Here is a 72089-nt window from a genome sequence, read left to right as displayed (position 1 = left end):
TCACCCCTTGTAGAGTTGTATCATATCTGCCTGTGTTTAGGGCATGAAAAAGTCTTGGCCTAACTGGTTGACCACGAACACAGGAGAACAGAATATGCTCCACTGTCTGGACCTCCTGAGTGTTACAACTAGTACAAGCATTCGACTGCTTTAAGTTGATAAGGAATAGTCTTTCATTGGTAGGTAAGCGATCACAGTTCAGTCTGGCCAGGAGAGAGTCCTTCCAACGGGGAAGCCTCAAGGCTGACAAAATGTCACGCGATGGAACTGGTTTGTAACAAACTCTATCCGTACTTTTTAGAAAGAGGTGCCACGCTGTGGTCCAGTTGTTTGACACTAACTGCAAACATCTAGTTTTCAGGCAATTTTTCGAATTTGGAAGAAACTCACTGATAAAGGGGGGACAAGAAACGAGAGAAACATCAGCACATTTGGCGGCCACCACATTTCCCGGCACTCCCACGTGAGCAGGACACCATAACAAAACGATGCTGCCCTGATATTTTTTTTGTAAAACATTTCTACATAAAGTTAGGGGGCGCTATTTTGGTTTTTTGCCCAGGGCGCCATTGGGGCTAGGTACGGCTCAAGGTTCTTACAACCGGCACGGGTACGGCTCTGGGTCCAGACGTACCCTGGTGGCCAGAATTGTCAACGACCGGAAGTCTCGATTTTACCGATACACGGGGTGAAAATTGCAAAGGGGGTGCAATCGCGATTGATGAAATTATTATTTTTGTAGGCCAAGGCCTATCTATTGAAAACTTGTTTCCAGTTTGAAAGCCTTTAAACAATTTAACGAAAAATTAGGTGATATATATAAATGGCTCAAAAACAATATGAAAAAGGTCGCTTACAGTATTTATTTCCCACAACTAACCAGAGCCACTAAGGTACGGACCACGATTGAATATTTCAATTTCAAATGTTATATTAAAACAAACCGTTGGAAAAATATTAAATTCGCCAAAGCCGCCGCAAGATGGCGTCGTGTCAAGAAATCTTGTTCCGGATTTGTATCTGTAAAGGGGGTAAAATTGAGCGGACCGCAAAAATATCTGGCAGCCTCGTTTGAAAAAACATTCAACTCGTAGTATAGTAAAATTTATTAGAGAGAACTATCCCTGTCAGGTTATTTAATCCATGTTTAGACGTACCAAATAATATAGCAGAATACACAGCATATGACTCAAGCCAAAGTAGATGGCGTTAGCTGCTTAATAACGTAGATCTTTTCCACCTTCTTACCCCCGACTAGTTCGTAACTTCTTTTAACGCGAGGTTTGCCAGAATTTATAGCCCGGTGCACCTAGTAACAAAGACCAAACCACCGAGGTCTATCATCATAAAGCCCTACGCCAACGTCCACAAGCCCGGACAGGTGACAAATCCAGCATGGGTAGTAGCACCCTGCTACTGATGGTCGCACCTTCGACGCCAGCCCCTCAACCCAGCAGAAGGGGCAGCAATGTGACGACAAATCCCCACTTCGCACACAGCAGTGGGATTAAGAGTGGGTGCTATAGCAACTCCAGCCGACACCCTACCTACGTAGGTAAGGAGTCATACCCTTCAGAAAGAGCTCCTAAAGGGGAACGATGGGCACACAGCGGTCCACATAACCCGGCACAGGTGGCAACGGAGATCCCGGTGTGCGCCAAAAGGCCGGGAAACAGGACCACTACACCTCATACGGAGACCCGCCGTATCACAGCAGGCTACCCAATCCGCGGAGGCAGCCAGTTTGTACAAACCCTCTCCGTTAGCCTGAGCCGAGACTCAGTTTCCAGCCCAAACTTGACCGAAGTCGGAGGCGGAGATAGGACCATTTGATCAGAGCTAACATCTCCCAGTGCGCCACCGCCCTTATGGGTTACAAGTGCCGTACCCCGACACCCCAGTAAAGCCACCAGTTATTGCACACTCTACCCATTTAGGGCCCCTTGAACGGGTAGGCAGGAAAATTCCGCCAGACTGGCGTTTCATTCTTTAATCTTCCTTGGAGGGACCGAAACGTAGGACTCAAATTCCGTTTCTGCGCCATCTAGATCTAGGGCGGGGTTTTGTTATTAGATATGGTAGATGGTTGATGGCTATTAGAAGGTCAATTCTTTAATTCTGAAGTATTTGTCTCCTCCAGATAAAAATGCCAGACAAAAAACATTCACCTCACCAACAACGCATAGAAGAAATCACTATGAAAATATGTAATGATGGCACAATCAAAGATAATCTAGACTACGTACAATGAAGTTATACTTCCCAATCTGAGGGAATTGACAGGCTCCCTCTAGTGTTTACATTTTCATACAGCCGTGGACAATGGAATCTTTAATTTAAAATTTATTCTTATTGTTAATTATTAGTATTATTATTTATTATAAATGATAAAAAAATATCTGAACAATTTGAAATTTTCAGTCAGAGCTAAGAATATTCATCCCACGTTTGCATTTTCCAGATGGCGCTACAGAGTGATGTTTTAGGGTGTTTCCTTACTGAGACGTATAAGGCGATCGCCACAGGGAACAATGCTCTCTATTTCTCATACATAGTTCATAGTTACTACTTTGCGTTCTTGACCCCACTTAATAGAAAGGTTAAGCCACCCCACAAAAACGTGTAAGGGAAATTTGTAGCTACACTCCTACAAGTTCGAACTTCCCAGTACACGTTTCGAGGGGTCGCCAAATGGTCTAATGTTAACTGATCAAAGAATAGAAAGCCCCAGGAATGGAAGGTGTAGCTCCGTCTAGTGGAACTTTTGCGCCTCTCGTTTTTAAAGAGAGACCGGGTTGTGTTATCCCTTTCCGGTTATTCTGATTTGCTTTGCCGGAAGTTTCTATATCAGCCAAAACACGCGCCTAATAATATCCATCCTTCCATTCCTGGGGCTTTATATTCTTTGAACTGATCTGCTTTTAAAATCAAAAATGCATTAACCAAACATCTATCTACTACAGAGTTTAAATAATATTATGCCTTATTAGTAAATATTAAAGAAAATTTTAAGAAGTGTTTTTTACGGTAAATATTAAAAAAAACGTGTAATTTATTTTCTGAGCTCTTACTTCAAATTACTGTGAACCAGCCCTGCAGATGGTTAAAGACAAATTGATTCATCGGATTGCGATACACCCCGCAAATATCTATGTGGTATCAGGATAAATAACAGATATCCTAACGCGATTAGAAACAATAGGTTGGAGTGACTCCTATGGTTAATATTTTTTAGCATCAATAAAACATTTAATATAGCAAAAATAGGCACTAACTTTAATTTTACACATGTTATAATTTTCCGATTGATATTAGCTATTTTCAATAGGTAATTTTGGGTAGTTTGAGCTTAGCGAGCCAGTGGCGTAGGCAGAAATTCGTAAAGGGGGGGTCGAAGTACGTGAATGTTAAGAGGGGGTCGAGAAGGGGGTGGAAATTTAGTACCGTCGAAGATAGGCCCAAGGGGGGTCTGGACCCGGAAACTCCCCCCTTTTTTCTACGCCACTGAAGCAAACTATATAAAATTCTACGCGCATTTATTTTGGTTTATAAAACTAACTATAAGACAAATTGATAATTTAAATAATAATGAAAATACTTTTCTAGTAAGAACCTTACCTGCTTCTATAGTTGAAGGCTAAAAACGACCCTCACATTTTGAAGTATTCATTACGATGTAACATCCTCTCGATCTCCATGCTTAAATGATTCATGGTCGCTTTCTTAATCTATATAGGATGAAAAATTGGTGAATAAGTAGATAAGTCCATAATGAAAAGGGATAATAAAGCTAAACCCTAAACAAATTTGAAGAATTTTAAAAACTTACTAATAGCTCGTACCGATAGGTCTTCTATATCTCTCGCGAATACAGCAAGTTTTTAATTTCAAACACAGATGCGCTTTAAAAATGTTCGCTTATAAAACAAAATCAAGGTTACGACAATTAACGGGTTTTCCAGATATCTGCTGCCAACTTGCCAACTTCTAAAAACATATTACGTAAAATTAATAGGCTTTATCCGATTTCAAAGAAATATTTAAGGTTGTTAAAGAATTTAGAAATTGAGGGAATTTCCAGTTGAGGAAAAAAACTCTAAACCCCTTTTTGGGTAAAATAGAATAGTGTTATCAGAAGAATATAATATATCTAGTTTATTTTTATCCGAACTATATAGTATATTTAGTTTATTTTATCCGAACTATATAGTATATCTAGTTTATTTTTATCCGAACTATATAGTATATCTAGTTTATTTTTATCCGAACTATATAGTATATCTAGTTTATTTTTATCCGAACTATATAGTATATCTAGTTTATTTTTATCCGAACTATATAGTATATCTAGTTTATTTTTATCCGAACTATATAGTATATCTAGTTTATTTTTATCCGAACTATATAGTATATCTAGTTTATTTTTATCCGAACTATATAGTATATCTAGTTTATTTTTATCCGAACGATATAGTATATCTAGTTTATTCTTATTAAACGTTTATACTAAATCTAGTTTATTTTTATTAAAAGTATATAATCTATCTACTAGGAGAGGCGAGTCATTCCACGCCAACTCACCTCTATGTGTGTTTATTTTCGACCTTTATATTTGTTAATTTTCGACCTTTGAATTGATGAAGCTTAGATTTACTTTGTAAATCAATGGTAGGCCCAGTGTCTTCGGTCTCCGTAAATTTCTAACCGCTAAATTTCCAAATAGAACTCACTCAATCTAACAGTTGTGAAAGCACTTCTTGATACCTTCGAACAAAAGCAAAGAAGTCCAGATACACATTAGCAAGATAGCTAGATGATTAGATGAATACCATTGATTTACAAAGTAAATCTAAGCTTCATCAATTCAAAGGTCAAAAATTAACAAATATAAAGGTCGAAAATAAACACACATAGAGGTCGAAAATTATCTAACATGAAGGTCGAAAATTAACAAATAGAAAGGTCGAAAATTAACAAATATAAAGGTCAAAAATTAACAAACATAATGGTCGAATATTAATTAACATAAATGTCGAATATTAAATAACATAAAGGTCGAATATTAACTAACACAAGGTCGAAATTTAACTAACACAAGGTCGAAAATTAACAAACATTAAGATCGAAAATTAACAAACATAAATGTTTTAAATTAACTCACATTAAGTTCGTAAATTAACAAACATAAAGGTCAGAAACTAACAAACATAACATACGACAATCAATAGTCGAGAACTAGCAATATCAATGGTCGAAACCTAACAAACATAACGATCGAAGTTTTGAAATTACAACGGAATTACTCGAGGGGCAGCTCACTTCAACGATAATTAGCACACCCTCGTATGGTTAAATCATGATTCAATTTTTAATCATGATTATTAGGACACTCTGTAACAAAGTGATATGTCCCTTTGTCTTACCCAGGGTGAAAGCCAACCTATTACTGACTCCGGGCATTCAATAACAACGAGCTACCCATCTTCCTAAATACAGAACTTTTTCTTATGAATCAATCCAGTAATAATTATTATATAAACAGTGAATTTTGTCATTTTCTATTTTTTGTTTTATCTCTTTAAACGTTATCTAAGCCTATGAGCAAAAGTTTATGATATCTCTTTTTTGAGATTACTATCTCCCCAAACTGAAAATGCTATTCGCGTGTTAAGTTAGCGAGTTTAAGGTATGTTATAAACTTCAACTTTGACTAAAAGCAGCACCAACCCCTTTTTCGTGATTGACCCCGAGAGACTACCCTGAATTCCGTATTAACTACTTGACCAAGTATATACAAAACTAATTTATTAATTATATTTTACATAGCCTGCCATCAGTAAATTTTAATCAATACAATAACCAAATCTTTAAGTAGTAGCTGTACTTTTGTCTAAAACCATATATTCGTCACGTATTCAGCTTCATTCCTAAATTAGACAAGCCAACTATGCTGCCGAAGGCTTTCATTATATATTACATAGCCTGCCATCAGTAAATTTTAATCAATTCAATAACCAAATCTTTAAGTAGTAGCTGTACTTTTGTCTAAAACCATATATTCGTCGCGTATTCAGCTTCATTCCTAAATTAGACAAGCCAACTATGCTGCCGAAGGCTTTCATTATATATTACATAGCCTGCCATCAGTAAATTTTAATCAATTCAATAACAAAATCTTTAAGACTTAGACGTGGAAATCCCTGAAAATTTCCTATAACGATAAATATCATGGGATTCGCGGAAAAGATAAAAATTATGCCTTTAGCAAAAGAACCTGTTGAAATCTGAAAATTAAATCAACGGACTCACGTAAATCGAAAAAGAATTTAAGCGCTGTGACTCAGAAACATTCGGAGGTAATAAAGAATATTCAACATAAATTATCCTCTAAACGATAATCATAAAAATGAAGAAATACCCGTACAAATTTTCCGAATATTTAGAGGGGTTTTTCTTTAAACTAATAATCAGTTTTTCTCGGAGGGGTAGCGAACTTAAATGGAGTATATAAAGATGGATATGAATACGTTGATATATTACTTTCTTTCGCGAACGTGCTGAGAAATATACCTAACAAAGATGAACGGTTTGAAATATTTTGTCGCCTTTTTGGCCCTAGTTTGCGTGTCTCACGCGTTCGATGATGTTAGCGGTTTAATTCAAGTGTATTGCGGTTAGTTTAATTATTTGAGTTAAGAATTAATCAATCGAATTGTTAATTATTTTATTTTTTAATTTACAGATGCCCCTGAAGAACTGTACACGAAAGCTTTTTCGTGCGCTGATCAATTGCCAGCAGCGGTAAGTTAATTTATTTGATTAAATTTGAACAATGGTTTTAAGAGTGAAGCGTGTTTTAATGAAAACTATTGTTAGGAAATTATAAGGTCTATGAGAGGTTAAATTAATTTAAATCTAATTATATTTTATTAAGGAAATGTTGGCGTTATACGAGGTTTGAATTATTTATTAAAGTTTAAAAACAGGACGGCATTTTAAAAATGTTTACGTTTTAACCTTGTAGACCTTTAGGAATAAACTAATTAGTTTAAAACTTAACTCGCTAATATTAAATTGGTGTTAAACATTTGTTATGTTGTTTTAAAGTTTTTGGAAGCGCAAAACGCGTGCATGCAAGAAGTGGCCAAAACATCCGATAAACTGGAATTCAGAACCCATTTATGTGATTCTGCAAAGACTGTAGTTACAGAGGTAAGAATTTCACCTAATTTAATTAACTAGAAACATGATAATTAAATAGGCCATATCGAAACTTATTTTAGATGAAAGACTGTATGTTGAACCAAAAATCTATTAAAGAGGTAAAAACAGTACAAAAATATTAATAATAAATTATTAATAAATCAATTTATTTTTAAAATTATTTTTATTTTTAGTATGAACTAAGTTCCGAGGACGCTATCAAAATGTTGGAAACCCTGGTAACGCATTCCTTTCATTTAGTTTCAATTACTTTAAAATTTGATGAAATATAATATACGACAGTAATATTTTCGAAATTTTAGACTAACCAAACCATTTTTCCTTTTCAGAACTGCTTAAGAAGCATCCACAACTAAAAGGGAAGACAAGATGTGACAAAGCAATGCTGTGACATTTTAATGTTTTGTTAATTATGTTGAAATTGAAAATAAACAATTATTTTGTTAGAAAATTTGAATTACGAATTGAGAAAAATTTGAAAACATCTAACTTAACTTACGAAAGTACGTACGAGTCAGAATAGTGCTAATGTTTCAATTATAATCTTAAATAAAGACTATTTAAAATTTTGAAATTTATTGTAATTTACATTTCAATATTTTAACGCCAACTTTAAGACCAAAATTAAATTAATTTTAATATGATTCTTAAACTATATGTACGAGTATGCAAGTCAGAAAAACTCACTTTTAAATCTCAATGAAACAAAATAGTTATTAAGGAAAACGAAATTTATAGAAAGGCCGAATAATTTTCTTATAATAAACCGAAAATTCGCATTGTTCAGATAAGAGCTCCGGTAAAAATTATGTACAAAACGTTTGCACATTCCTCAACCTTCTAATATTTATTATTAAAGCTATACATGTACTAACAAACTTCAAGGACAAATATACAACAAGGATTTAGTTGAATCCAGTATACTCCTTCCCCTAAACAAAATCAAATAAGTCCGCTATCTGATTGGTTCCCTGGAACTGACGTCATTCGACGCGATCGAAGCGCCCCCGAGTGACGTTCTTCCCTAATTACTTCCCTCTTTCCCGTGGCCGTGGATCGTCTCGTAGTCTTCCTTGCTAAAATTAAATACACACTTTCTTGGTTGAATCTACGATAGACTAAAAATACATTTCGAAAAATTATTTTACTTCAATAACACGAAGATTTTCAAAGCCTACTTTTTCAGTTTAGAAACCATTAAATTAAAGATTTGGAAATTTTTCATTGTTATTTAGGTTGTATTAACGCCAGGGCCCCCAGTGGTACTACAATTCCTATAAAATCCTATATTTTCAAAAATGTCCTATAACATCCTATATTTTTAGCAAAAGTCCTATAAAATCCTATAATTTTGATATTTTGCACATTTCAATTTTCAAATCCAACCACTCAGTTAAATTTATAGATTTAGCTATAGGATAAATTCCCATACTATGTCATTCTAGTCTTTACTTTTGTCATTGTTAACATGGTTAGCTACTTGTATATTTTTGTGATAAAATGGTTAAATAGTTTCTATTTTTTAAGTGAAAATCCAAGATTTATTTATCTAAATAGGGTCAATGGAGGTAAGTGTGATCAGGGGGTAAGTGTGATCACCCCTTATTATTTCCCCAAATAATATTATAACGTAATATTTGATGAATGGATATTGAAATATACTTCATTGTACACATTTTGTATATTTTCAATATTAATTTGAATTAAATTTAGTTTATAAAGGTTTTAGATGAAAAAAATGTTATACTCTTCTACTCGTGTATAGAGATTTTATGCCCAAAAGAAAAGTTCTGTATTTTTTTTTCTAACTGACAAACCGATTTTACATTTTGGTATTTTGTAGTCTGCTTAACCTTTTAGCTGCTTGGAAAATTTTGTGTTTTTGCTAACATTTTGAGGTTTTCAAAATTTAATCTGAAAAAGGTCTTTCAAAATTTGCGGTGCGGGGTAAGTGTGACCACACGAAGATATTATTTTACAGCTATGAAAAAAATTGAGCTTTATTGGGACACCATATTTATCCTCTGTATGCTATTTCATTGCGATTGATCAAGGATTTCACAAAATCACAATTAACCAACCTTCCTATCACACTTGCCCCGCATTTTGGGGTAAGTGTGACCACACGAAGATATTATTTTAGATCTACGAAACAAATATAGCTTTATTGGGACAACATTTTTAACCTTATGTATGCAAATTTATTTCGATTGTTCAAGGATTTCAAGTGATCACAATTACCTCACCCCCCTATCACACTTGCCCCGCATTTTGGGGGTAAGTGTGATCAGTAACGGAGTTAAATTAAATAATAAATATTTATATCTCTATTTAATTGATATAATTTTTGATTGCGTGGTTGTGTAGGATAAAGTGGCCGTATTAATCGTACCAATTCTTAAGAGGGTGCTATTTTTAGTTTAAGTGTAATTTCAGGTAAACGCCAAAAAAATATTTTGATAGATTTGGTTTTTAAATGCATAAAGTTAGTAAATGAAATAGCATATATAGTTCTATAAAATCCTATAATTTTGTAAAAATAGTCATATAAAGTCCTATGTTTTTAGAAATATAATCCTATTTTTCCTATAAAAAATTGAACATTTGAGTGCGGGCCCTGATTAACGCGATTTTTCGATTTATTTAAGTTTAACACTAAATTAGTAAAAAATATAATATATATAATAAAAATATTAAATTATTGGCATAGAAAACATTTAAAAAATTTATAAAAAAATTATTTAAAATTAGTATTAAAGAAGCTGAACCCATTCTGTTGTCACGGAGGACGGAAACTTTGTAACGGAATTATCGCCATCTATCGAAACCTAGTTAAACTACTGTATAGAAGCGTCATCCGTTGGCAGGCAGCCGGACCAGTCAAGAAAAAAGCCACTAAGATATAATTGGAAGATCAGCTTATTAAATTTGAATAAATTTAACAACGTGTAAACAGGGAAAACCATTAAGGAAATATTTTATTATTCAAAAATAAATTATTGGACGTACGCTAAAAGGAAAACGAATATTTTAATTATGCAGCGAACAAGACGTAACGTGGAACGAGTTGATTTTCTATCTCACACATCGTTTTTCCAAGATAAAATGGAGATTGTGGAGAGGCGAAAATTTTCTAAATAAAAAAATGGCATACACAATATTATTTCAGCACAGCCATTAAATATTAGACTAAAATATTATTGACAGAGCTTTTACGCATTTTCAATTTTAAAATATTTTTCGTAATTTATTATTATTATTATTATTTTCATATAGATAACGAGATATCTTAAAATGATGCTAGGCTAATTTCACGAAGATCAGAGATAAAATTTTTTCACATTAGCTGTGTTAGGAGCGGGGCAGCGGGTTATCTTTATTATCTTATAACAAGCCAATTTTATAATACCAAAACCATTTAAATAACTAAAAAATATGTGTGATAATTAGGAAATTTTAATTTATTTGTGATAATTTGGAAGTTCAATTTGTGTGTGATAATTAGGAAAGTTTAATTTATGTGTGATTATTAGGAAAGCTTAATTTATGTGTGATTATTAGGAAAGTTTAATTTATTTGTGATAATTAGGAAAGTTTAGTTTATGTGCGATTATTAGGAAAGCCTAAGTTGTGTGATTATTAGAAATGTTTAATTTATGTTTAATTATTAGAAAAGTGTAATTAATAATAATAGTAATAAGCTAGGCTAATACCCAAGGCACCACCTTAGGCCTAAGTCATCAAGCGACTTTTGAAGCCATTAATTCAGGTGGCCGGGTTACAATGCGTAGGAGGGGGGTGGCAAGCCCTGCATGCCACGAGATCGAGCCAACAGCTCCCTACACTAATTGATGTGTGATAGTTAGGAAAGTTTAATTTGTGATAATTAGTTTTCGGATTAGGAAAGTTTAATTTATGTGTGATAGTTAGGAAAGTTTAATTTGTGATAATTAGTTTTCGGATTAGGAAAGTTTAATTTATGTGTGACGATTAGGTTTTGGATAAGGAAAGTTTATTTTAGTGTGATAATTAGTTTTCGGATTAGTAAAGTTTAATGTGAGTGTGGTAGATTTAAGGTTATAAATGTAAAAAAAAAACATAGAACCTAGTTTTCAAGAAGGATAAGGCCATCTATATATTAATGGGATAAACAGTTTCTATATTAATTCTATTAAATCGTTTGAGGTCTATAGAGATTTTAAAATATTTTAAATTAAAACCATTGGATAAAGTCACCTTAAAGTGTTTTTAGGCATAATACCTAATTTTTTCGAAAGAGTGAAATTGATAGAACTGTATTATAAAACCAATTCCCTTAAAAACTTTTTTAGATCATTTATAACATATAAATGAAATATCTTTAGAAAACGGTTGCCCAACTATAAAATATTATAGTGAAAATTTCCTTCTATCAACCTTTAAAATAGCGATTTTTTAAATTAAAAATTTGAACGCTCTGCATTAGAATAATCTTAAGTGTTTTCTTAGAAATGTGTTGTACTTTTATCTTTCTATTTACCTTCTTTATGGGCAATCTGACCATGGACCAAGAATCTAAGGGGACTGGCTAATCCTCTTTAAAAACTAGTCCTTAAATAGTACCTTATATAAAAACGTGATTCTATTGAAATTATTCCTGTACAAATAAAGATTCATTTAACTCAACCCATTCCTATAAAACAAACCGAAACATAGAATTATTTACTACCGGGATGCCCATATTTGGAAATATCACCATTTTCAAGGTCGAAATCGTCCTGCTTCAAACTGATATGTTGTAGAAGAAGATTTCAGTATATTTTTGAGTATAATATTACCAGTTACTGAAGATCACGTTATTTGGTCACCTATGCTTTAATAGCCTCCATGCAAGCTATCAACACATCGTTCGAAAAACTCTTTGCAAATACAGTTTCCCTTGGACTTAACCGATCCCCCGGGCTTTTCTCAATAGTGTATGCAGACGAAAACGTTATGTTATTTTGGGAATGTTATCAAAGAATTCTTCCTTAAATTGTAAATTTTGTACGATAGTAATCAGCTGGGCTTATAGTCAAGACACCCCCTTAGTCATCGAACGACTTTTAACGCCATTAATAATAACAATAATAATAATAATCAGCTACGTTAATACCCAAGGCACCACCTTATCATCTAGTGACGTTTATTGCCTGTTAATTCGGGGGCTGGGTTAAATTGAGTAGGAGGGTGGCAATTTATGCCACGCTAGCGAAGAGCACTGCTCCCTACACTTCCCATTACCTTTAACACCAACAATTTTTTATGGATAGGGAAACCGAAAATCATGGGGAAGACACTCTTTAACTTGCAAACTCAACGTGGAAGAAATCAAAGATGTACCGATAGGGCGCAGAAGTGGCATGTTGAATAGGTCCTCTGGAAGCGAGTTATAAGCTTCAGAGAGGTCATGTTGAATAGGTCTTCTGGATGGGACCCATAAGCCTCAGAAAGGTCATGTTGAATAGATCCTCTGGATGGGAGCCATAATCCTCAGAAAGGTCATGTTGAATAGATCCTCTGGATGGGAGCCATAATCCTCAGAAAGGTCATGTTGAATAGATCCTCTGGATGGGAGCTATAAGCCTCAGAAAGGTCATGTTGAATAGGTCCTCTGGATGGGAGCTATAAGCCTCAGAAAGGTCATGTTGAATAGGTCCTCTGGATGGGAGCCATAATCCTCAGAAAGGTCATGTTGAATAGATCCTCTGGATGGGAGCCATAATCCTCAGAAAGGTCATGTTGAATAGATCCTCTGGATGGGAGCTATAAGCCTCAGAAAGGTCATGTTGAATAGGTCCTCTGGATGGGAGCTATAAGCCTCAGAAAGGTCATGTTGAATAGGTCCTCTGGATGGGAGCCATAATCCTCAGAAAGGTCATGTTGAATAGATCCTCTGGATGGGAGCTATAAGCCTCAGAAAGCACATTTTGAATAGGTCCTCTGGATGGGAGCCATAAGCCTCAGAAAGGTCATGTTGAATAGGTCCTCTGGATGGGAGCCATAAGCCTCAGAAAGGTCATGTTGAATAGATCCTCTGGATGGGAGCCATAAGCCTCAGAAAGGTCATGTTGAATAGGTCCTCTGGAAGGGAGTTATAAGCCTCAGAGAGGTCATGTTGAATAGGTCTTCTGGATGGGACCCATAAGCCTCAGAAAGGTCATGTTGAATAGATCCTCTGGATGGGAGCCATAATCCTCAGAAAGGTCATGTTGAATAGATCCTCTGGATGGGAGCTATAAGCCTCAGAAAGGTCATGTTGAAAAGGTCCTCTGGATGGGAGCTATAAGCCTCAGAAAGGTCATGTTGAATAGGTCCTCTGGATGGGAGCCATAATCCTCAGAAAGGTCGTGTTGAATAGGTCCTCTGGATGGGAGCTATAAGCCTCAGAAAGGTCATGTTGAATAGGTCCTCTGGATGGGAGCTATAAGCCTCAGAAAGGTCATGTTGAAAGGTCCTCTGGATGGGAGCCATAATCCTCAGAAAGGTCATGTTGAATAGGTCATCTGGATGGGAGCTATAAGCCTCAGAAAGGTCATGTTGAATAGGTCATCTGGATGGGAGCTATAAGCCTCAGAAAGGTCATGTTGAATAGGTCCTCTGGATGGGAGCCATAATCCTCAGAAAGGTCATGTTGAATAGGTCCTCTGGATGGGAGCTATAAGCCTCAGAAAGGTCATGTTGAATAGGTCCTCTGGATGGGAGCTATAAGCCTCAGAAAGGTCATGTTGAATAGGTCCTCTGGATGGGAGCCATAAGCCTCAGAAAGGTCATGTTGAATAGGTCCTCTGGATGGGAGCCATAATCCTCAGAAAGGTCATGTTTAATAGATCATCTGGATGGGAGCTATAAGCCTCAGAAAGGTCATGTTGAATAGGTACTCTGGATGGGAGCTATAAGCCTCAGAAAGGTCATGTTGAATAGGTCCTCTGGATGGGAGCCATAATCCTCAGAAAGGTCATGTTGAATAGGTCCTCTGGATGAGAGCTATAAACCTCAGAAAGGTCATGTTGAATAGGTCCTCTGGATGGGAGCTATAAGCCTCAGAAAGGTCATGTTGAATAGGTCCTCTGGATGGGAGCCATAAGCCTAAGAAAGGTCATGTTGAATAGGTCCTCTGGATGGGAGCCATTAGCCTCAGAAAAATCATATTGAATAGGTCCTCTGGATGGGAGCCATAAGCCTCAGAAAGGTCATGTTGAATAGGTCCTCTGGATGGGAGCCATAAGCCTCAGAAAGGTCATGTTGAATAAATCCTCTGGATGGGAGCCATAAGCCTCAGAAAGGTCATGTTGAATAGGTCCTCTGGAAGGGAGTTATAAGCCTCAGAGAGGTCATGTTGAATAGGTCTTCTGGATGGGACCCATAAGCCTCAGAAAGGTCATGTTGAATAGATCCTCTGGATGGGAGCCATAATCCTCAGAAAGGTCATGTTGAATAGATCCTCTGGATGGGAGCTATAAGCCTCAGAAATGTCATGTTGAATAGGTCCTCTGGATGGGACCTATAAGCCTCAGAAAGGTCATGTTGAATAGGTCCTCTGGATGGGAGCCATAATCCTCAGAAAGGTCATGTTGAATAGGTCCTCTGGATGGGAGCTATAAGCCCCAGAAAGGTCATGTTGAATAGGTCCTCTGGATGGGAGCTATAAGCCTCAGAAAGGTCATGTTGAATAGGTCCTCTGGATAAGAGCCATAATCCTCAGAAAGGTCATGTTGAATAGGTCCTCTGGATGGGAGCTATAAGCCTCAGAAAGGTCATGTTGAATAGGTCCTCTGGATGGGAGCTATAAGCCTATGAAAGGTCATGTTGAATAGGTCCTCTGGATGGGAGCTATAAGCCTCAGAAAGGTCATGTTGAATAGGTCCTCTGGATGGGAGCCATAATCCTCAGAAAGGTCATGTTGAATAGGTCCTCTGGATGGGAGCCATAAGCCTCAGAAAGGTCATGTTGAATAGATCCTCTGGATGGGAGCCATAAGCCTCAGAAAGGTCATGTTGAATAGGTCCTCTGGAAGGGAGTTATAAGCCTCAGAGAGGTCATGTTGAATAGGTCTTCTGGATGGGACCCATAAGCCTCAGAAAGGTCATGTTGAATAGATCCTCTGGATGGGAGCCATAATCCTCAGAAAGGTCATGTTGAATAGATCCTCTGGATGGGAGCTATAAGCCTCAGAAAGGTCATGTTGAAAAGGTCCTCTGGATGGGAGCTATAAGCCTCAGAAAGGTCATGTTGAATAGGTCCTCTGGATGGGAGCCATAATCCTCAGAAAGGTCGTGTTGAATAGGTCCTCTGGATGGGAGCTATAAGCCTCAGAAAGGTCATGTTGAATAGGTCCTCTGGATGGGAGCTATAAGCCTCAGAAAGGTCATGTTGAAAAGGTCCTCTGGATGGGAGCCATAATCCTCAGAAAGGTCATGTTGAATAGGTCATCTGGATGGGAGCTATAAGCCTCAGAAAGGTCATGTTGAATAGGTCATCTGGATGGGAGCTATAAGCCTCAGAAAGGTCATGTTGAATAGGTACTCTGGATGGGAGCTATAAGCCTCAGAAAGGTCATGTTGAATAGGTCCTCTGGATGGGAGCCATAATCCTCAGAAAGGTCATGTTGAATAGGTCCTCTGGATGAGAGCTATAAACCTCAGAAAGGTCATGTTGAATAGGTCCTCTGGATGGGAGCTATAAGCCTCAGAAAGGTCATGTTGAATAGGTCCTCTGGATGGGAGCCATAAGCCTCAGAAAGGTCATGTTGAATAGGTCCTCTGGATGGGAGCCATTAGCCTCAGAAAAATCATATTGAATAGGTCCTCTGGATGGGAGCCATAAGCCTCAGAAAGATCATGTTGAATAGGTCCTCTGGAAGGGAGTTATAAGCCTCAGAGAGGTCATGTTGAATAGGTCTTCTGGATGGGACCCATAAGCCTCAGAAAGGTCATGTTGAATAGATCCTCTGGATGGGAGCCATAATCCTCAGAAAGGTCATGTTGAATAGATCCTCTGGATGGGAGCTATAAGCCTCAGAAATGTCATGTTGAATAGGTCCTCTGGATGGGACCTATAAGCCTCAGAAAGGTCATGTTGAATAGGTCCTCTGGATGGGAGCCATAATCCTCAGAAAGGTCATGTTGAATAGGTCCTCTGGATGGGAGCTATAAGCCTCAGAAAGGTCATGTTGAATAGGTCCTCTGGATGGGAGCTATAAGCCTCAGAAAGATCATGTTGAATAGGTCCTCTGGATAAGAGCCATAATCCTCAGAAAGGTCATGTTGAATAGGTCCTCTGGATGGGAGCTATAAGCCTCAGAAAGGTCATGTTGAATAGGTCCTCTGGATGGGAGCTATAAGCCTCAGAAAGGTCATGTTGAATAGGTCCTCTGGATGGGAGCTATAAGCCTCAGAAAGGTCATGTTGAATAGGTCCTCTGGATGGGAGCCATAATCCTCAGAAAGGTCATGTTGAATAGGTCCTCTGGATGGGAGCCATAATCCTCAGAAAGGTCATGTTGAATAGATCCTCTGGATGGGAGCCATAATCCTCAGAAAGGTCATGTTGAATAGATCCTCTGGATGGGAGCTATAAGCCTCAGAAAGGTCATGTTGAATAGGTCCTCTGGATGGGAGCTATAAGCCTCAGAAAGGTCATGTTGAATAGGTGCTCTGGATGGGAGCCATAATCCTCAGAAAGGTCATGTTGAATAGATCCTCTGGATGGGAGCTATAAGCCTCAGAAAGCTCATTTTGAATAGGTCCTCTGGATGGGAGCCATAAGCCTCAGAAAGGTCATGTTGAATAGGTCCTCTGGATGGGAGCCATAAGCCTCAGAAAGGTCATGTTGAATAGATCCTCTGGATGGGAGCCATAAGCCTCAGAAAGGTCATGTTGAATAGGTCATCTGGATGGGAGCCATAATCCTCAGAAAGGTCGTGTTGAATAGGTCCTCTGGATGGGAGCTATAAGCCTCAGAAAGGTCATGTTGAATAGGTCCTCTGGATGGGAGCTATAAGCCTCAGAAAGGTCATGTTGAAAAGGTCCTCTGGATGGGAGCCATAATCCTCAGAAAGGTCATGTTGAATAGGTCATCTGGATGGGAGCTATAAGCCTCAGAAAGGTCATGTTGAATAGGTCCTCTGGATGGGAGCTATAAGCCTCAGAAAGGTCATGTTGAATAGGTCCTCTGGATGGGAGCTATAAGCCTCAGAAAGGTCATGTTGAATAGGTCCTCTGGATGGGAGCCATAAGCCTCAGAAAGGTCATGTTGAATAGGTCCTCTGGATGGGAGCCATAATCCTCAGAAAGGTCATGTTGAATAGATCCTCTGGATGGGAGCTATAAGCCTCAGAAAGGTCATGTTGAATAGGTACTCTGGATGGGAGCTATAAGCCTCAGAAAGGTCATGTTGAATAGGTCCTCTGGATGGGAGCCATAATCCTCAGAAAGGTCATGTTGAATAGGTCTTCTGGATGGGACCCATAAGCCTCAGAAAGGTCATGTTGAATAGATCCTCTGGATGGGAGCCATAATCCTCAGAAAGGTCATGTTGAATAGGTCCTCTGGATGGGAGCTATAAGCCTCAGAAAGGTCATGTTGAATAGGTCCTCTGGATGGGAGCTATAAGCCTCAGAAAGGTCATGTTGAATAGGTCCTCTGGATGGGAGCCATAAGCCTCAGAAAGGTCATGTTGAATAGGTCCTCTGGATGGGAGCCATTAGCCTCAGAAAAATCATATTGAATAGGTCCTCTGGATGGGAGCCATAAGCCTCAGAAAGGTCATGTTGAATAGGTCCTCTGGATGGGAGCCATAATCCTCAGAAAGGTCATGTTGAATAGGTCCTCTGGATGGGAGCCATAATCCTCAGAAAGGTCATGTTGAATAGATCCTCTGGATGGGAGCTATAAGCCTCAGAAAGGTCATGTTGAATAGGTACTCTGGATGGGAGCTATAAGCCTCAGAAAGGTCATGTTGAATAGGTCCTCTGGATGGGAGCCATAATCCTCAGAAAGGTCATGTTGAATAGGTCCTCTGGATGGGAGCTATAAACCTCAGAAAGGTCATGTTGAATAGGTCCTCTGGATGGGAGCTATAAGCCTCAGAAAGGTCATGTTGAATAGGTCCTCTGGATGGGAGCCATAAGCCTCAGAAAGGTCATGTTGAATAGGTCCTCTGGATGGGAGCCATTAGCCTCAGAAAAATCATATTGAATAGGTCCTCTGGATGGGAGCCATAAGCCTCAGAAAGGTCATGTTGAATAGGTCTTCTGGATGTGAGAAATAAGCCTCAGAAAGCTCATGTTGAATAGGTCCTCTGGATGGGAGCTATAAGCCTCAGAAAGGTCATGTTGAATAGGTCCTCTGGATGGGAGCTATAAGCCTCAGAAAGGTCATGTTGAATAGGTCCTCTGGATGGGAGCCATAATCCTCAGAAAGGTCATGTTGAATAGGTCCTCTGGATGGGAGCCATAATCCTCAGAAAGGTCATGTTGAATAGATCCTCTGGATGGGAGCCATAATCCTCAGAAAGGTCATGTTGAATAGATCCTCTGGATGGGAGCTATAAGCCTCAGAAAGGTCATGTTGAATAGGTCCTCTGGATGGGAGCTATAAGCCTCAGAAAGGTCATGTTGAATAGGTGCTCTGGATGGGAGCCATAATCCTCAGAAAGGTCATGTTGAATAGATCCTCTGGATGGGAGCTATAAGCCTCAGAAAGCTCATTTTGAATAGGTCCTCTGGATGGGAGCCATAAGCCTCAGAAAGGTCATGTTGAATAGGTCCTCTGGATGGGAGCCATAAGCCTCAGAAAGGTCATGTTGAATAGGTCCTCTGGATGGGAGCCATAATCCTCAGAAAGGTCATGTTGAATAGGTCATCTGGATGGGAGCCATAATCCTCAGAAAGGTCATGTTGAATAGGTACTCTGGATGGGAGCTATAAGCCTCAGAAAGGTCATGTTGAATAGGTCCTCTGGATGGGAGCCATAATCCTCAGAAAGGTCATGTTGAATAGGTCTTCTGGATGGGACCCATAAGCCTCAGAAAGGTCATGTTGAATAGATCCTCTGGATGGGAGCCATAATCCTCAGAAAGGTCATGTTGAATAGATCCTCTGGATGGGAGCCATAATCCTCAGCAAGGTCATGTTGAATAGATCCTCTGGATGAGAGCTATAAGCCTCAGAAAGGTCATGTTGAATAGGTCCTCTGGATGGGAGCTATAATCCTCAGAAAGGTCATGTTGAATAGGTCCTCTGGATGGGAGCCATAATCCTCAGAAAGGTCATGTTGAATAGGTCCTCTGGATGGGAGCTATAAGCCCCAGAAAGGTCATGTTGAATAGGTCCTCTGGATGGGAGCTATAAGCCTCAGAAAGGTCATGTTGAATAGGTCCTCTGGATGGGAGCCATTAGCCTCAGAAAGTTCATGTTGAATAGGTCCTCTGGATGGGAGCCATAAGCCTCAGAAAGGTCATGTTGAATAGGTCCTCTGGAATGGAGTTATAAGCCTCAGAGAGGTCATGTTGAATAGGTCTTCTGGATGGGACCCATAAGCCTCAGAAAGGTCATGTTGAATAGATCCTCTGGATGGGAGCCATAATCCTCAGCAAGGTCATGTTGAATAGATCCTCTGGATGAGAGCTATAAGCCTCAGAAAGGTCATGTTGAATAGGTCCTCTGGATGGGAGCTATAATCCTCAGAAAGGTCATGTTGAATAGGTCCTCTGGATGGGAGCCATAATCCTCAGAAAGGTCATGTTGAATAGGTCCTCTGGATGGGAGCTATAAGCCTCAGAAAGGTCATGTTGAATAGGTCCTCTGGATGGGAGCCATAATCCTCAGAAAGGTCATGTTGAATAGGTCCTCTGGATGGGAGCCATAATCCTCAGAAAGGTCATGTTGAATAGGTCCTCTGGATGGGAGCTATAAGCCTCAGAAAGGTCATTTGAATAGGTCCTCTGGATAGGACCCGTAAACCTCAGAAAGGTCATGTTGAATAGGTCCTCTGGATGGGAGCTATAAGCCTCAGAAAGGTCATGTTGAATAGGTCCTCTGGATGGGAGCTATAGGTCTCAGAAAGGTCATGTTGAATAGGTCTTCTGGATGTGAGCCATAAGCCTCAGAAAGGTCATGTTGAATAGGTCCTCTGGAAGGAGTTATAAGCCTCAGAGAGGTCATGTTGAATAGATCCTCTGGATGGGAGCTAAAAGCCCCAGAAAGGTCATGTTGACTAGGTCCTCTGGATGGGAGCTATAAGCCTCAGAAAGGCCATGTTGAATAGGTACTCTGGATGGGAGCTATAAGCCTCAGAGAGGTCATGTTGAATAGGTCCTCTGGATAAGAGCTATAAGCCTCAGAGAGGTCATGCTGAATAGGTCATCTGGATGGGAGCCATAAGCCTCAGAAAGGTCATGTTGAATAGGTCTTCTGGATGTGAGCCATAAGCCTCAGAAAGGTAATGTTGAATAGGTCTTCAGGATGTGAGCCATAAGCCTCGGAAAGGTCATGTTGAATAGGTCTTCTGGATGGGAGCCATAAGCCTCAGAAAGTTCATGTTGAATAGGTCTTCTGGATGTGAGCCATAAGCCTCAGAAAGGTCATGTTGAATAGATCCTCTGGATGGGAGCTATAAGCCTCAGAAGGGTCATGTTGAATAGGTCTTCTTGATGTGAGCCATAAGCCTCAGAAAGGTCATGTTGAATAGGTCTTCTGGACGGGACGCATAAGCCTCAGAAAGGTCTTGTTGAATAGATCCTCTGGATGGGAGCTATAAGCCTCAGAAAGGTCATGTTGAATAGGTCCTCTGGATGGGAGCTATAAGCCTCAGAAAGGTCATGTTGAATAGTTCTTCTGGATGTGAGCCATAAGCCTCAGAAAGGTCATGTTGAATAGGTCCTCTGGAAGGAGTTATAAGCCTCAGAGAGGTCATGTTGAATAGATCCTCTGGATGGGAGCTAAAAGCCCCAGAAAGGTCATGTTGACTAGGTCCTCTGGATGGGAGCTATAAGCCTCAGAAAGGCCATGTTGAATAGGTACTCTGGATGGGAGCTATAAGCCTCAGAGAGGTCATGTTGAATAGGTTCTCTGGATAAGAGCTATAAGCCTCAGAGAGGTCATGCTGAATAGGTCATCTGGATGGGAGCCATAAGCCTCAGAAAGGTCATGTTGAATAGGTCCTCTGGAAGGGAGTTATAAGCCTCAGAGAGGTCATGTTGAATAGGTCTTCTGGATAGGACCCATAAGCCTCAGATAGGTCATGTTGAATAGGTCCTCTGGATGGGAGCTATAAGCCTCAGAAAGGTCATGTTGAATAGGTCTTCTGGATGTGAGCCATAAGCCTCAGAAAGGTAATGTTGAATAGGTCTTCAGGATGTGAGCCATAAGCCTCGGAAAGGTCATGTTGAATAGGTCTTCTGGATGGGAGCCATAAGCCTCAGAAAGGTCATGTTGAATAGGTCCTCTGGATGGGAGCTATAAGCCTCAGAAAGGTCATGTTGAATAGGTCTTCTTGATGTGAGCCATAAGCCTCAGAAAGGTCATGTTGAATAGGTCTTCTGGACGGGACGCATAAGCCTCAGAAAGGTCATGTTGAATAGATCCTCTGGATGGGAGCTATAAGCCTCAGAAAGGTCATGTTGAATAGGTCCTCTGGATGGGAGCTATAAGCCTCAGAAAGGTCATGTTGAATAGTTCTTCTGGATGTGAGCCATAAGCCTCAGAAAGGTCATGTTGAATAGGTCCTCTGGAAGGGAGTTATAAGCCTCAGAGGTCATGTTGAATAGATCCTCTGGATGGGAGCTAAAAGCCCCAGAAAGGTCATGTTGAAAAGGTCCTCTGGATGGGAGCTATAAGCCTCAGAAAGGCCATGTTGAATAGGTCCTCTGGATGGGAGCTATAAGCCTCAGAGAGGTCATGTTGAATAGGTCCTCTGGATGGGAGCCATAAGCCTTAGAAAGGTCATGTTGAATAGGTCCTCTGGAAGGGAGTTATAAGCCTCAGAGAGGTCATGTTGAATAGGTCTTCTGGATAGGACCCATAAGCCTCAGAAAGATCATGTTGAATAGGTCCTCTGGATAGGAGCTATAAGCCTCAGAAAGGTCATGTTGAATAGGTCTTCTGGATGTGAGCCATAATCCTCAGAAAGGTCATGTTGAATAGGTCTTCTGGATGTGAGCCATAAGCCTCAGAAAGGTAATGTTGAATAGGTCTTCAGGATGTGAGCCATAAGCCTCAGAAAGTTCATGTTGAATAGGTCTTCTGGATGGGAGCCATAAGCCTCAGAAAGGTCATGTTGAATAGGTCTTCTGGATGTGAGCCATAAGCCTCAGAAAGGTCATGTTGAATAGGTCCTCTGGATGGGAGCTATAAGCCTCAGAAAGGTCATGTTAAATAGGTCTACTGGATGTGAGCCATAAGCCTCAGAAAGGTCATGTTGAATAGGTCCTCTGGAAGGGAGTTATAAGCCTCAGAGAGGTCATGTTGAATAGATCCTCTGGATAGGAGCTAAAAGCCCCAGAAAGGTCATGTTGAATAGGTCCTCTGGATGGGAGCTATAAGCCTCAGAAAGGCCATGTTGAATAGGTCCTCTGGATGGGAGCTATAAGCCTCAGAGAGGTCATGTTGAATAGGTCCTCTGGATGGGAGCTATAAGCCTCAGAAAGGCCATGTTGAATAGGTCCTCTGGATGGGAGCTATAAGCCTCAGAGAGGTAATGTTGAATAGGTCCTCTGGATGGGAGCCATAAGCCTCAGAAAGGTCATGTTGAATAGGTCCTCTGGAAGGGAGTTATAAGCCTCAGAGAGGTCATGTTGAATAGGTCTTCTGGATAGGACCCATAAGCCTCAGAAAGGTCATGTTGAATAGGTCCTTTGGATGGGAGCTATAAGCCTCAGAAAGATCATGTTGAATAGGTCTTCTGGATGTGAGCCATAAGCCTCAGAAAGGTCATGTTGAATAGGTCTTCTGGATGTGAGCCATAAGCCTCAGAAAGGTCATGTTGAATAGGTCTTCTGGATGGGAGCCATAAGCCTCAGCAAGGTCATGTTGAATAGATTCTCTGGATGGGAGCCATAATCCTAAGAAAGGTCATGTTGAATAGGTCCTCTGGATGGGAGCTATAAGCCTCAGAAAGGTCATGTTGAATAGGTCCTCTGGATGGGAGCTATAAGCCTCAGAAAGGTCATGTTGAATTGGTCCTCTGGATGGGAGCCATAAGCCTCAGAAAGGTTACGTTGAATAGGTCCTCTGTATGGGAACCATACGCCTCAGAAGGGGTACGTTGAATAGGTATTCTGGATGGGAGCCATAAGCCTAAAGATTATTCCAGCTTTATACGTTCATTACGTTGCTTATATTCAAATGTTCCTTAAGGTCCTTTAGATGAGTTTGACGTTTCGAATGAACTAATGTACACGTAGAATTTAGATTTAAACGTTCACTGTCGAAGGACGAACTCGTGTGGATTTCAATGGGAATTTAATCAGTTAATCATTATCAGTAGAACATAACCAACGACGTTATATGTAAGGGATTTATGAATATTTATTCCTAATTTATTTTATTTATGATATCAAAATTTTAAACAGGGTGCCACAGCCCATCGGTACGCCACTGGAAGAATTTTATACCAATGCCACAAGTGGGGATCGAACCCACCTCCTCTTCCATTACATTGGAAGTCAGCGAATCCTTCAATATTCTCAATCTGACATCCACAAACAGCACGTTACACAAACCTTCCTTACATTAACACTTATATTTCTATAACCTTAAAAAAGCCTGTCCATTACAGTAAAACACGACAAAAACTTTACGTAAACCAGCACACAATAGTCGCGTTTACATGAAAAAACAATAACCACAACGTAAGTCTTTGACAATAATTATATGAAATATATCACGACGTGTCGAATGCCTTTGAGTAGAGCTCCAACAATGGTATAAATATCCCGGAGACTAGCTATGATACCTTCATTCTTTCTTGGAATCTCAAATACAACCCCAAATTCGAAAATATCTTACACTGGACGCAAACTTGGATACCATGGTTTTCTCGCGATCCATCGTTGTGTTGTTCCTGGCTTTTATGCTCGGAGCACAGGCTATTGACGACGTCACCAGTTTGATCAAACCATTCTGCAGTAAGTAGTTGATACTAAAAGCTTCATTACATTTGCTGTGACTTAGCCTGAATACTTTCTGACGATGACTTAGCCTGAATACATTCTTGATATGACTTAGCCTGAATAAATTCTTGCTATTATTTAGCCTGAATTCATTCTTGCTATAGCTTATTCTGAATATATTCTTGCTATGACTTAGCCTGAATATATTCTTGCTATAGTGTATCCTGAATACATTTTCGCTATAGCTTATCCTAAATACATTCTTGTCATTACTAGCCTGAATACATTCTTGCTATAGCTTATCATGAATATATTCCTGCTATGACTTATCCTTAGTAAATTCTGGCTATTACTTAGCCTAAATACATTCCTGCTATTATTTAGCCTGAATAAATTCTTGCTCTAGCTTATTCTGAATATATTATTCTTATAGCTTATCCTGAATACATTCTTGCTATGACTTAGCCAGTATTGATATTTAAATGTTTCTTTCTAAGATGAGGCAACAGATTTATTTCCAAAGACTTATTCCAAACCTAAAATTATTTTGCTTTATTTGCAAAGCAGATCGCAACTCGTCATTTTTCGTGACACATTACAAAACATTCAAATTCAAAACCACATTTTTTTAAATTATTACATTTTTAACTGTCAAGCATTCTTAAATTCTCATTAATTAAATATGCAAACAAATATTTTTGAGGTACCATTTGACTTATCATTAAAGTTTAGTTTTATTCTAATTGTTTAAAGTGCTTCAGTTTTATCCAAATTGTATTTAGTGCTTTATTTTTATCCTAATTGTATTAAGTGCTTTTTTAGAAAGTATAAAGGGGTTTAGTTTTATCCTAATTGTATTTAGTGCTTTAGTTTTATACTAATTGTATTAAGTGCTTATTTAGAAAGTATAAAGGGCTTTAGTTTTATATTAATTGAATTTAGTGCTTTAGTTTTATCCTAATTGAATTTAGTGCTTTAGTTTTATCCTAATTGTATTAAGTGCTTATTTAGAAAGTATAAAGGGCTTTAGTTTTATCCTAATTGTATTTAGTGCTTTAGTTTTATCCTAATTGAATTTAGTGCTTTAGTTTTATCCTAATTGACATTAGTGCTTTAGTTTTATCCTAATTGTATTAAGTGCTTATTTAGAAAGTATAAAGGGCTTTAGTTTTATCTTAATTGTACTAAGTGATAATTGTATTTTCGCAGCTGGAGCACCAGAACTCTTACAAAGGGCTGAAAAATGTATAGAAGGACTACCTGAATTTGTAAGTGCCGAAGTATTCAGCGTTATCTAACAATTTCATGTAGTTTAATAAGTATGACACGAGATGGATTAATGATAGTTTGTCGAAGAAGTTGCAAATCGGAAAATACGTCATTCCTATAATGTTGACTGAATTGTGTTGGAAGGGAGTAAATTCAAATTTTCTTTTCGGAAAATACCTTATTATTTTGCCGAAGTAAGTATATTTTTACTTTTGAAAGCGATTTAATTCTAAGTAGGCCTCAGCTGCTCCGTAAAAATACCTACTCGGGCATCGTTATGTGGCGCTTAAAAAAATAAAATAAAATTTGAAATTTGAACAATTAATAAATCGCGAAGACTCTTCAGTCCTTAGCCACGTTGAGATTTATGTTGCCAATGGTGAAACAAACTATCAATAAATAATCAGCGTTGAGAAGATACATCGTGTCATACTTAAGGACATTATATTACTTTTGATAATATTGAACTAGGTTCTAGCCTCAAGAAATGCTTGTACCAAAGAGGTGACCGGTTCTAACACAAGAGAAGAGTTTCTGGAAAAGCTATGTCAAGAGAAAGAGGAAATCGCGTATGAGGTAAAATTGAACTTCGACCTGTAATTAAATTTCAACTAATAATTTATATTGGAATTAGATGCGCTTATGTCTTTACAAGTCACAATCCAAGGTAAAATATTAAATCTTACGAATTAAAGAAAATTTAGTTGATTTAAATTATTTATAGTAAAAGTTTCATTCTATACTTAATCGTGGTACTAACTATTTCCCTTTTTTAAATTAAAACATTATTTGATTATTATAGATTAGTATAACCTCTGATGATATGGAAAAAGTTTTGGAAGTTGTGGTAAATTTAAAATTGGTTTCTGTTTTTTCAAAATTTCTAATTTGAAATTAATTTTAATTTTACAGCGTTGCCTTAGAGTAGTTATGCATACTTCTTAAACACTACGAAATTCTTCAAATTTGAAAAATGAAATAAAATTTGTCAATTAAGTTGAAATTGTAAATTACTGAAAATATTAAAGTTGTTTAAAAACTAAATAGAAAATCAATAAAATTAAACCGTAAGGAAAGAGCCATCTCGGGATCAAAATCGAAACTAAATTTCCACACAAATTCTACATTCCAAAAACACTACTAACCTAGAAAACGATAACCATGAACATTTCAATCGCTTAAAAAAAAAACCACAAAAATTATAAATCTCGTCAAAAAATCACGATAAAATTACACGCAATTTAAGTGCGCTTTGTGGATGCGTCACAGCTATTAGCCATTTCCTAGAAAATAATTTACCGCAAAGGAAATACGTCCCTTTTAAAAAGTAAAAGTTTTCAAAGAAACTCTTTCTTCAAAGGCATTTAAATACGGAATGGAGGTTTAAAACGTCGATTTGAACTTGAATTTAAAGAGCGAGACGACCTTGAGGTTCGAACTTAAGGACGCCATAGATTTCTCGACGAAGCGCTTAGACAATGAGAGATAAAAGTGACGTTTTAATATTCGTAGGTTTGACGATTTTTCCTTATAGCGAGCAAAGAGTTATTTCACAAAATTTCGCCCAATTCTTCCTCTTAGCATCAGCTTAATTAGATACTTGATTTTTAAAGCGTTAGATTTGATGTACATTTACATGTACACTAGGACTGGTGGTTAAGGTTCCAAGGTTACGTAAATAATAGGGTTTTCTCTGGGCTGCTCCGAAATTGTTATCAAAATAAATTTACGCGTGACATCATCGTTCCGTTAGAGAGCATACGAGGGAAATGGCATTTTTTAAATAAAAGCATAACAAGGCTTAGTTATAATTATCTAAAGATTAAACAAGGTGTATCTGATACGTAGAATGTCCTTCCAAAATCTAGTAATATCATCAATTTAGAAATTAGATATTTTGTGTCTCAATTTTCATGAAGATTGTAATATAATATAACATTAATAATTCTTCTTACATGAAAGCCTACATATACAATGCCTCCCAGAAATTTAATTTTGGAAACAAAACATGCTCCAAGTTCCATCGTTATTCGAATTGAGTGAGCCACTTTTAGAATGAAATTAATCCAATTTTTGAATTTTTTAGGTCATTTCATTAAACGAAAACGGGATATATTTTAAATAATATATAATATAATATATAATATATAATATATAATATATAATATATAATATATAATGTATAATATATAATATATAATGTATAATGTATAATGTATAATGTATAATGTATAATGTATAATATATAATATATAATATATAATATATAATATATAATATATAATATATAATATATAATGAACAATCTATAATGTGTAGTGTGTAATGTATAATGTATAATATATAATGTAATATGTAAATTGTATAATGTAAAATGTAAAATGCATAATGTGTAATGTGTAGTGTGTAATGTATAATGTATAATGTATAATGTATAATGTATAATGTATAGTGAATAATGTATAATGTGTAGTGTGTAATGTATAATGTATAATGTATATTGTGTAGTGTGTAATGTATAATGTATAATGCATATTGTGTAGTGTGTCATGTATAATGTATAAAGTATAGTGTATAATGTAAATGTAAAATGTTAAATGTATTAAGTTTTATTTATTATATATTATGTATGGTGTATTGTGTATAATGTATAATGTATAATGAATAATATATGAATGAATGAAATGGATGTTTATTGTGCATCAAAACAATACAAAAATATCAGCAAGTCGATACACGCGTTTTACAATTGAAATATAATAATAATAATAATCAGCTAGGCTAATACTCAAGGCACCACCTTAGGCCTAAGTCATAAAGCGAATTTTGAAGCCATTAATTCAGGTGGCCGGGTTACTATGAGTAGGAGGGGGGTGACAAGCCCTGCATGCCACGCATAGGAGCCAACAGCGCCCTACACTAACTATTACCGTTAACCTCAACTAGTTTTTAGGGAAGGGGAAACCGAAGATCTCGGGGGAAAACCCCTTAAACCAGTGGGGAGGGAACTTGCAAACTCTACGCTGAAGGAGTTACATCGAGTCAAATCAGATTTACAATAATATTCGCGATACATATTTGATACTTACATGTAGAGCTCGGCGTTTGGATAAGAATTAATCACTTTATTTATTTTTATCCAAAACACTCATTTATCCACAAATTATCTGAATAAATCTATTATTTTTACATGTTAAATTGCTTTTTAGTCTGGATAATATCCACGAATAAACAGTTAATCGTAATTTTTATGGTTAATCGAAATTTTAGCGGTTAATTTATCCGTTTCGCCGAGCTCTACTTACATGTTAAGTTAAGTTCAGTATAAACGGAAGTTCAAATAACTATTTTGGACTAAGACAATTAACAGAGTTTAAAATATTATGTAAACTTTAGGTTTCTGAAATCTGTCATTTTGCAGAAAAAAATGTCAATCTTGGAATCATATATATTTCCGGTTTTTTGAATCCGATTTAAAGGGTCCAAAGAACTTAATTTAGTTTTAAATATACTAGTGTTTCTTATTGCGGGGTTTGGAATAGATATGTTTATTGCAGACAATAGTTTAGGACATGAAATAATTTATACAAAAATACAAGTTCAATTAGTTAACGAGAGTGTGCCAATGAGTTTAAGCCAAAATCCTCTAGCATTTTTAGGTAGTTGTATTTGCCGGTGTTTTAAAAAAAGTAGAAATACAATTTGTCTATAAATTTTCTCTGAATAGATTCATTTTTCGAAAGTAGTTATTCTCTGCAACCGCCCCAGACCAGAGAGCCAAACATCGCTCTCGATTGAACCAGCGATTGATACAGTAAAACGAAGTGTCGATACGATTTTAAATTTCTAGCGAGTTTAAGAATGACACCTAACAATCGTCTGCAGTAGCTTAATGTACTCTGAATCTGAGGCCGGAAATACAGGCCTTTGTCAAAAATTAATTAATAATATATAATATATAATATAATATAGTATAATATAATATAATATAATATAATATAATATAATATAATATAATATAATATAATATAATATAATATAATATAATATAATATAATATAATATAATATAATATAATATAATATAATATAATATAATATAATATAATATAATATAATATAATATAATATAATATAATATAATATAATATAATATAATATAATATAATATAATATAATATAATATAATATAATATAATATAATATAATATAATATAATATAATATAATATAATATAATATAATATAATATAATATAATATAATATAATATAATATAATATAATATAATATAATATAATATAATATAATATAATATAATATAATATAATATAATATAATATAATATAATATAATATAATATAATATAATATAATATAATATAATATAATATAATATAATATAATATAATATAATATAATATAATATAATATAATATAATATAATATAATATAATATAATATAATATAATATAATATAATATAATATAATATAATATAATATAATATAATATAATATAATATAATATAATATAATATAATATAATATAATATAATATAATATAATATAATATAATATAATATAATATAATATAATATAATATAATATAATATAATATAATATAATATAATATAATATAATATAATATAATATAATATAATATAATATAATATAATATAATATAATATAATATAATATAATATAATATAATATAATATAATATAATATAATATAATATAATATAATATAATATAATATAATATAATATAATATAATATAATATAATATAATATAATATAATATAATATAATATAATATAATATAATATAATATAATATAATATAATATAATATAATATAATATAATATAATATAATATAATATAATATAATATAATATAATATAATATAATATAATATAATATAATATAATATAATATAATATAATATAATATAATATAATATAATATAATATAATATAATATAATATAATATAATATAATATAATATAATATAATATAATATAATATAATATAATATAATATAATATAATATAATATAATATAATATAATATAATATAATATAATATAATATAATATAATATAATATAATATAATATAATATAATATAATATAATATAATATAATATAATATAATATAATATAATATAATATAATATAATATAATATAATATAATATAATATAATATAATATAATATAATATAATATAATATAATATAATATAATATAATATAATATAATATAATATAATATAATATAATATAATATAATATAATATAATATAATATAATATAATATAATATAATATAATATAATATAATATAATATAATATAATATAATATAATATAATATAATATAATATAATATAATATAATATAATATAATATAATATAATATAATATAATATAATATAATATAATATAATATAATATAATATAATATAATATAATATAATATAATATAATATAATATAATATAATATAATATAATATAATATAATATAATATAATATAATATAATATAATATAATATAATATAATATAATATAATATAATATAATATAATATAATATAATATAATATAATATAATATATAATATATAATATATAATATATAATATATAATATATAATATATAATATATAATATATAATATATAATATATAATATATAATAAATAATATATAATTTTTAATACATAATATATAATATATAATATATAATTTTAATACAATAATAATGCATATAATATTCGCCAAAAAATCCTATAAATTTTCGATGAAATTAAATAAAAGACAACTTATTATAGCATAATTTCAAAAAGTGGTCTATTTTCATTTTAAAAGTGACCCAAAAAATACTGAAAGTCGCCAAATTACAAGATGACCCAGTGTCTTAATTAGTATCCCATTTATAATATTGCATAATTTTTTATGGTCCCATCACAGACTTTCGAGCAACAGCGAGTGACAAAAAGTAAAAAGCTTTTCAATTGGATCTGCTCTCACTAGTCCAATAAGACCCGCAAGTCGAAAAGGGCCAAAAACTAACACTATAAGCAAAAGTAGCATAAGACCCAAAAGTGTGTCAGAACGGTATAGTAGTTAATGAGAGTTTGTCGCAAAGTAAAACAGGGATACGAAGGGGGTCGGAAAATACGTCATAAAAATCGAGGTACTCCAGCGCCGCCCAGTGAGGCGTTTTAGAACGTATGTCTACGGGCGAGTAAATCGAAGAGAGAAAATCGCGCCAGACTATATAGACTAAATATAAAGTTGCTAGTATTATTCCAAATAGTAGGTTATATAGTCTATAGTGTGACTAGGTTTCACTAGAAATTTTAATAGGTGCGAAGGTACAGCTGACACACTTTTGGGTCATATACTACTTTTGCTATAAGATATATCAATTCAATTTAATTAATATTTGTTACAAGCTTATTCATATTATCTGCATATATAGTGTTGAGCTCGAACTATTTTAAATACCGTCATTCAAAACTTTCTAAAATCTTAAAGGCCTAGGTTTTCTTCTGCCTGTCACCCTTTAAATTTTCTTTCCTTCCAAACAAATACCCTGGTAGTAGGCCAACAGCAGAACACGTTGGCCTACCACCAGGGTATTTGTTTGGAAGGAAAGTAAATCTAAAGGGTGACAGGCAGAAGAAAACCTTTAAAAAGGACTCCCCACTAAACTTAAATTTAAAACAAAAAGCAGAAAAATATAAAATAAAAACAAATTGGTAACTATTTTAGGGAAATATTTAGATATTTATAAAATATAATAATATAAACAGAATATCTATCTAACGAGAGAAGTATATTGGCCATAAAAATGAAGCATGTACCTTCGCAGGCTTGTGACACTTTTCAATTTTAAAACTCCACCTATATCATTTACCGTCGATTTAAGTCAGACTAAAGATGTAAAATTTAATAAATAAACGGTTGTTTTAAAACCATATTTTTCTGATGTAATTGTTTCAGACGTATTTCGAAGCTAAAATGAGCATTTTGAACCTCAGCAGACTATGGAGATTCCCGTGAAAGGTAAACTGGAGACTTGTGATAAAAATAAAATAACGATTGTAATGGAAAAGGAGATAGGAGATTAAATAAAATGTTTCCCAACGGCTAAGTGTAACCAAAAATTTTCATATTTTATAATTTTTTATGTTAAAAAGCATCATCTGAACCCTTCAACGAACATTCAATTTAGGTTATCGGTTTAATCTCTGGTCAAAACTGCAACGTTGATTTAATCCCAGTTGAAATACGAAAATGTCGGTTTCATACCTGTTGAAATAACGTGGAAAACCCATATCGGTTTAAAACCGGTTGAAATAACGTTGAAAACCCATATCGGTTTAAAACCGGTTGAAATAACGTTGAAACCCCATATCGTTTTAATACCGGTTGAAATAACGTTGAAAACCCATATCGGCTTAAAACCGGTTGAAATAACGTTGAAATGGCCCTATCGATAAATTACGGGTTGAAAACCCTTAAACGCCCATATTAATTAAATACCGATTGAAACCACGTTCACACAGCCATATCGGTTTTATAAGCGGTTGCAATACCGTTAAAAAGATGATATTGGCTTAATATCGGTTGAAATATCTCACTCGGTTAATATTTGTATCATGATATAAGTATCAATATCGCTATAGGTAAGTAAAGGTGCCGTTTAATAACAATAATTCGAATACCAGGCACTATTTTAATGACAATTATTATAACGATATAGGCTTAATAAAGGTTAGAAAATTAATCAAATGACGATATCGTTATAGCACCGGTTGGAATATCTTGAAATGGTGATATCGGTTACAATTTCGTGGTAAAGTTAATTATTGGTTTCTTGTTAAGTAATATTCAAATATCAGTCTACACTATACAGGACTATCATTTGAAGTGAATTTTCTAATTATTTTAATTTCAGTGCATTTTTCACAATCAAACGTTTGGGAAAATACTTTGTTAATTATCCGGAAAAAAAATGCGGAACAATTTCCGGAAACTTTTTTGCAAATCGGAAAAACAAAAAAAAATAAAAATAAATTACTTTTTAATGTTTTTATATTTTTATCGATATAAAATGTCTAATAACAGTAAACATACTACAAAACATTAATAGTGTTACATTGTTAATACGTTTAAACTAGTGAAGAGGTTTAGTTTAATTTTAGATTAAAAAAATGAGACAAAAATCCCGCTTAATAATTAAATTTGCAAACAATATATTAGATTAATCATGGATCGAAAACCATTTTTTTTGGGTAAAAATACGGAAAATTTTCCGTAAAAAAGGTCTCGGTCATTTTCCGCGGACACTTTTCCGACTTACAACACTAGAAAATACCCAACAATATTTTGCTTTCTCCCACGGACTTCGAACTACTTCACACCAACGTACATCCTAGTTTAAACAATAGCGTTCCGTAAATTTTCCCACGATCTCCTTTTCCCAATTAAAACAAAACCATTGAAACCATTCAAACCAATTATAAAATACACGCATCCTGACAAAATTTAACCTTGTAACACAAACAAATTTGAATAAATGTTTCAGCGTACGTCAAAGCGACCTAAACAACACGGTCATTTAAGGGGCTGGAAAAAACCCGCGAACAATGTGTTCAAAGCAGCGTGTACTAGCGTTGAAACAAGCGATTCAAAAAAGCTACCGTTGATAATTGGCATTTATTAACAACGGGGAAGAATCCTTCGGAATATTTGTAAAAATCATCTTTCATTATGTATTTAACTGTTAAAACATACCACGCCTCGTCCGACCAATCAGGACGCGCCGTGTAGACTCTTCGACAAATCAAAATTGGACATTTTCGGACAAGGTTCGCGGACCACATCACGAGGTTAGATAATGTTTCCAGCGTGTACCTTGTAGGCGGTGGTCGAAAATGGTATATAAGACGAGTAACTTTGGTTGGCAAATACATTCGGAGTTTTTGTGCATTCCCAAATATAACTAAGTTACTAAACAACCAAAAGCAACAACCATGTACACGTACGGTTTCGTCTTAGTCGCCTTAGTCGCAGTTTTCAACATCGCCAGCGCCGGTGAAGAGCTGAAAGCCATCAAGGAACTGTACTGCTGTAAGTGGCTCTTTTTACGGGATTAAGCTAAATTAATACATCCAACCATATACGCCGTGTTAAGTTAGAAAATTAGCTAGTCTTATGGCTGCAACACGAAAGTTTGGCCGGTTATGTAAATTTTTGTAATACAATGTAAGAATTAAATAACCGTAACTTTTCACCGGATCGTACCACTATTATAAACATTTTCCAAAGTAAAAATTATCTGATCTTCACTGGAAGAAACTCAATTTGAAAAAATTCGCGATATAAAGATTAATATGAATTAATTTTTTTAATTTCTCTAAAAGATTTGTTTCGGATTTCCTGGAACTTGATTATTCATAGTAAAATATTATTACCCCAGATTATAGAAACATTTATGACGTTAACGCGCCTTAAAGGCCATATAAAGTTCCGAATTATTAACATTTTAACTTTCTACCACGTGCTTAATTGGCGTTAAAAACAAGTGGTAACACGTGTTAGCAGGCGATTTTTCCATTAACAAATAATATGTAACTATATTCTGCCGTGCAAAGCACAAAAGCATTAACGACCAAAACCAAAATATGGAGAAAACCCGCGAAATTCAAACTTTCTTTGGCTTAAGATACCCAAACTTACTTCTTTCAAGTTTATATAGAAGACTTGGATTTTTCAACTCAAATTATATTCTGGTACTAAACAATTTACAGGCCAAACGATATTTCAGAAATATCATTAAAACCATCTCTTAAAACGCGAAAAAAATGCGTTTTGATTTGACTTTTAAAGAAAATAAACACATTAATGCGTTTTTGGTTTGAAAATAATGCAAAAACCTAAAATAATGCGTTTTGCAACAAGTCATTTCTCTAAGAACAAAAAATTTAAATTCGAAAATTAGTTCAAATTTGAATTTAACGTATAAAATAAGGAGAAATAAAACCAAAATCTGTAAATCGAAAATTTGGTCGTTAATGCTTTTGTGCTTTGCACGGCAGTATAGCCTCTGTTGTCTATGATTCCCGGAAGATAGACTCCGCCTATCGTAGCAGAGTGTCTTCCCCCTTTCTTTCGGTAGAGATTATACGAGCGAAGGCGGAGGGCGTGGCTTTTTTATCGGATATCACAAGGCGAACAGGGTTTTCTATAGTGTTGGCTATCAGAAATGAAGTTTCACGGGTTAAGGAAGAAGAGGAATATCGGCATTACCTAAGAGTTTAATTAAAAAAAAATCCGTCGTTAATATTTTACAGCTGACGATGTGGCCATCAGGGAAAAGGTGACGAGCTGCTTAGATGCTCTTCCAGAGAAGGTCAAATATACCACACCAATTTTGAACGTCAAGTCAGAGGGCCTAACCACGTGTTGTCTCTTATAATAGGTCCACCAAGCTAAGGAAATGTGCATGGAGGAAGCTGCCCCGGGTGTCACCGACATGGAGGAGTTCCGTAAGATGGCCTGTGACGACAGCACTGGCATCGCCGACAAGGTATGACTGAAATATTATTATTGGGAGGGAAACCGTTTCTAACTACACATACGACCTTTTACCGTCCTACAGATGCACGCTTGCATGGACCGATTAAAAACCGAACACGCTGACGTAAGTGACAATTTATCTATTTTCTCCTTTAACGCGTTAAGACTATTTGTAGAAATTAAATTCAACAATATGTATTTTTCACAAACACCATTAAATCAAAGAAAACCTTAAGACACAAGTAAATTTCTATAAAGAAACTTAAAAATAGGACTAAATAAGACTAATATTATACTAAAAACCTAAAATACAAAATAAAATGCCTTTCTATAAAATAAGCTACGCTTACTGAACTGGTTTTTATGTAGTTCATTCGTCACTAGAAAGTTAGAAGTTCAGTTCAGTTAATGCTTAAAAAAAGGGTACCTCGTCGAATGATGGTCGAATTTACTCTTATGTCCGGGGCTTTTCGTAGTAAAACGTCATCGAAACGTCACCCGTAACGCAGCAGCAGAATCAAAACCAGAAGGCCAAAGTTGCTTTATAGAAAGGCTATACAGAAAACCTTTACTGGTTAAATGTAAAAATCCCCAAAAAGATAATTTTTATTGAAAACCAAATCCGTCAAACATTTAATAATTATAAAAATTAGTGAGGCCAAAATAAAACTCCTTGTGAAAAATAAGACCTTCATTTAATTATTATTAAAATTAAATCAATCCTCGGAAAATAAACCTCAAATTTAACTTTCACGAAAAATAAGCCCAAAAATATATTTTCACGCTATATTAAATTACTTTAGCAATCCTCAAAAAATAAATAAATAAATTTATTTATACAGAAAATCACGAAGGATGACATGGATAAAATCCTGATCGTAGTTGTAAGTTCCCTTTTTCATAACATAAATTAGCCTAATATTTAATTAATGGCGACTAATTAGCGTTCTTGCGTCGTTCCAGAGCTGCGTCACGGACTTAATAGCCTAAACAGGCAGGCCTGGCTGAGTCAGCAAGTCGTCCTCCTGAAAACCCAATCGACCCAGTCAAACGAAAAATGGATTCTCTCCCAACATTGAAATATAAATATTATTTTTTACTATGTTGCTGTTTAACGAGGGATTCGATTAGTCGGACCGAAGAGTTTTCACTTCACCGCTAATTCCCTCCAACCGCTCGCGAATCTTTAGTCAAATTTATGGAAAAAAATACAAAATTTTTCGCTTGTTACGAATAAAAATGCTTTGTTTTTTTGCAAATTCCGAAAGTTTTCTCTTTTAAAAATTTACTTCATAGTTTAAATTTGAAATACATTTTTGCAGTATCAATATCAAACCATTATAAATAGAATTATACCATCAGACCTTTCCCCGATATTTCTTGTCCAATCAAGAGAATTTTGTCGCTAGGTTTCATACCAAAGTAGCAACTATAACTCTATAACACGGAAAATATACAACTCTAAAAACAATCCCAATAAATTAGTTATTTTTTTCAAGTGCTTTTGCCCTTAAAACTTAAGGGACCTAATTTAAACAATGACCATAATAGCAATGATATAAATTTCAAAATTAATACATTTAACTCAAAAAATATTCAAAACCTTCAAATCACTCTAAATTACTTAATCCCAATAACTATACCTTCAAAATAACCCTGACAGAATTCAAAACAAATTTAAAGCAACCGTTCAAATATAATCTTATCACAATAACCCAGTACAAAGACACAATTACCCATAATCAAAATGACAATAGACTTAAAAACACAGTAAATTATACATATAAAATAAATAATATGCCAGCCTTTCACAAAGTTAGCGAAAAAAGGCGCAGTTATCAGAAATAAAAATTATATTTGACTTTCAATTCGAGCCAGAATCGAGGGCATACATTTCCTATTTATATTATGTTCAGTTTGACGTTCACTGACTCTCAATAACGGTTAGATTCTGCTTTCCACAAGCTTCAACATCGTAACAGCGACAATGCATTGTGAAAGACAGGACGTAGATATTATTGAGCGTCAATGGACGCGTAGTGTTAGTCAGAGATATCCGTGTGGAAAAAGGCAAAAGGTCTTTCAACTTCAAATAATAACATCAATGGGTTATCCGAACCTAAACACCGGAAACAGAGCAGCGCTGTATGTAGTGGACAGTTTGAGCGCTACGTCAAGATCTTATTTTTTTATTACGAGGGTGCAATTATGCGTTAAATATTTGAACAGATCCGTCGAATCAGCCATATATAAAGGTTGATACTCCCAGATTTTGTGGGTTATATTTTGTTTGATTCAATTAATACGTGGTTGGCATTTTGGGATTCGGTAGCCAGGCCATTTCGCTGAATCGATTAAAATGTTGAAATTCGTCGTGTTAATAGTTTTGGTGGTTTCGGCATGCGCCATGTACGTGCCCAGGACAATTAATTTGCTGTGTGGTGAGTGGTACTGGTTATATACTCTTTGGGCTGGCAAATATTAGGTATTTTAGAAAGAGTGATAAAAACGCTAACAAGTAGAATAGTCCATGACGAAAAAGGATAAAAAAAACTAAAAACATTTTAAGAAATTTAAAAACTTACCAATAGCTCGTACCAATAGGTCCTCGAGCAAACCAAATGACGCGAATCTCGGACAAAATAGATCTTCGAGTGAAAAACTAAATTGAATAAAATGAGATAGCCAGTAATTCCAACGATAGACTGATTTCGTCCTATTTGGGACTCATCAGTACCGTGCGGGAAATCTGGCTCGCGTATATTACACTGAAAATAGAAACTGAGCCTAAACATTAAACATTTCAAAACGCGTTGCGTAGCAACGGAAAGCCGAAATGGGGGAAAGTGGTGGATAATTCACGGCTTTTAAAATTCATTTTGCGCGTGAAATACCTCTACATGTTATGGTGCCCAAGACATGTACCTGTAGTGTTGCGCGCTAAAACGTCATTTCAAAATCCGTCAATAATTTGCACGAAATGTTCAGTTAAGAAGAACCACCTATGCATTGCAAAGCGTGATAAAATATTAATTAGCTGGGCTAATACCCAAGGCCTAATTCATCTAGCTACTTCTAATGTGTAAAAGGGTGGTGGCAAGCCCTTCATGCCACGCGAGTCAACAATTCCCTACACTAACTACTACCATTAGCCTCTACAAGTTTTAATGGAAAGGGGAAACCGAAGACCTCGTGAAAAAACCTCTTTAACCATTGCAAACTCATGGCAGAAGAAGTAGTTCCGAGTTTTCACCGAGTGCCACAAGCTGGGATCGAATCCGGTTTCCCTTACTGCGAGGCGAAAGAGCTAAACACTCTGCCACCCCACCTAATTAAAAATATTACAAATAGCTCGAACCAATATTTCTTTGAGCAAAAGACGCGAATCTCGGACCAACTTATGAGTGTTTTTATAATTTCATATTGTTTGAGAAAATAGCGGATTAAACTAAGATAATGTGAGGAGAACATTCCAAAGTATTAACACTTTGTTAAATGTGAGAATAAAATAATAAAGAACCAGTACGGCCTAATAGATTGTGAGGAGGAAATACTGAAGTACCAGTATTGGGGTAATAGGTTGTGAGGAGAAATTCATTAAGTAGGCTGTTTTGATAATTTTTAGATTGTGGGTATAACACTAACGTAGTAGTTTGGAACCAATTGATCGAAGAAGAAATTAACTAAATATTGACCCTTCGTAGTTTGTGGGAGTAAAATGCTACAGTTAAATATTTAAAAAGTAGGTCTTGAGGGGGAATTCAGATACAGAGACCATAATTTTTAAGTGGTTACCATAATAAGCGGGTTTCAATAACCGCACCGTCATCTATCGGTTTTAAAATTAACTATTAGGATGGTATTTGTCACGACAAAGGGAAGCCCACGCTGACGTCATAGGTCACAGAGGTCACGCTGAGGTATGACGTCAAAGTACCATCCTCGTCTACTCTTTCGTCTAACTGCGCTATTGTCAGATATTATTAAAACTCGCTAATTCCTTTTTAACAATGCACTGCAGTAAACTCTACTTTCTTAGGGCTCTCATGTAAAATGAGTATACTATATGTATTTGTGCAGTGCAATTTTAACGTAAATCTTTTCGTTGTCTGAAATGATAGCTCCCGACAATTGCACGCCCAAAGAAGTGAAAGACACCATCATTGGCTGTTGGCCTGCGAAGGTAAACTTAAATAAGATGCTTTCAATATCATCCCTTACCTTCAATTGAATGCGATCTATTAAAAGGGTCGCGAAGCTTGGAATACCTGCGTCGGCAATAAAGGTGGATGCACTCTCATGGACTCCAACAGGGTAAGTACCACGCAAAGAAAAACTATGACAAGAGATATGCTTAGAAAATGGTTTAAGGCTGGTTTTCACTAGGACCAAAACGGCACGACGGCGAGCTTCAACGCGTAAAAATTGTGTTGGCCTAACGGAGATTTTTTGCGTCAACGTTCACCGTTGTGGAGTTTTGGCCCAAGTGAAAACCAACCTTCAATGTTATCTTTCACTGTAGATGAACTGTATATCACCTACGAATTAGTTTGTACAGTAGCAACAAATAGCAACTCAGTGATAGCTAGTAGTATAATTCTAGGATATAAAGTTATTTCAAAACGTATAGGGAGGGCCTGATCACATATCGTAATTGGTGTACAAGCTGGTAACTTTGACAGTGCTAAAGTGCTTACGTAACTGATTACAAATTTAGCATTACCAACGGCTGTACTCACAAGGAGGTGTTTATCTCCGATTTGGTTCAAACTCAGGTGGTAAGTGTCTAGACCTTCGTGTAACTTGAAAATCCCTAAAAGGGTGGACAAGAATGGGCTTTCGTTTTGCCATGGCAACCAAAAATGTTTTTAACAACTTAAAAACTGATTACTCGTATTTACCCAATATATGTATATTTTCTCATATTTACCAAAATTGACGTATATTGGGCCAAATGTACCAGATTTAGCCATGATATGAATTATGGATCTGTTTGATGAACCTTTTTTAATTTTTTGAAAAATATTGTTTGATTTTCCCATGTTAATTTTCATAGAGAAAATCAGTTTTTAAGTTGTGAAAAACATTTTTGGTAGCCATTTCAAAACGAAAGCCCATTCTTGTCCACCCTTTTAGGGATTTTCAAGTTACATGAAGGTCTACTTACCACCCGAGTTTGGACCAAATCGGAGATAACCACCTCGGGTAGTCTCCTCGTCAGTTTCATTAATTATAAATTGCTGGACAGATTTTTAAGAAGTTCTTTGGTGTTATTATCAGGATAAACGGTTTTGTTCCATATGTACCACGGTAGATGACAGCGTAGATAGTCCATCAGTTCGTAACGATAACTTTTGAACTCCACGTAAATAACTCGAATTGCCTGCGTAAACCATGAACACTCTGAACGGAATTATTTGAGTTCATCCGCGTAATATTGGCGTACTCAGAATATTTTTACCGTACTTCTTGTTTATATATACGGTGTACCAGCAAACTCTAACTGATCAGCACCCTCGAAATAACAATCAAATACTTTCCCGGAACAGGCCAACGACTGCTTGATGAGCGAAGTTTACAACATGACTGACATAAAGGTTTCAGTAAGTATAATAATGCCATTAACAAGAGCTACTTTAACTGGATAACAAATAAATCTACAACTGATCACAAATTAGGAACACCGCGAAATCCGCTACAAAATGTTCTACTCCAAGTCTTTAGTGGTATGAAAACTTTATCTTTAGCAAAAAACAATCCATGTAAACGAGTTAAACGTCAGTATACGTTTTATCTTTTAAATTTACAGGATTGCGCAGGTGACAAAATCACGGTCAAAATGGTCATGTGCAGCGCGGTAAGTTAAAGTGCTTACCAATACAAGACCAAAATTTATTATTAAAATTCAGACTGAGGGAAAAGAGTTTACAAAATACAATGCAAAAGAAAAATGTTTTTGTTAATTCGATATAAGCAATAGTTAGATTTATAAAATAATTTAACAAAAATTTGAAACTATACGCCAAAGTGGCTGCCTTACCAAAAGAACAATTACCATTGATCCTGACTTATTCTAAATTTTGGTCAAAATATAAACTCTAATAAAATTTTTGTTATTGCACATAGAGACTATATTCCAATTGTATATTTTGTTATTTCTACGACACTTCTAACTAACATTTTGTACCGTACTTAACCTTTTCGTGTTGTTTAATTTACCTTTAAGAAGCTAGTAGTAAAGCTAAGTTAGTGTAGTTCAAATGTACAAGACAATTTTACGGATGCATAAATATTTTCAACATAAAATGGATTTCGACCTCAAATGACATTTTTAGGAGGATCTTTAAGAAATAAAATTCTCGTTTCAGACACCAGGGGGCGTTCAATTAAGACCAGCCGAAGACGTGGCCGAATCTTAAAGAATTCATTAAAATACATTTATAAATTTTAGATATTTTCTACTTTGTAAAATAAACGTTTGTGTACTAACTTCATGTGTTTTTATTATTTTCATTAAAGTTATTTACGAGTAAAATGTCGTGATGAAACTTATACAGAGAAGGTAACCGCAAAGGAGGGTAGTTGGCCATTAAACTTTTAACCGAAATGTTAGCGAACGCTTCTTGCACCAGCACGCTCAATTGGTTTAGTAAATAGAAGTATTTCAACACAATTACACGGACGCTTTTGTCAGAAACCATCAATGAAAACTTCCGGTGCTGTTGTATTTTGGTATTAACAATGAAATTGACCAATTTAATTACCAAAAAATATCTGTCATAAGAATGAAAATATGTATATGCTTCCTGACTAGACCGGCAGCCTACAAGTTCAAATCAAAACTATTAAAACCGTACACGAGTTATTATAGAAATGTTTTACAGGATATGCGACTGGCTGATCACTCTTCTTAATCGGTGAACACGCATATAGTGTTCGTCATCTCTTTCTAATTTTACGTACTTCGCGTAATCTTATTGCGACTACTCTTCGCGTAATCTTACTGCGACTACTCTTCGCGTAATCTTACTGCGACTACTTTTCGCGTAATCTTTCGGCGAGTACTCTTCGCGTAATCTTACTGGGAATACTTTTCGCGTAATCTTACGGCGACCAATCTTCACGTAATCTTACTGCGAGTACTCTTCGCGAAATAATACTGCGAGTACTCGTAACGTAATCTTACTTCAAGTACTCTTCGCGTAATCTTACTGCGCACGAATAATTTTCGCGTAATCTTACTGCGCACGAATAATTTTCGCGTACTCTTGCTGCGAGTAATCTTCGCGTATTCTTACTGCTAGAACTCTTCGCGTTATCTTACTGTGAGTACTCTTCACGTATTCTTACTGCTAGAACTCTTCGCGTTATCTTACTGTGAGTACTCTTCGCGTTATCTTACTGTGAGTACTCTTCGCGTATTCTTACTGCTAGAACTCTTCGCGTTATCTTACTGTGAGTACTCTTCGCGTTATCTTACTGTGAGTAATCTTCGCGTTATCTTACTGTGAGTACTCTTCGCGTTATCTTACTGTGAGTACTCTTCGCGTTATCTTACTGTGAGTACTCTTCGCGTTATCTTACTGTGAGTACTCTTCGCGTTATCTTACTGTGAGTACTCTTCGCGTTATCTTACTGTGAGTACTCTTCGCGTTATCTTACTGTGAGTACTCTTCGCGTTATCTTACTGTGAGTACTCTTCGCGTTATCTTACTGTGAGTACTCTTCGCGTTATCTTACTGTGAGTACTCTTCGCGTTATCTTACTGTGAGTACTCTTCGCGTTATCTTACTGTGAGTACTCTTCGCGTTATCTTACTGTGAGTACTCTTCGCGTTATCTTACTGTGAGTAATCTTCGCGTTATCTTACTGTGAGTACTCTTCGCGTTATCTTACTGTGAGTACTCTTCGCGTTATCTTACTGTGAGTACTCTTCGCGTTATCTTACTGTGAGTACTCTTCGCGTTATCTTACTGTGAGTACTCTTCGCGTTATCTTACTGTGAGTACTCTTCGCGTTATCTTACTGTGAGTACTCTTCGCGTTATCTTACTGTGAGAACTCTTCGCGTTATCTTACTGTGAGTACTCTTCGCGTTATCTTACTGTGAGTACTCTTCGCGTTATCTTACTGTGAGTACTCTTCGCGTTATCTTACTGTGAGAACTCTTCGCGTTATCTTACTGTGAGTACTCTTCGCGTTATCTTACTGTGAGTACTCTTCGCGTTATCTTACTGTGAGTACTCTTCGCGTTATCTTACTGTGAATACTATTCGCGTTATCTTACTGTGAGTACTCTTCGCGTTATCTTACTGTGAGTACTCTTCGCGTTATCTTACTGTGAGTACTCTTCGCGTTATCTTACTGTGAGTACTCTTCGCGTTATCTTACTGTGAGAACTCTTCGCGTTATCTTACTGTGAGTACTCTTCGCGTTATCTTACTGTGAGTACTCTTCGCGTTATCTTACTGTGAGTACTCTTCGCGTTATCTTACTGTGAGAACTCTTCGCGTTATCTTACTGTGAGTACTCTTCGCGTTATCTTACTGTGAGTACTCTTCGCGTTATCTTACTGTGAGTACTCTTCGCGTTATCTTACTGTGAATACTATTCGCGTTATCTTACTGTGAGTACTCTTCGCGTTATCTTACTGTGAGTACTCTTCGCGTTATCTTACTGTGAGTACTCTTCGCGTTATCTTACTGTGAGTACTCTTCGCGTTATCTTACTGTGAGTACTCTTCGCGTTATCTTACTGTGAGTACTCTTCGCGTTATCTTACTGTGAGTACTCTTCGCGTTATCTTACTGTGAATACTCTTCGCGTTATCTTACTGTGAGTACTCTTCGCGTTATCTTACTGTGAGTACTCTTCGCGTTATCTTACTGTGAGTACTCTTCGCGTTATCTTACTGTGAGTACTCTTCGCGTTATCTTACTGTGAGTACTCTTCGCGTTATCTTACTGTGAGTACTCTTCGCGTTATCTTACTGTGAGTACTCTTCGCGTTATCTTACTGTGAGTACTCTTCGCGTTATCTTACTGTGAGTACTCTTCGCGTTATCTTACTGTGAGTACTCTGCGCGTAATATCGGCTGACTCCGCGTAATCGGTTTACAGACAAACTTTAAGTGAACCGCGTTTTGAGGAAATGCCTTGCTTGTCATTTAATTTATTCTAATATTATTTAAACGTAATATGTGTAATTTGCCTGTAGCTGTTTGTGGCAAGCCATCTTAGTGTCAGTTCGACAGATTAACTTGAAATACGGCAATTTGAGGGCTACAGTGAGCGTTTTACAATGAGACAAAGCTGACCAACACCTTTTTAGTAGGACCATAAAATTTAGTTTATTATGTCATTAAAAATAGTGCAGCCATCTAATTCTCTCTAATTGTATGATAGCGTCCACAAATCCTAAATAATTGTATCAATTAATTTTAAACATCACAAATGGTACCGTAGATTTGCCAAACGCCTTTCATCGTATACGAAATCGAGTCGTTATAACATTAAATTTAAAGTGATGAATTATTCCCTTATTTAAACAAAAATAAATAATAAATTACGTTCGTTAGGAAACGCGTTCCAAAAACCAGCCATTGATCGCGATTCATTCTATCACGGTGCACCTCAATCCGCCATCCCCAATAATAACTCTATTCAGCTGCGGACAAATAAGAATCATCGTCTATGACGCGCTCAGCCACTGTTCAAATACAATGGCATCGTTATAAAAGGTGGAAATTTTATGTAATATTTGCGATTTTTTAGGCATATCGCGTCCACCGAATTCGATTGACGCCATCACGCCATCACGCAGTTTAATCAGCTTGAGGGTTATAATCTCGATAAATTAAAGCCGCGACTCTTACTAATTTCATTCTGGCTCGGTTGGGTTACAGTTCCAGAGTTTTCGAACAAGGACCGACATGTTAGGTTACGCCGTCACCGTGCTATTGATGGCTACTGCGGTCAGTTGCAGGGCCTACGTCTACGGAGGAGGCTACTACGGGGGAGCTTATGGAATGAGTTTTACCAAGTACTTGTGCAGTAAGTAATTTCTATACTACCAATTTGTTCGAAATTTTATATTGGATGCCATATAATCTCCCCCACCCCCCACTGGTTTAAGGGGTTTTCCCAGAGTTCTTCGGTTTCCCCTCACATAAAAACTTGTCTGTGGGCTCGCGTGGTGGGAAGGGCTTGCCAAAACCCTCCTACGCATTGTAACCCGGCCACCAGTCCTGAGTTAAAGGCTTTAAAAGTCGCTCGATGACTTAGGCCTAAGGTGGTGCCTTGGGTATTAGCCTAGTTAAATATTATTATTATTATTATATTTTCGATACAAAAGCTCTAAACACAAACAATTAATCAGGCAATTATTATCTAAAAAATTATCAACATTACATTACATTATTTAGCATATTGCAGAGCAATGCAAGTGGTTGGTCACTCCGCGAACTCGGTGTACACTGTCGTACCTCTGCCTGTGCTAATAACAGTTCGTGAACTCTTAAAAATGCGTACCTTTAACCGTACTAAATTCGCGAACTCGGTGTACAGGTCATCCGAGAGTGACTTACCCCTCGGAGCAATGCACCAGGGGCGTAGGAACCGGGAGGGGCAGGGGGGGCAATGCCCCTCCCTAGAATTTTGCTGGGAGGGGCAACTAATATTATTGCCCCCTCCAACCTTTGGTCAGTTGAAATCTTCAAAAGGCTCAAATTATCATTTTAAAAGCATATACAGTTTATAGAACCTCAATTTTGTTAAAATTTCAGTCCTTTCCCGAAAATTTACATAGTAGTAACAAGTACACATGTATTCGGAGAAGCTACACTCCATTAAAAATTAAAAACCATTCTCCAGACCCCTTTTCGTTTATCTTTGCCCCCTCCAACTTCTAGAACGTTCCTACGCCCCTGCAATGCACTGTAGTTGAAACACGGCTACCGGTTTAAAGGTATTAAAAGTCGCTAGGTGCCTAAGATGGTGCCTTGGGTAAAAAAGCTAGCTGATTATTATTATTAAATTATTTGATTTGTGAAATTCACCAATTAAAAATGTTACATTATAGGCATATTGCAGAAGACTACACTGTAGGTGACAAATTGTTAATATTTTTTTGAAATATGCAAAAATGTATAATTTTTTAATTGCTTGGTTTTTCTAGAGCAAAGTGAAAGACCTATCCGTAGATTTGTTAATTTGCATAGCGGAATAAACTTGTGAGATATTAAATAAGTTAAAAAGCCCTCCTCGTTTTTACAGGGCTGATTTTAACCAGAGTACTGAGGTGGCCTAAATCTTTACCTAATTTAATATAAATATTTATAACTTTCTAAAGAAACGTTATGCAAAATAATGAAAATTATTTTAAGATTTACTCTAATATGCTTATTAAAGTATTTGATTTTTAACGCCAAATGTTAATGACGAAGTATTTCGCTATTACACAGCAGCAAACCAAATTTCCCAATTTTTAAATTCTTCCACTTTTAATTTAGTTTAATTAAATTAATTGTATGTATTAATTAAACTAACTATTTTATTTAATCAAATTAACTATTTTATTTCATCAAATTAACTATTTTATTTAATCAAATTAACTATTTTATTTAATCAAATTAACTATTTTATTTAATCAAATTAACTATTTTATTTAATCAAATTAACTATTTAATTTAATCAAATTAACTATTTTATTTAATCAAATTAACTATGTTATTTAATCAAATTAACTATTTTATTTAATCAAATTAACTATTTTATTTAATCAAATTAACTATTTTATTTAATCAAATTAACTATTTTATTTAATCAAATTTACTATTATATTTAATCAAATTAACTATTTTATTTAATCAAATTAACTATGTTATTTAATCAAATTAACTATTTTATTTAATCAAATTAACTATGTTATTTAATCAAATTAATTATTTTATTTCAAATTAATTATTTTATTTCAAATTAATTATTTTATTTCAAATTAATTATTTTATTTCAAATTAATTATTTTATTTCAAATTAATTATTTTATTTCAAATTAATTATTTTATTTCAAATTAATTATTTTATTTCAAATTAATTATTTTATTTCAAATTAATTATTTTATTTCAAATTAATTGTTTTATTTCAAATTAATTATTTTATTTCAAATTAATAATTTTATTTCAAATTAATTATTTTATTTCAAATTAATTATTTTATTTCAAATTAATTATTTTATTTCAAATTAATTATTTTATTTCAAATTAATTATTTTATTTCAAATTAATTATTTTATTTCAAATTAATTATTTTATTTCAAATTAATTATTTTATTTCAAATTAATTATTTTATTTCAAATTAATTATTTTATTTCAAATTAATTATTTTATTTCAAATTAATTATTTTATTTCAAATTAATTATTTTATTTCAAATTAATTATTTTATTTCATCAAATTAATTGTTTTATTTTATCAAATTAATTATTTTATTTCAAATTAATTGTTTTATTTTATCAAATTAATTATTTTATTTCATCAAATTAATTATTATATTTCATCAAATTAATTATTTTATTTCATCAAATTAATTATTTTATCTATTAATAACATTGGTTGTAGCTACTTGTACATAAATTACAATGTAATTTTTTTTAAATCAACGGTTTTATATTTTGCACAATATTAAATTGCAAAATAAAAAACCGTTGAATTAAAACAAATTACATTGTAATTATCTTATTTTATCAAATTAATTATTTTATTACACCAATTAATTATTTTATTTCATCAAATATTTATTTTAAGTTATTCTTTAATTTAATTTAGTAAAACATCATTTAAATTTCAGGTCCAGAGGAATGTATCTCAAACGAAATTAAGGAAATTCTGAAAGCATGCTGGAATGAACCCGTACGAAACTCTTTGCTTAATTTTCCCACAAGATGGCATTGTTCACTCAATCTTCCTACTTTTATAACAGGCTCGAAAATTATGGTCCGACTGTGTAGGTGAATCAGGAAAATGTGTGAACGGTGAAGAGTGGAAGGTAACATGATTTTGAATGTCTTTATTTCTACTTTGCGAGAATTGTTCTCATTAAAACCCTCATAATGGAAATATTTAAATTAAAATTTACCAAATATTCATTTTTCTTAGATCAACAATTGCATTTATCAAGCCGTAGAAAACATGACCGAAATCACCGTTAGAGTGAGTTATTCGTAATATTAATTTATAATTTGAAATAATTGGCGATTGAAAAATAAAGAGTTATTAGGTTTTAAAAAAAGTATAAGGTTATGATTTTCTTCCCCGGGATTGCAGCGTTACAGAACGGAAAATACAACGCCAATCCCGATAGTAAAAAAATACAAATTAAAATAAGTAAATAAAATAAGATAAAAAGATTAGGATAAATAAAATAAAATTATAATTTATAAGAATACTTAATTATTCGATTAATAGAGCTAAAAATATATAAAACTCTTCTTTGATTTTTAGGAAATCATGTATTTCACTCATTATTAAATTTAAAATTAAATAAACGTTTATTTTTTGTTGCAGGAATACCGGGATATCAAGAACAAGCTATTTACCTACGAATCCTTAGTGGTAAGATTAAAGTTTGAGGTTAATAAAAGTAAAATTATTTTAAAGAAATTAATCTCAATTACTTAAATTAAAACAGCAATGCGCTGGTGACAAAATCACCCTGAAGATGCTGAACTGTACCATGGTAAGCTAATCTGTGTCCATAGTAGGCCACAATTTAATATACAAATTAGTAGTTCCCGCATTAGCCACCAGATGGACTCGCTTACGTAGAGAGCTTTGTAGTAATTATTTATTTAATTAGCTAATAATAAATGAATAAATACTAAAACATTTATTTCTACCCCAATTTATAACATAAGCGTAATAGAAGAAAGATTAAAAGAGGTATGCGTGACTTTTTTCAGGCTCCTCGTCCTTACGTTCAACCACGGTAATCCAGATTTTGAAATTTACGAATTAATTAACTATAAAATTGGTTATAATTATATTTGTTTTTTAGTCTTCTGTACCCAGCCAGAAGAGTTCACCCTACAGTCAATCCTCACGTTTACCTGAACAAAAAGGTCTTAACCGTTGATTAAATATCATGTTGGAAAAATCATATAAATGATATGAACAAATAAAATAGTATAATTCATTTAGATTTTTAACTTATGTTGGATTATTATTATTATTTTGTTTTTATTGTTTTGAATTTGAAATAAATATTTAAAATTGAATTTCAATTTTTTTTACAATTACAGGGTAATTGATCAAATAGTTTAATTTTATTACGTATAATAAATTGATTTAGAATACTAGTTCAATTGTAATCCGGACACCTGCATTAATGTCTTTAAAAGTGGCTTGGTGACTTAGGTCTAAGGTGGTGCCTTGCGTAATAACTTAGCTGATTATTATTATTTTTTATTATTAATATCAATTAATTTAGAATACTAGTTCCATATCAATTAGTTTCGAAAAGAAAGTAGTAAACGTATAAACAATACTATAAAATTTAACATGGTTTTAAATACATACATTCAAACTAAAAGCATTTATTACTAAAGTTTATTTAACATTTTTCTTATTCTGAAACCATAATTTATTTTTATTAATCGAATTCCTTAACTTCCATTACCATGCACTTCTGAAATATTAAAATTTGATTTGTCTTAAAAACAAAAAAAGATACCATATTATTCGCCATGGCATAAGTGGTATTACTTATACCACTTATACCACTTATGGCCATGGTAATAAAAGAAAATATTTATAACTAAAAAAAAATAAAGTGCTATAAAAGCATTTTTTTGCAAATAGAATATTTTGATTTTCAAAAAGTGCAGGGATATTAAAAATTAATAAGATTCAGTTGTGTCAAGTTATTCAGAATTTCGTATTTTGTGTTAGGTAATTAAGTTTTTGTGTTAAGTAATTAAGTTTTTGTGTTAAGTAATTAAGTTTTTGTGTTAAGTAATTATTTATTTTGTGTCAAGTAATTATATATTTTGTGTCAAGTTATTATGTATTTTGTGTCAAATAATTATGTATGTTGTGATAAGTAAATATGTATTTTGTGTCAAGGTATTGTGTATTTTGTGTCAAGTAATAAAGTTTTTTATGTGAAGAAATTATGCACTTTGTGTCAAGTATGTATGTTTTGTCAAGTTATGTGTTTGGTGTCAGTTATTATGTGTTTGGGGTTAAGTAATTATCTTTTTGTGATAGTTAACTACACATTTTGTGTCCAGTAATTATGTATTTTGTGTCAAGTAATTTCGTATTTTGTGTCAAGTAATTACGTATTTTGTGTCAAGATATTGTGTATTTTGTGTCAAGTAATTGTTTATTTGGCGTCAACTAATAAAGTTTTTTTATGTGAAGAAATTATGTACTTTGTGTCTAGTAATTATACATTTCGTGTCAAGTAATTATGTACTTTGTGTCAAGTAATTATGCATTTGGTGACAGGTAATTATTTATTTGGTGTCAAGTAATTGTGTATTTTGTGTCAAGTAACTATGTATTTAGTGTCAAGTAACTATGTATTTAGTGTCAAGTAACTATGTATTTAGTGTCCAGTGATGTGTTTGGTGTCAAGTAATTATGTATTTGGTGTCAAATAATTATCTATTTTGTGCCAGTTAACTAAACATTTGGTGTCATGTAAAATTTAATTTTGCGTCTATTAATTGTGAACTTTGTTGCCTTTAATTATTTTCTTGTTGCCATTTATTATTATTTTGTTTCCATTATTAAATAATATTTTGCCCATTGTTTATTAATTTTGGCCCTTTAATTATACATTTCGTGTTAAGTAATTATTAATTTTGTGCCCATTAAATAAAAAAATATACATTGTGTGCCTATTAATTACACATTTTTGTGAGCATTAAATACACATTTTGTGCCCATCATTTATACATTTTGTGCCCATTATTTGTACATTTTGTGCCCAATTATTACCCATTTTGTGCCCAATTAGTATACATTTTGGACCAAGTAATAAACAAGAAAGGCTAACTATAAATATGTATTTATCAAAATGAAAAAGACAAACCATGGCCAAGTATATGAATTCATCGTGATATTTACCATCCTAAGTTGTAAATGTTTTCATTAAACGAAGAAATTTGGGTTGTTGAGTTAATCACGCAAATCAGCCATTTACCTTCAGTTTTGAAGCTGGTCCTTTCTTCTGATATTTTTCGGTGCATTCGATCCATTCTGACCTCTTACCCTCATGGTCGCAAAAAGTCACCAGAAGGTCATCGAATTTCACTTTACCCACAATCTCTTTCTTGCACATTTCCCAAATGATGAGGAGCTGAAATGAAACGATAATGAAACATTGCTAAAATGAAAACGCAATATACATACATTTATTTCAGGTTTTAATTCTGAAAAGGTTCATTTTTAGATATTATCTAAAGACATACAAACCGAAATAGTTAATAATCAAAGTGACTTCTTGCTTTCAGAAACCTGACTGAAAATAACAATATTCCGTAAATACGGTAGACTAAAGTTTAGGTTAATATTGAAAATTAAAGCTTTTATAGAAAGTGATTAGTTATTGCTCTTAAAAACAAACCAGTTTCTTTAAAATTAGAATTATAAGAAAAATTTATTTATAAAAATTTGTTAATAAAAATTTGCTAATAAAAATTTGCTAATAAAAATTTATTTATAAAAATTTGTTAATAAAAATTTGCTAATAAAAATTTGCTTTTAAAATTTGTTAATAAAAATTTTTTAATAAAAATTTGTTAATACGTATATGGTTATCTTTTACTGTGTAATTAAAATAGTCTTTTCTTCATTTTTAATTAAACATTTGTTAATAACAATTTCTTTATAATAATTGGTAAATAAAAATTTCTAAACAAAGATTTGTTAATAAAAATTAGAGTTGTTAATTTTCCGGAAAAATTAAATGCCGAAAAATATCCGAATTGCGGAAAATAAATCGGAAAAATTAAAAATTGAAACCTATAATACGTTTTGAGGGTTTTTATTCTAGACTAGTCTAGAGGTTTAGTTTTACCTTTGGATTCTATGAAATGAGGCGAAAATTTTGCGAAATTAAAAATTTTCAAACAAGATTATGGGCTAATCATGGAATGAAAACCTAATTGTTGTCCTTTTTCGGAAAAATACAGAAAATGTTCCGAAAAAAGGCCTCGGTCATTTTCTGGAAAATGTTCCGACTTACAACTCTAATAAAAATGTTATTAATATAAATAAAGTTAATAATATTTACTTTCTTTGGAGTATAAGTGAACAAACAGCGACTCAAATGTTTGCGACCAATATACGTTCCACTTTTTTCTGCATAAACAACATTTAACAGTAAACAAAATAAATGATAAATTTATATTATTGGATAAAAATAACGATAACCTCACGTACTACATATTTCTTCCATAATTGCGTCGCTATCAACGCTTATAGAGTTAGCGTAGTTAGCTAGAATCAGAGGCAAAACGCAGCAAATGTATAAATTCGGCATTGCTCAATGGCTCAGTGATCTTACTGGAGCCCTATAACGGGCTATACTGAGTTTGTAAAAACAATTACTGCCAATTTGAAGCGAAAGGTGCATTTTGAAACAATAGGTGCTAGGCTGTATACACACGAGTTTCAAGTTAAACATATTTAGCGAAAGGTTCGGTAGCTTTTGTATCGAACAGGTTCATGTAAAGGTATCAGTATTTAATTAAACGCATTTAATAGGTAGGGTTTATTTTCGTACAAATATATACATAACAAAATTCAAATACTGTTATTTAATTATTATTGTTGTTTATTGGTAATCTTTGAGGTCCATTTCTAAACATTTCTACAAAATATAAATAATGTTATAATAAGTTTTTTAATTATAAAAATATAATTAATTTGTACGCGTACCATTGCCAATTTTATAAATTTCACGGCGCTGCCTTCCAAACGCATTTGCTGTTGGTAATTAAAAGTAATAAAATAATAAAACACTTTGACAAAAATGCTTATAACAATAAAACTGTTGAAAATAGCTGAATTAGCTATATTATTATCTATTAAAACTAATAAATTAAAAGTTAAATTAGCACCTGAACTGTTTTCTTATGCTTATCTCTGGCATAATCAGATTTACACTTTTGCCACTAAATAAATTTAAAAATTAATAAGAAATCATCTTAATTGTTATTTTTAATTAATTAATTAATTACCTCCGTCATTTTCTCTTGCTGCTCAGGATCGCAATAGGCGACTAAAACCTCGTCAAATTTAACTTTACCGAAAATTTTCTTCTTACAGAATTCCAGCATTATCAGAAACTTAATTAATAATTAATTAAATATAATTAATTTTCATATAAAATTAATAATTTATAAAATATAAATAATAAAAAATTGCCATTATAATTACACGAGTTAACGAAATGCGAATTAAATTGATTAGTTTTTAATAGACTTAATATGAATCTAACTTTTTTGGGCGAATAGCGCACCATGCATCTGGCCATATGCATTCGACCAAGTTCGGTCTTGGTGTTATCTAAACAAATTAATCAATGTTACGTGAATACGAATTAATCGTTAGTTTTTCAACCACTTAACTGCAAAGTCCGCCATTTCTCGGGTCACTGGCGCGCGAGGAAACTATTGTGACTACGAAAATGAATAAGACTAGCCTGACGCTTTTCATGTTTCACATTGCTGTGACACACGGAGAAATCATCGAAATGATCCCTGTTATTACTTGGAATTTTAGCGTTCACTTTGTATGCTTAAAAAGCCACTGAATCAATAAGGAAAGTAGGTCATTATTAAGGGTACATTGAATTTTTTTAGTAAAAACAATAATATTCAAATTTTTACCGTTCGGGGATCTGAACACGAAATTTTTATATATCCAAAAATGGGCGCGAGAAGCGTTTGGCAATAAGGGAGAAAGGAATAGGGTTGATGGAAAATTAATTAGGATTCTCGATGGAAATTTTATATAAAACCACTCTTTATTCATACACACAAAATATTGTACAAAAAATAGAACTTACGCTCTTTCACGTTGGCTCCGTTTGAAATGGAGAAAGTGGGACATTATTAAATAAATTATTGAAAACACTAAAAATAAAATAACCCATAAAACTCTAAAAATATAAATAAAAAATTAAAAATAATAAAAATGGCACACTCAAAGAAAAATTAGCGAGAGGAAATTGTTGAGGAACACTACGGTCAAATGAATCTGGTCATGAATAAACTGTACTTTCAGAGGGAGCTCTTTTACACCAGGGATACGGACGTTTCGATGCCGGTTGTGTCGGTGTCTTACTTTAAAAAAAACGTGGTAAAAAGCATCCAGCCCATTTTTATCATAAAATAACCAAAAAGTTTGTTAATAAATAACTTATTTTTTAAAATGATTATAATTAAAAAAAGTGGTAAAAATATCCAGCCAAGTTTTATCATAAAATAACAAAAAAGTTTGTTAATAAATAACTTATTTTTTAAAATGATTATAATTATAAAACGTGGTAAAAAGCACCTGTTCATTTCTATAAATAGCCCAGTTTTATTTTGTTTGTTATGGCTGGATTCTTAGATAGCAATCGAGGTGCTAGAAAACTGGTTTTTGAGAATTAGATAAGGTAAATATTTATATATAATTATAATTTTATAATTATAAATTTTTTATTTATATAAAGACATATATTGGCAATGTTCTAATAAGATCATCCTAACATTTTTATTATGGCACCGAAACGTACATCAGCGGAACATCCTAGAACCTTTATACCAATACCACACAATGGGATCGTATCGTGGGGATGAATCGCGGTTTTACACTGTCCAGCACGATACTTTAACTTTCAAATGGTGGACCTCAAGGGGTTTAATCCTTTTAACATGATTCCTAGGGGTGAGATTAAATATGATTAAATTAACGTTAAGATGCGTTTGCTATGGCTTGCTCAATATTTTATGAGGGCGTCACCTCGTATAACATATACTATGAAACTCTAGGAGGGATAAAAACAGTGGGCGCTGTTACAAAAGCCGTTAAAAAAATAATATTGAATAATTTTTAAGATTGTAAAAATGCATAATTTTAATATCCAAATTTCTTTTTTTTTCTTTTGTTCTTTTATATTGTTATAAATTTTTCATATATTGAAGGTCAGTGTATTGTTTTGTTCTAGATATAGAAATGTTTTTCTTTATAAAATTGTTTATTCACTGCAAAAAGAGGGCTATAAGTGCTTGAAGACTTGGCCCTCTAACAACAAATAATATTTTCTAAAAATAAAAGTTTTTTGAATTTGAATTTGAGTTTCTAAGTAACGATTGTTGTCTTCGGGGGGATTCTCTTAACTATGGTGCTTTGAAGATCTGGTTAGGATCTGGTACGGATAGGACGGTACCAGATGAAGCGTTGTCTTGATGGGATGATCTCTCTGTCGATTCTGAACTGGGTCGTCATTACTTCGTAATTTATTTTAAACGTTTTCTGGACGGATTAAGATGTTTAATGCAGTTCATCAATTGGGGTTGTTTGTTTTATTTATAAAGAGCCCTAACTATTTCGTCTACGGTCATTTATTGTACGTTGTAAGCCGTGTATTGCTAACGGTAAGGTGTTTTTCAACTTTCAGTATTTGAGTTTATTTATTCTTGATTTCGAAGTATTTAACTAGTTCCTTGGTTGAATATTCTTTTATATTTTACTATTGGTTATTTTTGTTGTTGTTTAGTACGTCTAACTCACTGTTGTAACTTCTTAATTTATAATATTCTGAATAAATTAAACTCGGTTGTTTCGTCTCAATTATTTTAATTATAATTAAAATTTTATACCGGGTGGGATTGAACCGGGATTACGTTTTTAGTAAATAACTCTGAATTGCGGAGATATATCTTTAAGGGTTATCTCGAGAAATTAATATCACTAGGGACAATTCTTCCGAGGAGGGTTAAATTTTGGCTTGCCAACTTGTTATTTAAACGTTACGTGTCACATATGGCGTCGTCTTCAAGTTATAAAAGGTTCCGACTCCGAAGTAGAAACGCGAAAAGAAAAACGGAGAGACTGTTCACTATACTTTCGACGTTGTCGTTCAAACTTCTAGAGAGCGCTGCTTAACCTCTCAAAATATAAAAATACTTGAACCTGAACTCAAATACTTTGTAACATTGGAGCCAATACAAATTGTTTTATACAATTGTCTTTTTACGTATTTAGAATCATTTATTTAAGCTATTTAAGGGGACTGGTGCTTTTGCATCCTTCTTAAAATCGTGTGAATTTTGGGTTTGGCCATCTGGTGACCAAGTTGGCATTGGTATACTTGGTGTACGAATCTAAAGGCGGTGGCAGTGGAATTACAAAATGACGTCTGCTATGACAGCAATTTACAATATGCTGTATTTCAAGTTTATTTGCCCAACTCGGCTTATACGAAAAATTTAAAAATCATTGAAGGAATTATATAAATAAATTAGTATACCAGAAAAAATTTTAAATATCGTCAAAATACAATTTTTACATTCAGTAACATCGTTTTTTTTTAAACTACTCTAAAAATATAGATATTAAAATAAAATCCGATTCAATCTACTTTAAAATAATACCAATTTGTTTAATCAAACTCTGTTTGAACAAGTTGGACCATTTATGCCGGCAACAATTTGAGAAACTGATCAGCCTTCATAGTCCTTAATGTCCATTGACAAACATTTCTGTCAAGATTTTTTATTTTATATTCAGTATAATTATCAAACCATACCAAATGTTACATCAGGATCTGTTTATGGAGAGGTCAGCACATTTCCCCAGCTTAGACGTATAACGAAGCGCAACCCATTAGCCACCAGGACGATCCTATCGTGTTGTGAGTAAATAAGGAGAAAAAAAATAGTGTATAATTGCGCCATCTAAAGACCAGTAGTATGATGAGCTCGAGCTCTTAAAGCAAGTGGCGGTTCGACGTGAAGTAGCACTTTTTTGGCTCTATGACGACGATTATCATTTGGCTATTTTAAACTTTAGCTTTCTTTGCCATAAATAGATGGCACCACGCTCTCCAGTAAAGTTGCGTTTTTCGAAGAATCGGATAGATTCATGGCCATCTCTAATAACCGGGGCCTTTTCATAACACAGGTGGCAATGATAGAGCGAACAGTTTCTTTAAATTATGGCAGAAAAGATACTGAACACTAAATAACGTCATATACTGAATTTTAACACTAAAGTTGTGTTTTAATATTAACATATTATTACAAATAATTAAGAAGATAATATAAATATTTTGTTATCATAAAATAGTTGGTTTTATGTAATTTCTTATACCTCGTTGGGGTTACTATTACAGAGGACCTAAGACTGCACAGTGATATTTTTGCTTCCCTGAAACTTACGTAGGAACATCACCAATAACAGTGAGCTGACCTCTCCATAATAAGATAGTGGCCATGAATGTAGAATTAAAACCATACCACAGCCAAGTCAATTAACTTTCTGGAATCGCCTTCTTGGTAAACTTCCTGCGCATAATTGTAAAATTCACAAAATGCTTAAAAATGATTTAGTACCGTTAATCATACCCCCAGTTTCTGCTTGTATTTATCCCTGAAGTAGCCCCGCTGACAATCTTGCCACTAGAATATTTCAATTAATATCTATAAATTAATTGAATAACTTAAATTTTTAATAAGTAAATTACAGCTTGCAATTTCTGAACACCGATTTCGTTGAGTGCGCAAAATGTTTTGAGAATGTAGTCAAATTTCACTTTCCCAAAAACAATTTTTTTGCAATACTCCATGGCCATTAATATCTGGAAAGGAATTTGATTTGAAGGACTGGTGACGTACCTCTTACTCACACCAAAACAACGATGAGTAACGGCTGACGCCGGTTTCATGCTGAAGACTTTTTCGAGTTTCCGGTTTGACGTCACTCTCATCATTGGTTTATCATCGAAGTTACCGATTGAGGAAGCGGGTTTTTTGCATGAACTGGCCAAGGTCAAACATTACTTTCCAATATAGCGCTATATGCGAAACTCGTAGGTACTTTTGTAATATAATTAAGCAGTTTTTATATTTAATTACACAAAATCATCATTTGGAAGTTCACAAGTTAGAAAACGATTTAGTCTTACTGTTCTAGAGCCTCCAATAGCGAAAATTATTAAACAGAGGGGTTTTTAAATTGTGTCAAAATAAGATGATCCGATTTTTAAAACACTGCATATAAAAACATGAACATAAAAAATTCTACATTTTTCTTTAACCAAATGTATAATCCGATTTTTATCGAAGATATCAGATCCGAAAGTAAATGTTACACTTACTTCTCTTTAACCTAATATAGAAAAACTTTTCTCTAAATGTTTTCATTATTTACCAAGAAATTAAAATGATTAATTAATTATATTCTAAAATCTTTATTAATATAGTTGTTTGGTTAACGGATTTTTAAATTACAAAGTAGATTAACACATTCAGAGTAAGCTAAAGAGATTTATCTGATATATTAAGATTATGAGGGATTATCTGTATAAAATCAAAGTATCAGAAGCAGATTTATAAAGTAAAACAATAGCAATAGGCGCTTCAATAAAAGCCACCTAGGAGCAACAAATACAACACCCCACACAAGGAGAACGCAACCCGTCAAAAGTCGTGGATTTTCTTGTGTGCATTCGGAAATTGTTTTACCCCCCCCCCCCCCCGTAAAACGTTCAGCGTAAAGGCTCGTGACGCTCGTCCGAATGAAATTAGTAAACAACCCTTCGTTAGCGTGTTTAAAGGCTAGCTGCGTTCTCCTTGTGTTTGTTGCTCCTAGATGCCACTCTCTTTTTCTTTCCTTTCCTACGCGCATGCGCGAGTCACTGAATAAAATAATCACGTGTTTATGTTAGTTTTATTTGTTGATAGCGCGTGCGAATTTTATTTTTATTTCAGTAGCCTGTAGGTGCGTGCGAAATTGAAATATTAAGCAGCGTAGGCTTTAAAATATAAGTCTTTTACAAGTATGTCCTAGCTCTCTGTACTCGCTACTTCTAGGCTCGTTCTAGGCCAATCACTGAACAGGTTTTATTTAAGCGTCTATAGGCTTTGTCGGTTTCAAACGAAAATGACACGCAGCGTCTCTCGTGGCGAGATCACGCGTAACTTGGTTAAAAAAATTTTCCCCACCCTCCTTGAAATTAATGTTGGCGATAATTAAACCTTAATTAACCTACCAAATGATATATGACAACACAAACGTTACCTAGACGAGCAGATGTTCGGTTATCTACATGGTGCGGGGAAAATATTGTTTTTGAATGTTATAAAGCGATAAACGATTTTTCAAGACGATTTAATATTACATTTAAGTTCATATAAACGGTAAAAATTGTCAGTGGAATATTTCTTATATCATTTGGTAGGTTAATTAACGTTTAATTATCGCCAACTTTACATTAATTTCAATGGGGGCGGGGAAAAACTTTTAACCAAGTTAAGCGCGAACTCGCCTCTAGAGGCGAGCTCGGCAATCGCTCGTACTCTATAGAACCGTTAATAGGTGGTTCTACAAAAGATTTTTGCTATAGAGGCTCATGGGAATTCAGTATGTTTGAGCAAGGCATCGTCTGCTAAGATCCGGCTGCTGATACTAAGGCCCGCGTATAGAAAATTTTAGTTTTAAATATTAACAGCGTTACAAATAGATAAATAAAGGCTAGGGCTGTATTAAAAGTATCTTTTTATGTGTTATGTATATTATAAGGTAGTCTGGTTTTAGTTATTTCTTATCTACTAACCTTGAAAGATATAAAATACTCAGCAAAAATAAATAATCTTCTATAGCAGTTAGAACTTTCACTTTACTGTTAAACTAAACGACAGGTAAGCCTTGTCTTAAATAGCGGACGACACTAAATTATCGGCCAACTTCGAGATTTCATTTTGACCGTAGTGACGCAAACTTACTGAAAACACGTGACCACCGATCTTTTGTAAAAACACCTATTGTTATAAGAAAAGAAAAATATTTGGAAGAATTGAACACGCGCCAAATCCCAAATGAAATTCTTTAACCTAACTTTGCAAAACAAATCGTTCAGCAAGTTCATACTTCACGTAGCTCATCGGATGTTTTTCTGAGAAACTGGATTCTATGAATGTTACTAACAAGGAGACGACCCGAGGTGTTACACACCGATTTTGTTCAAACTCGGGGGATTGGTAGACCTTCATGTAACTTGAAAAATCCTAAAGGGAATTTATTCAATGGGCAACGGTTTTACTATGGCAACGAAAAATGTTTTGACATCATAAAATGGAAATTTTCCCATTAAAAATAACATGGGATTTCGACCGATTCCGAGGGTCCCCCCTGTGAAAGATTTTAAAAAATTGAAAAGTTTTAAAATACCAAAATTATAAAAAATCTTTTAAAAATTTACGAAAAAAATCAAAATTGATCACATTTTGATCAATTTGAACCAAATGGGTGAAAATGAACCGATATGGCTTAAATAGGAAAAATTTCAATTTCATGTTGTCAAAAACATTTTTCGTTGCCATGGTAAAACCGTTACCCGTTGAATAAATTCCCTTTAGGATTTTTCAAGTTACATGAAGGTCTACCAATCCCCCGAGTTTGAACGAAATCGGTGTGTAACACCTCGGGTCGTCTCCTTGTAAGTTTTATGTTACCGGGTTAATATTAATAATACGATAAATACCTTTTTAGGAGCGTAACGAACCATACAACGAGACATATGCATTAGCCCAATATCGGATTTAGAATTTTCTAATTAAAATAATTAACATTTAATGTAACATTAGGAATGCATTTTTTTTCAATTTAGAGAAAATGACTATATATTGCATCATGGTCTATTTGATCTCCTGCACGAGGTGGGGGGATGAAAAGGGTCACCGTCGCATGCTTCAATCAAGTCGAAACACGTTAGGTTTAGGGAACCAATGGCATTAGGGCTGATTTGATTTTGTTTAGGGGGGGGAGGAGCTTACTCTTCGCGCGAGGGATTAATTAGAAGCCAGATAGTCCTTCTCCCGAAGTTGAAATAAATACATTATTGATAAAATAATTTAAAGAAAAGTATTTCTTAACTGCAAACGTTGCGTTTTTCATCATCCTTGTAATCTCGGCTCGTTTTTTGGGCCAATACATCAAATATCGAGCAGGTACACGAGCAGAGGACAAGAATGAGGACTATGTTCTTACAACGAACCATTTCCCTTTCAATTAGCATAAACAAGTAACGCTCCAGGTATACTATATTCGTAACAAAGGCTTTTCACGTGTGGTTTGAACAACTGATTAAATACGTTAGAGTAGATGTTCTCATCAACAGAGTAAGTATGGAAAAAATCGATTTATTGAAGTTCCATTTCTAAGGTAAAATAATTTATACCGGAAATGCAGTTGCTACTGTTTAAATATTAAGTTTTTCTTGTTGGGTTTTAAACAATCTTACGGATGAATTTAGTTTTAAGTGAGGGCTTCGGGAGAATGACAACGCTGAGACGATTTCCATCTTTTATCCCAAGCCAAGAGGCTCCTCCCCTTAGCTAGCAATCAAATAGTGTAGGGCATTTTCGTTAAAGAGCCGGTCAGCTCACTCACCGCTCACACTCTCTAGCCTAATCAGCTCATCTCTTTTCGCTCTTTTTTGGGCGCTGAAATTCGTTTTGCGCTCTTTTAGAAAAAAAAATTGCTGCTCAATTTAGCTCATAATAACAAAAGCGCTCAATGAAATCAAATCGACTCTCACTGGTTCTTTAACCCTTCCTTAAACCCTCTCGAGACGAACGAAAACAAGACCATTTTGACCATGGATCATCTGAAAATAGTCATTATCCATAAGGATAAATTCTTTATTAAGAATTAATTGCGATTCTAATTAAATTCACAAGGTTTAATTTATATACTTCAAAATTAGTAGATATACAATTTAAAAGATATTTAAATTAAGCAAGGTGTACATAAGAAATATATTTTTCATTTTAAAAATATTGCGCAGTTGAAATTAGCCTTCATAATCCTTGATGTCCATAGCCAAACATTTCTGAGGATGAAATTAAAAAAAGTATCGTAATGAAACATCTCAAACATTTGTTAACAGACTTTGTTTAGTGTCAAAATGTAGGCGCCGCCATTTTGGCTCACTTTTGTAATTTTAGTAGTTGTTGAAGGGTGTTAATTGAAAATATTATCCCGCGATAATACATAGTCCTACTGCCATCCTACGTAATCCTACTATCACCCCACAAAAGCCAACTGTCACCATAGGAAACCCAACTTACATTGTACAAAATATTACTGCCATCCCACATAATCCAATTGTGAGCCCAAATAATCAAACCGCCAGTGCACCAGCCCTATTGAAAACCCATGTATTATTACAACCAACCCACATAATCCTACCACCAGCCCTTGCATCATACTGCCACCCTACATAATCATACTGCCAGCCCTAAAATCATACCGCCAGTCCACATAATCCTATTACAATGCCAATATGCAAACATCCACCCCACATAATCCTACTAACATCCCACAAAATCCTACTGACCCCCACACAATCCTTCGGTCCCACAACATAACCCATTCTGGAACCTTAAATAACCCTACTTCCAACCCATATAATCCTACTTACATCCCACGTAACCCTACTGGAATCCCATACCAACCTTTCTCCACCCCACATAACACTACTGGAACGCCACAAAACCCTACTGGAACCCCTCATAACCCTTCTTCTACCCCACCTAACCCCACTGAACCCCACATAACCTTACTGGAACCCCTCATAACCCTTCTTCTACCCCACCTAACCCCACTGAACCCCACATAACCTTACTGGAATCCCTCATAACCCTTCTTCTACCCCACCTAACCCCACTGAACCTCACATAACCTTACTGGAATCCCTCATAGCCCTACTGAACCCCACATATCCTTACTGGAACCCCTCATAACCCTTCTTCTACCCCACCTAACCCCACTGAACCCCACATAACCAAGCTTACTGGAATCCCTCATAACCCTACTGAACCCCACATATCCTTACTGGAACCCCTCATAACCCTTCCTCCACCCCACATAACCTTACTGCTTACTGGAACCCCTCATAACCCTTCTTCCAACCATATTTGTTTGATACTTTCCAGTTGCTGAACGATTAAATTGATTTCATACTTATCTAAATAAATCGATCATTTCAGTAGAATATTTACTTTTTCCCTCCGATTTAAACGAAGAAATAATTTCAAAAATTGAAAATTGCAATTAATTACGATTACCGAGATGATGTGAAGTGATATTTTCTGCGGTAAATAGGTGCCTACTAACCAACAACCATGATACAGTGTTGGCCGTCGTGTTTGGTTTAAAATGGCGAGGCCCACGTTTAGAAGCGAAATATAGTTAATAAATAAAAACATACAGTAGCCATGTCAATCAGTCTCATGGTTTCTTCTTCTTTGTAAATGTCCTGTTCAATGCAGTAAACATTAAAATAATTATCGATTTAATCTGAAAAACACTTGTGTAACGTCATACCATCATTTTTTGTTTCAATTTATCCCTGAAATAACTTTCCTGGCAATTAAACCACTGTAATTATTTAATTAATTAATAAAATAGTTGTTTAATTAATTACATAGTTAATAATCTGAATAAAATATTACGTTCTCCATTTTCTTGGAGCCAATTTCGTCAGAATTGCAAAATGATTTGACAATAATGTCAAATTTAACTTTACCATAAACCTGTTTCTTGCAATATTCCATAGCAATTAAAACCTGCAAATTATTTTGCAAAGTTCTCATATGAAAAAAACCCATAAACACGATACTACGTTCAACAAGGAGACGGTACCGCCATCTCTAAGCGAGAATCTCAGTTTGTCGCCTGTAACCAAAGTCCACGTAAACCGATTTAAAAAGTGATTTAAATATTACGATAAATATTTTTAATTATAAATAACATTTTAATATTTTTTATTAGTAAATAATCATTTACTATTTTTTATTAGTAAATATTCATTTAATATTTTTTTATTAGTAAGTATTCATTTAAAATTTTTAATTAGTAAGTATTCATTTAAAATTTTTAATTAGTAAGTATTCATTTAAAATTTTTAATTAGTAAGTATTCATTTAATATTTGTAATTAGTAAGTATTCATTTAAGATTTTTAATTAGTAAGTATTCATTTAATATTTTTAATTAGTAAGTATTCATTTAATATTTTTAATAAGTAAATATTCATTTAAAATTTTTAATAAGTAAATATTCATTTAATATTTTTAATAAGTAAATATCCATTTAATATTTTTAATTAGTAAATATTAACTTAAAATTTTTAATTAGTAAATATTCATTTAATATTTTTAATTAGAAATATTCATTTAATATTTTTAATTAGTAAATATTCATTTAATATTTTTAATTAGTAAATATTCATTTAATATTTTTAATTAGTAAATATTCATTTAATATTTTTAGAATTAATAAATTATTAAACGAATTTTTTTTTAAATGCCCGCCATAAGGTTACGTGTTTTTTGCTTCTAGGCGACTATTTTCGTTAGAAAATGTACGTTAACATTTTAAATATTTATTTACGGATTTAAATTTAGTTAATTAATTAAAGCATCAACGGTGTTACCTTTTTCGGAGCGTAGCGTACCATACAACGAGACATATGCATAAGACCGATGTCAGATTTGCTGTTATCTGATTGAAAATTGAATAAATTAGCATTTATTAAATAAGAAGTAAATTAAATTAATATTTTCTCTTAACTGCACATTCTTTCCATATCATTTTGATAATCGGGGTCCTTGGGTCTTCGACCCGATATTTGGTGAAATTTCGAGATGCATATTATACAGAAGGCCAGCAAAATTAGGGTTGCTTTCCCGTGTAACATTTCCGAATCAATTATCGTAAGATCGTAAGTTTCGTTTGACAGTTGATAGTACAGACGTATATTAAAAATATAGTTTGGAGCAACTGATCAAATATGTTATCCCGGTAAATTTCCTGATGTGCCTAGGTTTCGAATAACTGCATTGCCTATTTTTGTTGTTTTTAAATAGCTAGAACGTAATTTCTTGCAATATATAACGAAATAATTGTTATTTGTGAATTCATTTATTCGTAATCCTTAATATACACAAAGAAACATTTCTAAAAGGAATTGAAAATCCAAATTAACTTTCAGTTGCTATTTTTATTGACACCAAGCGACAGGTTATCGAAGCTCATGAAGGGATAGCGGTGAAGCAGACTCCGTATTGATATTAAATTGTCTTAAATTAAATTAGTTATTTGATGAAAATATTGCAGACAATAAGCTTTTTAGCGGTAAACTAGGAAATAGCCTAGTGATTTTTCTGCGTAAATTAGTATGTTAATTTTTCAACAAATCTCTCCGGTTGGTGTCATTATGAATAAGATCTATCATACTAAAGCCCTAAATAGGGTACTTACCATCATTAATTTGTTAAAGAAAGCCCTATGCTGTTCTTGATACATTTTCAAACAAATGGGTCATTCCACGTGAAATCGTCAAGCGTTGTTGCTCGATAGTAACGGATTTCGCCCGACTTTTTTTACCTGGTTTATTTACCGTAAATAAGAAGCATCCTAGAGTTAAGCGAGCTAATTTCAAAAATTCAAAAAGTTATGAATTTTTGAAATTTCATGCATTTTGGCTAGAGTTTCGTTACTTAATAAACATTTTTTTAGTAACATGATTCGTAAAGCTCTTCAAAATATGGAAATTGGTACTCATAGCTCAAAAGACCTACAGATTCCGAATTCAATAAAAATTTCGAATAAGCACCTCCTTGCACATGGAAAGGTCCCTCTTAAATTTGGTGTTGGCGAACAAACTATTTTTATCAAAATGAATTTTTTGAAATTGGCCAATTTTCGCGTTTTTCGCAAAACTGCGGTGTATGAGCTGGATACAGGGGTAACACTTATCATTTATTTAACGAAATATGCCACATCCAAATTCAACCAAAAGTTCAAATAAGTACCTTCTTACGTATAGAAAGGCCTCTGTCAAATTTGGTGTTGGCGACGAAACTATATATATCAAAACGAATTTTTTTCAAATTGGCCTTTTTAGCATCTTTTGAAAAACTTCAGAGCGTGAGCTTAGGTGGGGTGGCATTTAATATTTAACGAAAAAGGCAACATTAAAAACTTTCAGTATTTAGCAATGCAATCATTGGGGACGGACGGACGGTCTATATATATATATATATATATACAGGGTCTTTTTTTTTGCTCGGAAAAGTGTTTTTTTTCAAAAACTATTTATAGTACCGATTTCAAATTTGGAAGGTCAATTCTCTATACCGGGGGACATCAGTTTGAGAAATTTGAGCGTTTTCGGTAATGTTTTTCACCAATTTTGAAAAATTATTTTTCGACCACTAGGTGCGAGATAAAAAATTTCTATTATAAAGTTGTAGGCCGTCATCGAAAACCCTTAAAAATTGTTCACTCGACGAAAATCAATTTATTTATCAGTGAAAATTCGAGCTTGAAAAATTTACAAGTTGGTGAAGCCAAATTACGATTGTTTGAAACGATAATTGAAACCGAATTACCTAATCCAGTTGAATCTTTGGTTAAAAAAACGACCGGATTTAAAAAACACGAGGCTATAGGTCAATCCTAAACATGCATTGGGTATTTAAAGGAAAACTTTGGGAGATTATTATCAGTGTTTGATAATATTTCGAACAATGCCTCGTTATTCAGTAGCTGAGCGTACCGAGATAGTTGCCATTTACTATGGAGAAGCAGCGCAAAACCTTAGAAGAGTGACTGAAATCTTCGCAGAAAGACATCCAAATGGAGCACCATCTGTAAATACAGTAAGACGAGCAATTCACGATTTCAATCAATTTGGTAACTTGCAACCTAGGTTTCGCGGATTGGGTCAACCGGATTTAGACTTCGATAACAATGTACTCGCGTACTTTGTGGCATATCCTCGTCACAGTTGCGCTAACGCCGCTGCTGATTTGGGTTGTTCTGCAAATCGTGTGTGGAAAATTCTTCGTAAGAATCGCTATCACCCATACAGAGCTACGCTCCACCAAGGACTAATTGACGGAGACCATCAAAGACGTTATGAATTTAGCAACTGGTTACTAAATGCTGTCCAAGAAGATAGACAATTTTTGCGCCATGTTTTGTTCTCCGACGAAGCGTCATTTTCTAGAGATGGGCCCTTTAATCATCAAAACAGCCATCTTTGGTCTGACATCAACCCACATTGGGGTTTTGAATATCATCACCAGGTTCAATTTGAACGGGTCAATGTTTGGGTTGGACTTGTTGGAAACCGTTTGATTGGTCCCTTTTTCCTGCCGACGAACCTCAACGGCCAAAAGTATTTACATTTTCTACAGAACGAACTGAGTGACGCAATCGACGACCTTCCATTGGCTGAAAGACGTCAGTTGTGGTTTCAGCAAGATGGCGCCCCTCCGCATTTTTCCCGGCAAGTAACTGAGCACCTCAACAACGAGTTTCCTGAAAGGTGGATAGGGAGAAATGGTCCAGTGCATTGGCCAGCAAGGTCACCTGACCTAACACCGCTGGATTATTTTATCTGGGGATTTGTTAAAGCAAAGGTATACGCCACGCCCATTGAAACTAGGGAGGAACTCATTAGACGAATAATCAGTGCTTGCCGAGACGTCACACCAGAAATGGTAGAGAAAGCGTTTGAGAACTTAATTGTCCGCGCACAAACCTGTGTTGCAGCCAATGGTGATATTATTGAAAATGTTTTGTAAGAATTTATGTGAATAAAATATCTGCATTTAAAAACCAAACGTGTACATTTTTTCAAGTGTGAAAACTCTACTACGTTTGTATTCGACTTGTTCCCTTTTCAATTATCGTTTCAAACAATCGTAATTTGGCTTCACCAACTTGTAAATTTTTCAAGCTCGAATTTTCACTGATAAATAAGTTGTTTTTCGTCGAGTGAACAATTTTTAAGTGTTTTCGGTGACGGCCTACAACTTTATAATAGAAATTTTTTATCTCGCACCTAGTGGTCGAAAAATAATTTTTCAAAATTGGTGAAAAGCATTACCGAAAACGCTCAAATTTCTCAAACTGATGTCCCCCGGTATAGAGAATTGACCTTCCAAATTTGAAATCGGTACTATAAATAGTTTTTGAAAAAAAACACTTTTCCGAGCAAAAAAAAAGACCCTGTATATGTCGGGAAATTAGTCCGTACTATTCGACGCGTCGCCTGCTTATACACTATACAGTAAGGTTATTACAATACGTTTGGCGCAATTTCCGGGTTTCATACTATTATCACGGTTTATATATTTACACGGGTTAGACTACTTGTACCTTCATCCGTGCTAGCGTTTTCTACTATGATACTGGTACGCTCTCTAATGTATACAAACAGTACTAATTAATTTATTATTAATTAAATTGTTATAAATTTTAATTAAAAATACGCTAATGAGCTACCGTATTTATAATTTGATAATATGTATTTTAAAATTGTTGTGGAAACAAATGAAAAATATCGAGAATAACTAATCAGTTTCATTCACTCTCACGGTATCTCAACTTCTTATAACTGCCCCAATCGAAAAGATGAGCACTGGATTCCAGAGTGTGAAATACTTTGCCCTGTTAATCATCCAAAATCGCTAAGGGGAAGGCATTACTACTTTTAAAATGGTGTTTATTAAAGGCAAAGACACAATTTAAAAAAATGTAAATTAGGATTTTAATTAAAATTATCTGTTGATTTTATTTAATATTTTAAATATTTCATAGAAAATAAGAATATAAAATTAAAAATTAAGTTCTTTGAAACCTAGAAATGGAAATTTGTCGAAATTTCTGGTAATTTTGGAAGGGATCTTTAAATATTAAGTGCCACCCCGCCTAAGCTCACGCACTGAAGTTTTGCAAAAAATGCAAAAAATGGCCAATTTCAAAAAATATAGTTTTGATATATATAGTTTCGTCGCCAACACCAAATTAGACAGAGGCCTTTCTATACGTAACAAGGTGCTTATTTGAACTTTTGGTTGAATTTGGATGTGGCATATTTCGTTAAATAAATGATAAGTACCACCCCTCTATCCATCTCATACACCGCAGTTTTGCAAAAAACGCGAAAATTGGCCAATTTCAAAAAAATCATTTTGATAAAAATAGTTTGTTCGCCAACACCAAATTGAAGAGGGACCTTTCCATGTGCAAGGAGGTGCTTATTTGAAATTTTTATTGAATTCTGAGATGGACCCCTTTGTCAAAACGATGTTTTGCGCTACCCCCGCAAACAGCTGTTATATCAAAAACTAGAGCCCATAGAGTAAATTGGAAGCCAAATTCGGAATCTGAAGGTCTTTTGAGCTATGAGTACCAATTTCCATATTTTGAAGAGCTTTACGAATCATGTTACTAAAAAAATGTTTATTAAGTAACGAATCTCTAGCCAAAATGCATGAAATTTCAAAAATTCATAACTTTTCAATTTTTTGAAATTAGCTTGCTAAACTACAGGATGCTTCATATTTCGGGTAAATAAACCGGAGAAAAAAATTTGGACGAAATCCGTTACTATCGAGCAACAACGCTTGACGATTTCACGTGGAATGACCCTAATGTTTAGAATCGATTTTCCCAAAAATTACATAAACTTACAGTAAAAGTCGTTTTATAATTATCCTTAGCAAAGTCAATTTGGCAATTGTACCACTGAAATAAATTAATTACTTCAAAAGTAAATAACTGCAGTAATAAACTAAGAATTATTTAAATTGTACGTTTTGCAAAATACACACAGAAAAATATTATTGTTTTATATACTAGCGCTTGCCATTTATAACAGAACAAAATAGCAACGTGTGGTAAATTTTACGCATTTTTGAAGTAAAACGTCAACCACGGTTTCATATTGTTAATTTTAATATAACTGTCATTTTAAAAACAGAACGAATATGAAGTTTAACAGTCGCTACTGTTTTCTTCAAAATACAGCAGAAAGCTGTAAATTTTACGACAAACTGCTGTTAACCCACTTCAACTGCACCTTGCTGTAAATTATAAACCAGATTTGCTGTTTTTTCAATAGTAAGTTTTGAGTGTGTAGTTTGTTTTATAGGATTACAGGCTGCCTTCAATATTACGTCAAATTTGGCCCTTTTACCAAACTGGATTTTCTTACAGTACCCCATAATTATCAGCTCCTTACATTAAATAAAAATATTTCTTACTTATATTACTTAACTTATAATACAAACCCAACCAAATTTTTTAAATTAATATTTTGATTCTATATTTTCTTAAAATAAAATAAAATAAAATAAAATACAAATTTAGAATTCTTTTTTGTAACCAAGTAATAAATTTTCTAAACGTAATTACCAAGACATTATATATTTTTTTCCAACTGATAATTAAATTCACCGTGTAATTCGACATTTGTTTGCGGCCAATATCGGTTTTAGTTTTAAATTTTTGATTCGTTTCCAAATGTCTGTAGGGTTTACTGTCGCAAAACGCAGTAGAAATGAAAACTAACATGTAACATATTCGAAACGTTGTACCGAAAATTTTCGTTTGACTTATTTGAAACCGATATTTTTTGTAGTGCGAAGTACTACATTATTTACATAAGAGCAGCAGTAGGAAAACCCGACTGAATAAACAATATTAAACGTAACTAAATCTACTCAGGATTTAACGTTCAGTTTCATTAAAGCAGCTTTACCCGAGGGGTTCCCTATAAAACATTATAAACATTTAATAACGATT

General features: G+C 34.0%; 5 protein-coding genes and 1 long non-coding RNA gene across 7 annotated transcripts; 5 read left to right on the top strand and 1 right to left on the bottom strand.

The window, feature by feature from the left end:
- Positions 1–6554: 6554 nt before the first annotated feature.
- On the top strand, positions 6555–7675 carry LOC149962196 (uncharacterized). The gene is made up of 6 exons (XM_090166132.1): positions 6555–6673; positions 6743–6801; positions 7108–7212; positions 7284–7322; positions 7398–7442; positions 7554–7675. Exons 1-6 carry the CDS (start codon positions 6580–6582, stop codon positions 7578–7580), a joined length of 369 nt encoding a protein of 122 aa, XP_090022258.1. The 5' UTR covers positions 6555–6579; the 3' UTR covers positions 7581–7675.
- Positions 7676–24202: 16527 nt separating this feature from the next.
- Positions 24203–26625, top strand: LOC149962195 (uncharacterized). Its single transcript, XM_090166093.1, has 6 exons — positions 24203–24368; positions 25563–25621; positions 26094–26198; positions 26257–26289; positions 26425–26469; positions 26535–26625. The coding sequence occupies exons 1-6, from the start codon at positions 24272–24274 to the stop codon at positions 26565–26567; spliced, it is 372 nt and encodes a 123-aa protein (XP_090022219.1). The 5' UTR covers positions 24203–24271; the 3' UTR covers positions 26568–26625.
- A 7951-nt stretch (positions 26626–34576) lies between these two features.
- On the top strand, positions 34577–37474 carry LOC149962194 (uncharacterized). The gene is made up of 6 exons (XM_090166031.1): positions 34577–34758; positions 35982–36040; positions 36110–36217; positions 36290–36331; positions 37050–37091; positions 37171–37474. The coding sequence occupies exons 1-6, from the start codon at positions 34662–34664 to the stop codon at positions 37195–37197; spliced, it is 375 nt and encodes a 124-aa protein (XP_090022157.1). The 5' UTR covers positions 34577–34661; the 3' UTR covers positions 37198–37474.
- A 2984-nt stretch (positions 37475–40458) lies between these two features.
- On the top strand, positions 40459–42690 carry LOC149962193 (uncharacterized). The gene is made up of 5 exons (XR_016478552.1): positions 40459–40521; positions 41757–41810; positions 41886–41933; positions 42017–42064; positions 42576–42690. It is a non-coding gene; the product is annotated as an uncharacterized LOC149962193 (long non-coding RNA).
- Positions 42691–46112: 3422 nt separating this feature from the next.
- Positions 46113–50374, top strand: LOC149962192 (uncharacterized). Of its 2 annotated transcripts, none has more exons than XM_090165981.1 (8): positions 46113–46257; positions 49052–49113; positions 49184–49249; positions 49360–49413; positions 49768–49815; positions 49892–49939; positions 50163–50188; positions 50258–50374. In XM_090165981.1, exons 1-8 carry the CDS (start codon positions 46137–46139, stop codon positions 50337–50339), a joined length of 507 nt encoding a protein of 168 aa, XP_090022107.1. In that variant the 5' UTR covers positions 46113–46136; the 3' UTR covers positions 50340–50374. The 2 variants fall into 2 exon arrangements, with proteins under 2 accessions (XP_090022107.1, XP_090022098.1); XM_090165972.1 differs by having other exon boundaries at positions 50118–50188.
- A 3672-nt stretch (positions 50375–54046) lies between these two features.
- Positions 54047–54982, bottom strand: LOC149962191 (uncharacterized). The gene is made up of 6 exons (XM_090164426.1): positions 54843–54982; positions 54713–54780; positions 54453–54560; positions 54333–54386; positions 54151–54198; positions 54047–54082 (listed from the first exon to the last, which is right to left on the bottom strand). The coding sequence occupies exons 1-6, from the start codon at positions 54928–54930 to the stop codon at positions 54047–54049; spliced, it is 402 nt and encodes a 133-aa protein (XP_090020552.1). The 5' UTR covers positions 54931–54982.
- Positions 54983–72089: the final 17107 nt, after the last annotated feature.

This window comes from Leiobunum rupestre, chromosome 1, assembly GCF_980474605.1.
Source record: "Leiobunum rupestre chromosome 1, qqLeiRupe1.1.hap1, whole genome shotgun sequence".
Lineage (NCBI taxonomy): Eukaryota > Metazoa > Arthropoda > Arachnida > Opiliones > Sclerosomatidae > Leiobunum > Leiobunum rupestre.
The sequence above is the reverse complement of the archived record's forward strand: the minus strand, read 5'-3'. Positions and strand labels throughout refer to the sequence as shown.

Bases quoted from the DNA above. Each gene is read 5' to 3' on its own strand.
- LOC149962196 (XM_090166132.1), top strand. From the start codon at position 6,580: ATGAACGGTTTGAAATATTTTGTCGCCTTTTTGGCCCTAGTTTGCGTG. The intron at 7,213-7,283 runs GTAAGAATTTCA...AACTTATTTTAG, and splicing joins CAAAGACTGTAGTTACAGAG to ATGAAAGACTGTATGTTGAA. The intron at 7,443-7,553 runs GTAACGCATTCC...TTTCCTTTTCAG, and splicing joins TCAAAATGTTGGAAACCCTG to AACTGCTTAAGAAGCATCCA.
- LOC149962195 (XM_090166093.1), top strand. From the start codon at position 24,272: ATGGTTTTCTCGCGATCCATCGTTGTGTTGTTCCTGGCTTTTATGCTC. The intron at 24,369-25,562 runs GTAAGTAGTTGA...GTATTTTCGCAG, and splicing joins TTTGATCAAACCATTCTGCA to CTGGAGCACCAGAACTCTTA. The intron at 26,290-26,424 runs GTAAAATATTAA...TGATTATTATAG, and splicing joins TTTACAAGTCACAATCCAAG to ATTAGTATAACCTCTGATGA.
- LOC149962194 (XM_090166031.1), top strand. From the start codon at position 34,662: ATGTACACGTACGGTTTCGTCTTAGTCGCCTTAGTCGCAGTTTTCAAC. The intron at 34,759-35,981 runs GTAAGTGGCTCT...AATATTTTACAG, and splicing joins CATCAAGGAACTGTACTGCT to CTGACGATGTGGCCATCAGG. The intron at 36,041-36,109 runs GTCAAATATACC...CTCTTATAATAG, and splicing joins TAGATGCTCTTCCAGAGAAG to GTCCACCAAGCTAAGGAAAT.
- LOC149962192 (XM_090165972.1), top strand. From the start codon at position 46,137: ATGTTAGGTTACGCCGTCACCGTGCTATTGATGGCTACTGCGGTCAGT. The intron at 49,816-49,891 runs GTAAGATTAAAG...AAATTAAAACAG, and splicing joins TTACCTACGAATCCTTAGTG to CAATGCGCTGGTGACAAAAT. The intron at 50,189-50,257 runs GTAATCCAGATT...TTTGTTTTTTAG, and splicing joins CGTCCTTACGTTCAACCACG to TCTTCTGTACCCAGCCAGAA.
- LOC149962191 (XM_090164426.1), bottom strand. From the start codon at position 54,930: ATGAAAAGCGTCAGGCTAGTCTTATTCATTTTCGTAGTCACAATAGTT. The intron at 54,561-54,712 runs GTTAGATTCATA...TTATTAATTAAG, and splicing joins TGCGCTATTCGCCCAAAAAA to TTTCTGATAATGCTGGAATT. The intron at 54,199-54,332 runs GTGCTAATTTAA...AATTACCAACAG, and splicing joins AGCATAAGAAAACAGTTCAG to CAAATGCGTTTGGAAGGCAG.